This window comes from Gracilinanus agilis, chromosome 4 (assembly GCF_016433145.1).
Source record: "Gracilinanus agilis isolate LMUSP501 chromosome 4, AgileGrace, whole genome shotgun sequence".
Lineage (NCBI taxonomy): Eukaryota > Metazoa > Chordata > Mammalia > Didelphimorphia > Didelphidae > Gracilinanus > Gracilinanus agilis.
Window position 1 is genome coordinate 175,877,541 of NC_058133.1, and position 72,089 is coordinate 175,949,629.

General features: G+C 39.5%; 1 protein-coding gene across 1 annotated transcript; it reads right to left on the minus strand.

Annotated features, from left to right (window-relative positions):
• Window positions 1-1,079: 1,079 nt before the first annotated feature.
• Window positions 1,080-54,553, minus strand: DHX40 (DEAH-box helicase 40). Its single transcript, XM_044672142.1, has 18 exons — window positions 54,460-54,553; window positions 52,482-52,651; window positions 47,514-47,659; window positions 44,633-44,752; window positions 44,186-44,413; window positions 42,641-42,707; window positions 39,388-39,519; window positions 26,908-27,007; window positions 25,066-25,152; window positions 24,716-24,898; window positions 17,591-17,671; window positions 16,161-16,318; window positions 9,629-9,743; window positions 8,797-8,905; window positions 5,385-5,479; window positions 3,270-3,339; window positions 2,731-2,959; window positions 1,080-1,584 (listed from the first exon to the last, which is right to left on the minus strand). The coding sequence occupies exons 1-18, from the start codon at window positions 54,531-54,533 to the stop codon at window positions 1,445-1,447; spliced, it is 2,304 nt and encodes a 767-aa protein (XP_044528077.1). The 5' UTR covers window positions 54,534-54,553; the 3' UTR covers window positions 1,080-1,444.
• Window positions 54,554-72,089: the final 17,536 nt, after the last annotated feature.

Sequence of the window (72,089 nt, forward strand, 5' to 3'; positions counted from 1 at the left end):
AAGACCTAAAGTAGGAGATGCTTAGTGAATTCAGATTCAGATTTTGGTCCACCCAGGATTTTCTTCAGCAAAGGTTTCAAAAGTTTCTAACTCTAAAAACCGGAGCATTCAGCTCAGCTGCTAAGCAGAAAGAAATAACATTGTAACTTTCCAGAAAATGAAGGTTATCTACAAAAAAACTGAATGTCTTAATCTTTGCTGAAAAAAAATCTTAAACATTATACCATCTTTTGAGTTTTATGTTGAAGTACAGAAGAAAAGTTCTTACATGTATGATCTCTTTCTGATGAGTGGCTAAAACTACATTTCCAAACATATGTCTATATAAAAAAGTACTCTGTGTAATCCCAGTAAAAGTAACTTTTTTTTAAACCCTTGCCTTCCATTAGAATCAATACTGTGTATTGGTTACAAGGCAGAAGAGTGGTAAGGGCTAGGCAATGGGAATCAAGTGACTTGCCCAGGGTCACACAGCTAGGAAGTGTCTGAGGTCCTATTTGAACCCAGGACCTCCCATCTCTAGGCCTGGCTCTCAATCCACTGAGCCACCCAGCTGCCCCGTAAAAGTAACTTTTAAAAGAATCCTACCATAGACATTTTTCTTATTCAGTCATAGACTAAGCCTTTTATCGATAAATATTAACAATGGCTTTAAATAATGAAAATACACCCAACAGAACAGACAATTCTAATAGCAATTCAGTGGCTTTAAGAAGAAGCTTTTAAGAAGGGCTTTAAAGGCTCTTTAAATAGGGCCTGAACCTGTATTTTCACTGGAGCAGAGAACTTTTTTTTTTTTTAAACCTTACCTTCCATCTTGGAAGGAAGAAGAGCAGTAAAGGCTAGGCAATAGGAGTTAAGTGACTTGCCCAGGATCACATAGTTAGGAAGGATCTGAGGTCAGATTTGAACCCAGGACTTCCCATCTGTGGGCCTGGCTCTCCTAGCCCCCACCCTCCACCCCCAACCAGAGAATTCTAGGTGAGAGTTCTTAACTTAGGCTTAAAGAATTGCCTAGAGCATTAAGAGGTTCGATGAATTTCCCAAGGTTACACAGCCAATATATGTGAGAGGCAGTCTTTAAGAAAATAATCTTTAATGTTCCATTACAAATGGGTTACAATCTAATAAAATATCAATTTATATTTATTTAAAAATATTGAGGGACAGTTCAATGCCAATTTAAGGTCAGCAGAATGGAAAGTAAAACCTCTTGTTTTATGCTGCACTCATGCACATATCAATGCCACTGATCAGAGCAACCTACTCATTTTCCCTATGAAAATTCCATCTGAGTGCCTTGGTGTAAGCCATTTCAGTTCTGAGGCTAATAAATTCAACAACAGTTTCCTTTGGTTCTTGGCAGTTCTGTCTGAAGCAAATGGTAAAGCAGCAGTGCATTTCCCAATTCCTTTTTGTCCCTTGTGAATCAAGAGGTCATCCACTAGTCAGTTTCCTTCAAAGTGCCCGTGACGCCCTGAGACCGCTGATGCTTTCTCTCCAGGAATCGAGCACGTGCATCCAAAATGGATTTATCATCGTTCCTTCTCTGCATTTTCTTTAGAGATTCCTTCATTGCTTTATCTGGAAAGATGAAAAAGGAATACATGAAAGTGATATTCTTGGACTTGAGAGTGAAGGTTTTAAAGGAAAAAAGTACCCTGAATTTCTTAGTAAAATGTAAGAAATTGAAAAGTAACACTTCCTACTCCAGAGAAACAGCATGGTCTAAGGTTAGGTAACAAAAACACAGGGCCCAGGAACTAAAGGGGATTTGATTGTAAATTCAATCTGTGTGTCTAAACAGTATGCAAAGGCCAGGTACTGAGGCAAAATACTTAGTGACTGGTTCTTCTATGAATTCTTTTTAAAAAAAAATTTTCTGTCTTATTTTACTTTCTTATTTTCGTCTTATTAACAACTGTGAGATAAAAGAACAAGGGCTAGGCAACTGGGATTAAGTGACTTGCCTAGGAAGTGTCTGAGGTTGGATTTGAACCCGAGTCCTTCCAACTCCAGGTCTGGAGCTCTCTACAATGTGCCACTTAGCTGCCTCTCTCTTCTATGTATTTTTAAATATTAAAGGACAAGAGTAACTATACTCTGGAGACTCCCATTAGAAAAACTAGAATAACGCAGCTTGTCCCTTTGCTCATCTTTATAAACTACTGTGGAGATGAAATTCTTCTGTCAGGACAGAATGAATTTCTGTTTTCAACTCAAAAATGGGTGAGGTGAAAGTTAAGTCTTAGATTAATACAATTACTAAAACTGTCCTCACAGATTGGAAAGCTATTCAGCCATCAAAAAATTATTTTTCCTTTTAAAAAATACCTCTTTAAGGGAGGAAAAATAAAAGGCAATATTTCACAAGGTAAAAGAAGCAGTTTATATGTCAAAAACAGACACGCAAAAAAGAAACCAGAGTAGTAGCTATGGCATCTTTCTTAGCCCAAAAAACCAGAAGTCACAGTCTTGTCATTCAAGAGAACCACTATGATGTAAGCTTAGATATAAAAAGAGCATGAAGGCCACCCACTAGTCTGGAATTTGATTTCAACTTCTTTTTCTAGAGCAGTGTTTGGCACTTCAATAAAAATGCAGGCTTGATTGGATGGAGAAAGTTGGTAAGAGAAGATTAGTTAAGATGGACTTCTTGCATTCCTTTGTCCCTGAGGGCAAAATTCTAAAGCTAAAGTTCTATTTTAAACTAAACTATGTTTTACTCACCTTTTTGTTGCTTTAGATCTTCCTTGTTTTCCCACCTCTTTATTTCTTCCTCAGTCACTTCATGACGGGCCATACTGCTCAATTCATAGGCATCAAATTGATATAACTTGGGTAGCAAGTCTTTAACCCATTCATAGCGAATTGGGCACACAGTCTTCATATACATTTTAGAAGTAACCAAAACATCATGGAAAATGATCCACTCGAGTTTGGATTCCTGATTATAGAGCTAAACAAAAGTATGTATTGAGAGAAAAAGAATTTTCCTGATTTTTCTTTCCAACTCATACTACTGGATAACATGAGACTACTCTATGCCAGCAATTAAATATTTGAGACTTACAGTTTTTCTGAATTCATTCAACGAATAGATGACATTAGAATTTTTTCTTCATAGACACATATTAGATAGCATTACCTTTATAGCACTAAGTATTAATACACATGCCAAATTTTTTTCTTAAAACAAAGAGTAAAAGAGCCAGAGACACAGCAAAATAATTATCCTAATTATTTTGAAGTTTTAAGAAATAATTTACCGCTGAAGAAGGATGAATGTGTATTGGGGTTCCATGCCCATCCATTGTGCAAAATGTTCTTCCTACAGATCTGTAAGCACAATAAAAATTGTTTTACTAAATACACTTTAAATCGTGATTATCAGACATCAGTGCAACACAAGAAGCAATACATTGAATATTGCAATTAGCAACATTTTCTAAGGATGGATAAAAGATTAAAAATAACTCTTTTATTATAATGGTTTCCTTTGCTTCAAATGAATACTAGGTATGAGCAATCAAATCAATAAATAATGCTTCTCCTTTTAAAAGGTATACCTGATCTTTGCTATCATGAAGTCTGATACCAATGAAAACACAATTTCCTTAATTTAAAATTCCAATGCAAAAATTCTCACTGCTGGGTTACATTACATTCCTTCTCAATTGTTATCCTTAGCCTAACTTTCAAAGTCCTCCAACAATCAGACAAATGTTCTAAAGTGGATTCCACAAAATATACAACCTAGTGAGTTTGACCTCCGAACTTGGCAGAATTCTTGTGCTTATGGTGCATAAGGGAAGAAGTGATTACTTGGAGTCAACTGCTAGATAAACTTTATTTCCATTATTATTATTATTATTATTATTATTATTATTATTATTATTATTAATTTTTTCTGATTCCTTTTTTTGATGGAATACTAGTCTGGTGAATCAGGGAAATGCTACAGACACAAGACATTTGATGAATTCTCACATCTTGTAGACAAGATGTAAAAATGTGGATAAAATGATAAGTGGTTGCAAATGGTAGAATGATTGGAAGTGAAGTATGTTGATTAATGGATCAATGTAAATATGAAAGGAGATAATTAGAGGTAAGCCACTGGGTTTTATCTATTATCCTGTTCTGTTCAACATACACATTAATGGCTTGAAAACAAGCATTATGAGATGTGCTTACCAAATATGCAGATAACATGAAGCATGGGTAATGGATAATGCATTAGCTGAAAGGATGAAGATATCAAAAAGCTGAATCTAACAGACTGTCATTTCATGAGAATATAAGTAAAATTCTGTACCTAAGTTAAAAAAAATAAACTGTACAAGCAAGAATAGGAGAGGCACAGCTTTTTTAACAGTTCATATGAAAAAGACTGAGGGATTCTGAATTGAGCAGGTTCAATGAGTCAAACAATATGATATGGTCACCAAAAAGGCTAATGTGATCATATGCTGCTGCATTAAAATGGGGCATCCAGAACAGGTGACAGTCCTCTAACTGTTGGGCAGATCATATGCAACTTTGAGTGTCATATTTTAGGAAGGACACTGAACACTTGAAGTATGCCCAAAAGAGGGCAACTAGGATGACTCAAGGCCCAGAGAGCATTTTATGTGAGAAGGATCAGTCAAAAGTACTGGGTATTTTTAATTTGTAGATTTAAGGAAAGGGAAAAAGGGCTAGATGCTCACATCTAAAGGACTCTTTAGATGGAAGATAAGAAATGCAAACAATAAGTATAATACAGAAAGGTACAGGTAAAGTGTGATGGATTCAGACAAGAGCAAGATTACTTTTAAGTAGAAGATAATCAGGGAAAAGGTGGTATCTGAGCTGAGGCTTGAAGGAAAGGTAATATTTCAAAGGTAGAGAATGAAACTTCAGGCAGAATGAGCCTGAGCACATGTGAGGAGGCAAAAAACATTTGTAAAACTGTTCAATGAATATATTTATTCAATGACTGATTCTGAAAAGGCCACTGACTTACTGTAATAATCTGCCTCAATTTTCTTATTTGTAAAACAAATATAGCAACACCAATATACATAACCAGGCAAGACCTTGTGACAAATAACCATAAAAATTACTATGAAGCCCATTCTAAGTAAAGAAAAAGACAAAAACAGTAATAGAAGAGCTTCTTTTTGTAATGGGAATATTTACATAGTAGGAAGCTGTGGATAGAAAAGGAAGAAAAAGAAGGACCAACTAAGCTATGCTTTTCTGATACAGTCTTACCAGCATGAAAATTATGAAGGAGCCCATTGCCATTACTTTGGAGGTTGTAACAAATACTGAACCTCCTTCATCATTGTTCTCGATGGTATTGCTTCCTTTTAGCCATTTCTAAGCTTACTGCTCACCTTCGTGCTACATTGGTGAAGTAGCCAGTGCACAAACATCTTCGTAAGATTTCATGTTTAGGACCATCATAACTTTCTCTTGGGAAATCAGGTTGCTGTAAAAAGAATACCAATATAAAGTTAATCTTTAATAACAGTTAGGAGTAATCTCTCATCTTAAAACTTTCAAAAAAGTTATTTCTTTACACCACCTTTTCCTATGGTTTTGGCCTCTGGCTTGCTCTAACTTACCTATCTTTCTCCTCCATCATCCCCAGATATGATGACCTCTGCAATGATGACCTTTTTAACTTGCTGTCCTCGTAGTTTCTTTTCTTTTTTTAAAAAAACCTTTATCTTCCATCTTAAAATCAATATTGTGCATTGGTTCCAAGGGAGAAGAGTGATAAGGGCTAGGCAATGGGGATTAAATGACTTGCCCAGGATCACATAGCCACGAAGTGTCTGAGGTCAAATTTGAACCCACCACCTTCCATCTCTAGGCCTGGTTCTCAATCCACTGAGCCACCTAGCTGCCCCACCATCATAGTTTCTTGACCTTGATAAAACTTGTAACCTCCAAATTCATTTTCCTTTACCTGTACACTAAGGTGGGTCATAACTTAGACCTCACCATCATGCAAAACTTTCACTTACGAATAAGGGAATGTCCTTCAATTGGGGAATGGCTGAACAAATTGTGGTATCTGTTGGTGAAGGAATACTATTGTGCTCAAAGGAAAAGTAAACTGGAGGAATTCCATGTGAACTGGAATGACCTCCAGGAACTGATGCAAAGTGAAAGGAGCAGAGCCGGAAGAATACTGTACACAGAGACTGACACACTATGGTAAAATTGAATGTAATGGACATCTGTACTAGCAGCAATGCAATGACCCAAGACAATTCTGAGGGACTTGTGGAAAGAACGCTATCCACATTCAGAGGAAGAACTGTGGGAGGAGAAACACAGAAGAAAAACAACTGCTTGAACACATGGGTTGATGCAGACATGATTTGGGATGTAGACTCTAAACAACCACCCTAGTACAATTATCAATAATATGGAAATAGGTCTTGATCAATAACACATGAAGAAAACAGTGGAAATGTGCGTTGGCTACGGGGGGAGGAGGGGGTGAGCGGAGGGGAAGAGAGATTAAGAACATGAATCATGTAACCATAGAAAAATTTTTTCTAAAAAAAATAAAATAAAAAAATACTATTGTGCTCAAAGGAATAACGACTGGAAGAATTCCATGTAAACTGGAACAACCTCCAGGAATTGATGCAGAATAAAAGGAGCAGAACCAGGAGGACCTTATAACAGAGACTGATACACTGTGGCACAATCAAATGTAAAGAACTTTTCTATTAGTAGCAGTGCAATGATCCAGGACAATTCTGAGGAGTTTATGAGAAAGAATGCTATCCACATCCAAAGAAAGAACTGTGGGAGTCGAAACACAGAAGAAAAACAACTGCTTGAATACATGAGTTGATGGGGATATTATTGGGGATGTAGACACTAAATGATCACCCTAGTGCAACTATCAACAATATGGAAATAGGTCTTGATTAATGATACATGTAAAACTCAGTGGAAGTGCTTGTTGGCTACAGAGGGAGGAGGGGATCTGGGGGAGAGGGAAAGAACATGAATTATGTAACCATAGGAAAATATTCTAAATTAAAAATTTAAAAAATTTAAAATATTCTAAATTAAAAATTTTAAAAATTTTCATTTCCTATCTCTGACCATCCTTTTGTCATTCCTTTTCTCCCACTCTCCTCCTTTCCATACATATTATTTAACATCATGATTTCTAGTCATTCCATTCTTGCTCTAATCTCGGCTTCCTCCACACTTATTCTTTTTTTTTTTTTTTTAAATTTTTAATCTTTTAAACCCATCTTAGATTTAATGCTTACTATCAGTTCTAAGGCAAAAGAGTCATAAGGGTTAGGCAAGTGGGGTTAAGAGACTTGCTTGAAAATGTCTGAGGCCAAATATGAACCCAGGTCTTCCTGACTCCAGAACTGGCTCTCTATCCACTAAGTCACCTAGATGACATTATAGTAAAGCATGTCAATACTACTCTTGAATCTCTTGTGAATCATCTTTGACTCTTCTTTCTGTCTTACTCCATACATCTAAACAATGCTGAGGCCCGTTGTCTTTCCCTTTACCAACTCTCTCATATCTGGGCCATGTCCTGTCTTCCCTTTGCTATCATCTTCATTCTCTTTCTTCTTAGACTACTTTAAGTTTAACCTGTCTTCCTATTAAAATCTGTTCTTCATACTGCTGCCTGAGAAATATTCCACCCTCTAGTCATATCAGTCCTTTATTCAAATGCTGATACTGACAGCTAACACTGATGAAGTTTGATGGTTTACGAAGCACTTTATAGTCATCAACTCAATGATCCTCACAACTCCGTGAGACAAGGGCTACTTTGACCCTCATTTCACAGATGCTGAAGCTGAGGCTGGGAGAGGTTAAGTGACACTCGGACCACCCAGCTGAGGAAGTGTTTGAGGCAAGATCTGAATTCAGGTTTTCCTGTTTCCAAGGTCAGCACTCTATCCACTATGCCACCTAGCTGCCAAACTGGCTGTTGTTCCACACTGCCTATTTAATTGAGTATACATCTTGGCATTAATAATTTTCCATTGTCTTATCTTCTTAGAGTACTTATCCAGTCTTCTTATACTTCTGTCTTAGAAGTGATACTAAGACATAAGGGTTTTAATAAAAAGATCCAAGTTGCATGTCTTCCCTGATATTTCCTTTCTAATCTCACCTCATGTGAAAGAAAGTTCCCCCTTCAAAATTCTTTCAGAACTTTGCCTGGATCTGTCCTTTGTATTTATCTCATTCTCTCATTCTCTCTGTCTCTCTCTCATACTTACCTTCTGTCTTAGAATCAACACTATGTATTGGTTCTAAGGCAAAAGAGCAGTAAGGGCTAGGCAATGGGGGTTAAGTGACTTACCCAGAGTCACACAACTGGGAAGTGTCTGAAGCCACATTTGAACCCAGGCTGGCTCTCAATTCACTGAGCCACCTAGTTGTCCCTATCTCGTTTTCTTTTATATTACTGTTACCTAGGTACTTGTGTCCTCTCCTATTTGCCATAGATTATAATCTCACTGAAAACCAGGTTTATTTCATTTCTAGCTCTGTAACCCCAGCATCAAGCATAGTGTCATGTAGGAGGTAGTGAATAAAAATTTGTCAAATTGGGATTCTCTCCCAATGGATCTTTTGAAAATGTTAACAAGGCAAATAGTCTTGCTACACAGTAGCACTGAATGGTGGAAATAATCAGAGGAATTGTCAATCCCTGATGCTTGAAGAGCCTGAAAAAATCCTATCCAAGACAGACACAAAGGGATAGTGCCTGAAGGAAAGCGCTTCAGTGGTCACCTGCTTCAGTTTCCTGATTATCTCTCGAAGCTGACCTTCCACACGGAATGCAGATTGTAAGCACCTCCAGTGGATCCAATGTCTCTGACACCAGGTAGGAGGAGATGTGCTGTGAAAGCAAATAGTGGCATGGTGAAAGAATGCCTAGAAGTGAAAGGCAACTAACATTTCTTATTGCTTTAAAGCATTGAGGATCTGAGTTTTCATCTGGGTGACTACTATCTTCACCAAGGCATGTCACAACCTTCTGTGATTTAAAAAATGGTCTCTGAAAATTGCTCTGCCTGAAATGTCCATTACCCTGCGGCTGACCTGCCTCTCCAAATGTAGCTGAGTTGCTGGTTCTCAGATTATAGACTCCCTGTTCATCCCCAGGCTTGGTAGAACCTTCCATGACTTGAGCACTAGAATCACCTCCAGGCCATGACAAGGAACCAGATTGGGGGTTTAGTGAAAGGTTATCTATGTTTTACGTGAAAAGATGGAAACCAGTTATCTGTAGGATCAGCCTATATCAAAGCTGGCAGATGGGACCTGCTTATGGGAAGAAAAACTTGTTTCAGAGATTAACAACAAACTATATCAATTAAAAACACTTTCAAGGAGTTAAACAACAACAACAACAAACCCAATAATTTATAAATAGGGCAGTTTCATTGTACAGGTAGACTTGTTATGTACACAGTGCATTCAAGCACTTTGTTATTCCAGACAACCTAGTAGCTTATTATGTAGCATTCTAAGAACCCACCAATACAAAAAAAGCATGTGTAAATGTATAACCCAAGAAAGATCATTTTGCCCCAATAATTTTAGGCCTTCTTTTACATACCTTGATTTGCACTGTTCAAAGATTACAGCTAGAGTTGCAAAGTCATTGAATCCACCAGCTTGGGATGACAGTTCCTGATGTCTCAGCTCTGCCTCTTTTTGTTTCTCTGCTTCACCTAGGGAAAAGCCAAGTTGGGTGAGAGCTGAGGCCCCTTGGCTTGGAGGTCTTCCATTCATTCATTCTGCCTAGCCAAACTGACTGAAAACCTAGGACCAGAGCTTAAAATGAGGTGGAGAAACAAGTCTCATTCTTTTGGAAAGGCTTTTGGTTTCATTCCCCTTCTGTGTTAGTGAAACTGTTCTAGAAAGAAGCCAGCTCATCTTAAACCACCGAGGCAGCATCCAGATCGTTTCACCTCTGCTCCATTACTGTTTCCACACTCTTAAGCAGGGGAAGGCAAAGAGACCTGACGTGTTATGACAGCTTTGCCTTGCTTCAGGAACATTCAGGGGCATGATGATGGGAAAAGAAACAAAAGCAGATAGAAACAAAATTTCAAAGTAGGCTGTTTGCCTCTGGCACCTTTCCCTACACATACCCCTTTTAATAGCCCAACTCTTTTCCTTTAGCCCATCCAGAAGCTGAGTGCCCTGTGCTGTCCTCTGACAATACAAAGTCTCTCTACTACAGCAGCCCTCCTAGACATATCTTCTCCCTCTCCAAGAGCCCCATCAACCAAGATCCCCTAGCTTATGTTTTTTCCCTTCATGATGAAATTCTCGTTCTTCTCTGCATGCATCTCAACCAAGTGGAAGGAGGAAAGCAATCTGATTAAACTAATCCATGCTAAGGTTTGAGCCCTCTCATTTTGGGCTTTGGGAAGGCCTTTCGGCTGCTGATACCTGGCAGTGACTCAGGGAAACAGCCCTAGATGGAGGAAACAATAGCAGCTGGTGCTTTAAAAAAAAAAAAAAAAAGGCCAGAGCCTCTTATGGATAGAATCAGCACATAAAATATATTACCCTCAAAATGACCTAGGTTCCAGAAACCTTCACTGACAAACCTATCACTCAGGCTGCATCTTTGTGACTGGGTTTTCTCCTTCAAGGCTGGCCATGTTCATTTTAACTGAATACAAATGTTTCAGAAAGACGGGAGAAAATAATTTGCCTTGTTTTAGAGACAACCTTGCTAGGCTATGAATGACTAATAGCCATCCTCCCAACCCTCCCAGTGGGTTCTGTTTATTAATCCAAGTAAATCTAATAGATGGAATTTCAGGAAGCCAGAGAAATATTTCAGTGCAAGGGGACTAAGCAGTCTCTATGAGGGGGGAAGGGTGGGTACTGCTAAATAGAAGTGGGAAGAAATCCAGGAATTCTGCATAATGCAGTATCTTGCAGCACACTTCACCTTGCTCTTAAAATACTATTCTATATCCTTGGTGAGTAACAGATGAGTTGTCCCTTTTTCATCCCTTTTCATGCTACTGTATTTGCAATTTTCTTCAGTTAAAAAAATTCCCCTCCCCCATGTATTTTATTTTCAGTTCTAGCCAGTGGAAATAAGTAGATGCTCGTGAACTGGAGCAGCTGCAGTGGCAGCAAAACCAGGCTAGAACTGCTGAATTCTTCGGAGTCATCAGTCAATTCTATCTCAATCGATAGTGGAAAGGGCTTTGCAGAGAATGTTTTAGCAATGCAAACATTCAGCAGAGACAAAGGAGCAGGTGATCCAGGTTGCAATATCACCTTTAGGGACACTGGCCTTTGTTTCTAAAGCTCTCACAAAGGAACACTCAGTGGCTAGCCTTAGGTGGGAGATGGAAAACCTGCCTGGATCTAAGAATTAACTCAACATTATTTTGGTTATAGATTTCCTCCACTGAATCATGATTTTCAGCTAAAAAGAAAGTATCCATTCATAACAGCCTTTGCACCTCTTTTTGCTTCCTTAACTTAATATCTGCATTTAGTCCTTACTGAATAAGCAGCTGACTACTGCAAGCCAGAGAATGGGGCAAGGGACCAAGCTTTAAAAGGGTCATTTTATTTCTCAGACTGGCCCACAATTTTCCAAAGTATGGATAGATAGTCTACATACCACCTCATTTGGACTATGGGAAAAACATAAATTCAACACAGCTAGTTTAAAATCACCAAGATCTAACCCGGACATGATTTCACAAATTAAAAGTTTGCAAAGCCTCTATACTCAGTAAAGAGACCTTAAATTGTACTTGAAAAAAAAGTTTTAACAGTTGATAACAGACTCTGGAACACTGGGGGGAAAATAAGATCTCAGCAGGTCCCGCGGAAGGAAGGAAAGGAGAGAAGAAAGGAAGGAAGGAAGGAAGGAGAAAGCACTGGAAAGGGAAGGGAAAGCGAAGGAAAGAAAGGAAAGAAGAGGAAAAAAAAGGAAATTATAATGGGACTGCATTATACAGCAACTTTATTTGGTTTCTGAGACCCAGACTCAAGATGACAAAGATCTGGGATAGAACTGCAGTGAAAGGTGTCAGTTCCCTAGTCTCCCCTATAGAAAGGAAAGGTCATTCACACCACTTAGAGGCTTGACATTCAGTTCTACAGGAATAAACAAAGGATCTCTGAGCCATAATCTTGGATGATCAAGGTTATTCTGCCTCTGTTATCTCTTTTGCCTATTAGCACAGTTGACATCAAAGGCAAGTGTCCTTCAGGAGACAGAAATCCTCCAGCTCTACTTTATCCTCTAAATTTACAAAAAAATTTTAAAAAATAAAATAAACTTCTGCAGTCCTCAGCTACTACAGCAGAGATCTCAAAAAAGAACCACCAGGATCTAAGAACCCTGTCAACTATTTCCAGATCACAAAAACACAAACAGTAGCAAACAGAACAAGAAAGAGAGGAAAATATTCTTGTTTTATCACTTTATTTGTCCACATAAACTTGGATAATCTAAAAAAAACTGAAAATGGTAGATAGTGTTCTATAGAGGGACAAAGAAAATTATCAGTGTGGGATCTAATTTAAATGCTACAACCTTATTACAAATTTGGAGAATAAATTAGAAGCTACTGATTTCATTCATCTACTACAAAGTCATAAACATGGAAACTTTCTTTGCTTTTGATCTGTTTGAAATTTTCTATGTTAAGAATCTTTAACTCAAGCATTTTAGAATGCAATTGACACTATTATAAAGTTCTACCCCCTACAGAGTTCTATATTAGAAAAGGGATGGGGGAAACACAGGAAGGGAAAGGGAAATGAAAGCATGCCTTTCTAAGCCTTGTGGCTTATTTGTAAAGATTCCTAACTTCATGGGGTGGTGGGGTTGGGGGTGGGGGGTGGGGAAAGTCCTTCCACTCAAGCAGATACAATCTCTCCATGCAGTAGCAGAGTCTTCATGAGTTTGCTTGAGCAAGGAAAAATTCCTGACCTGGTGGCCCCTCTGAACCTAGCCAGGGGTGGCACAAGTTATCTAGTGGTGGAAGGGAAGTGCCACTGCTATACAAAAACTATAAGTTGACAAAAATTTCCTAACAGGTGAATATAAAACTGACACGTCAGCAAAAGTTATGCTGAGAATGACATAAAAAAGGAAGGTCTTTACGGAAATCTGGGAGAAGGTACCCTGAAGGCAGAGCACCTACAAGTTTCCCAAAGGGATCATTTATTACCTAAAGAGCTGAAGGACTGAACTCCCTTTCCTACTGATTCAGCAAAATGGAGTTAATACATCACTTATAGACCACAATAAGGCAAAGGTCTTCTATACTACTTTCCTTTACCAAGCCAAGCAAATAAAAACCTTTCGGCCAGAAACATTCCAAAGATCCTGTGGCCAAAGGATAACAAGAGTTGGCAGCCTTTCACCTCAGTGATCTGCCCAATATGGTTCTGTCTGTATACCCGGTGGGCATTTAAATGCTCAGTGGACTGTTAAACCAAAGCACTGTTTTAGGATTATATGGAGCCCACACAAATGCAGGCAGCATTCATGATGGGCCTGGCACTCTCTGGTGACCCAAGCAGATAAGAGATCACATGGGGAGTTTTAATCCCAGCATTAGCCCCTCGGACCCCTCTCCTACCCTATCCTCCAACTTCTTCCCTCTTCATTATATAAATGTTATTTTCCTACTGAAGCAGTTTGAGAGTTTTTGTCATTTCTTGCTCTATGTTTTAAGAATAAAACTCATGCAACTTTTCTCAGAGCACTTCAAAACACTACTGGTTCTTGTTATCAATGAACAATTAAGGAGAAATAGCTGCCTGTCTCTAGTTCTAAAAGAAAATGCAGTTAAGTGTTACCTGGGAGAACACGTGTTCTAAAATATTTATTGGATATGAGATATCAGAATTTCTGAGCCTGGGTAACTAGAGCCTTGGGAGGGAGTAATGGTGAAGCTTGAAAAGTCCAGCTCTCAGAACACCGTCTGCAGGTCGCCCTCTGGGGTAAAGGGGACGGGTTGGGTTTACAGGAGGGCCGATACCTTCTAAGAACCAGGCAGACAAGTCTCTTAGAGCGGTGGCAAAGGTTAATGGGTTGGGGGTCTACAATCTACAGGGTAAATGACGTAGGTAAAAGGGATTAGGTAAGCTTCATACAGAAACAGTGATAAGTAATGATTCACAAGATAAGGATAATGAAAGGGAACTACAGTGATTCTCAACAGTAGTCGCTATACGGAATAGATCAATATGTCAATGGGTGATTCCTGGCAGGACATCTGCTAACTTCAGAGAAAAATGGATGGAGTTCTTGCTGAGGGGAAAAGCTACGAGTCTTACTGCTTCTAAGTTAATGGCTACCCAGAGGCCTTGCATTCTGGGGTTCATTCTCACTACTGGAGGCTACAGAAGCTTACCTCCTAAGTAGCAAAAAAAGGCTACCAGGCAAATAGATGTAGAATGGACCATGGCCTTATTTCTAGACAGGACCAATGTCTTGGTTTCACGGAACAAATGAGCCATTTTTCCACTGGTTATCTTGTGTCTTACTGTGTGACCAACATACACTAATGTTAAAATAAGGGTTACTGATTTAGAGAGAAGTATTGGGGGGAGGGGGTGTCATACAAATTGCTGGATATGACAAGCTATTCTCCTCCAATATGATCCTGGACCCAGGTTATTGTTTGACTTGACTGTGGGCCCAGCTTATTGCTAATCTGCAGTGTATAAGCCATGTGTTGAGGGATTAGCTTTATGGGTTGTCTATCCAACTCCATGTTATAGTCTAGACCAGTGATTCCCAAAGTGGGCACTACTGCCTCCTGGTGGGTGCTGCAGCGATCTGGGGAGCAGTGATGGCCACAGGTGCACTCATCTTTCCTATTAATTGCTATTAAAATTTAAATTCCAGGGGGCTAAGTAATATTTTTTCTGGAAAGGGGGTGGTAGGCCAAAAAAGTCTGGGAACCACTGGTCTAGGCAATAGACATATTCTTCATCTGCTTACCTGAAAAGAAAAGAAAAACAGGACTGCACTATGCAGCATCTTTCTTTAGTTCTTGAGAACCAGAATCAAGATTACAAAAACCTAGGAACTAGAACCTAAGAAAAAAAGTGCTATGTCCCTAGCCTTGCTTCTGTAACATATCTGATAATGTCACTCCTCTGCTCAAAAATCTTCAGTGACTCCCTAGTACTTGCCCAAAACATTCAAACTCATTAGCCTGGCCCTCAAGGCAACCTGGTGCAAATCTATGATTCTAATCTTATCTTATGTTACTCCCTTCTACATTCTTTACATTTTAGTGAAACTGGACTAATTGTTGGACATCCAAAGCACCTTGCCATTTAAATCATGTAGTTCCTCATGCCTGAAATTGGTTGTTCCTCCTTCCCCTTAATATTAAATATAGTACCTGTAATTTGATATCTATATCCTAGGAGGAGCCCCCCCCCCAAAAAAAAAAGTTCAGGTAGGAAAGTTAAACCTTTCAGTCCCCTCCTGCATTTATCACACCAAATGCTACTTGGATTAGCTTTTCCAAAAAGCTATGCAGTAGGTAGGTAACTTGTGAGCATGAGAAGAGATAGGGAACTCCTTCTACTGTCAAGATGACAACTCATCTATGACACAGTAGCCAATTAATTCCTAGGAAATTATTTAAGGTACGTGGAATTGAGGAGATGTGTCTAGGATCTCATAATTTTAGTGTACCAGAAGTGGTATTTGAATTTAAGTGCTACTGAATCTCCAAATTAATCACTATCCAGTGTTGCCTGACTTCTTTTTTTTTTAATTTAATTTAATTAAAAAAAATTTTTTTTCTAGGCAATGGGGGTCAAGTGACTTGCCCAGGGTCACACAGCTAGGAAGTATCTGAGGCCAGATTTGAATCTAGGACCTCCTGTCTCTAGGCCTGGCTCTTAATCCACTGAACCACCTACCTGTTCCCGCCTGACTTCTAAACAAAGGTTTACACAAATGTACTCAGCCCAATAAACATGCAAATTAAAGTCGCCTCAAAAATATTAAAATTGCTGAACAATTAAAATTGTTCCTAGAACTACTTCCCTTTATTTTATTCTAATGACAGGTTAAGGACATTTCTCTCCAAAGTTAAAACAGGAAAGAACAGTTAACTTCTTACCAGGCCGAATGAAGATATTTTCTACAGATAGCATTGCTGCTATCGGAAGCAGGAGATCTTCACAACCCAAAAAAGCAGCTTTTAGGATTGCCCGGGTCAAATTTGGAGAGAGGGGAAACTCTGCCATTGATAAACCCAGTTTTGTCACATGGCCACTCCTTAATAGAAGGAAAAAGTTCTTAAGATATTTAAGTCATATTTGTAATGATTATCTTTCAGGACAAAAGAGATAAGTTATTCTTTTTCAAACATTCTACAGAGATCATGTAGCTGAAGATAACTAACAAATTACCAAGGAAGAGAAACCTTTAACTAGCATACCATTATTTAGGCAGCTTTAAACAAAGCTAGATATCCATATGTGAGCAGAAAATACTTTTTAAAAAATTCAGATTTTATTTTATTTAAATCTATATTCTCTCCCTCCAACCTCTCACTCCCTATCTCTTTCCATTCAGAGAGCAAAATAAATAAATAAATGGATGCAAAAAACTCCAAACAAAGAAACAACAATTAAAAAACCCATTACAAACACAGAGTTAAGCAAAACAAATTTCCACATTGGTTAAGTAAAAAAAAAATCCTCCATTGGCATTCTATGTCCATCATCACCTCCCTGCCATCAGAGGAGCAGCAGGTTTCCTTATTAATTAGTCTTCTGGAATGTGGTTGGTCATTGTGTGAATCAGAGTCCAGAAAGCACTTCTAATAAGAAAATTATACTCTAGTTCTACTGTTCTAACATACTCTAGTCTCTTTAAGGGAAAGAGAAATAGGGTAAGCCAAGCTTGGATTCTGCTAATTAGAGTGCTTCCAAATTACCTCTGTGCCTTTTTTGTTCTTTTGATGTTTTTGCCCATTTTTTCCTGATTCTCCAGTATTTAGCATATAGTAAATGCTTAATAAATGCTTGTTGGCTGGCTGGGGGCCATTGGTTTGAAATTAAAATTCTTAAGAATTTTCTGGAATGTCAGTCAACAGCCACTTGTTAGCAGCAAAGATATTTAAGCAAAGACTTAAGAGGACTGTGACCTGGTTAACTATAGGGCCAATACTATAAAGATATGGCAAGGGGGCAGCTGGGTAGCTCAATGGATTGGGAGGTCCTAGGTTCAAATCCGGCCTCAGACACTTCCCAGCTGTGTGACCCTGGGCAAGTCACTTGACCCCCATTGCCTACCCTTACCACTCTTCCACCTATAAGTCAATACACAGAAGTTAAGGGTTTAAAATTTAAAAAAAAAAAAAAAAAAAAAAGATATGGCAAGAGTGAAGACAGTGGGGGGGTGGTGAGACAGAGAGTTGGAGTGGCTGGAAGGGTTAGGTGAAGCAGAAGAAGAGTTGGGATAAGAGAACAAATTATTGAACCCAGTTAATTAACAATTTACTGAACTCAATTAAAACCATAATAAATAAAATTTTCTTCTTACCTATCGATAGCATCGCATTGATAGAGATGTTTAAGAGCCTCTAAAATAAGTTTCTCATCAGGCCGTTCCAAATAGGGAAACCTAAGTACATAAATGAGATGCAAAAAGAAGTTACATTGCTTGAGAGGGTTATAACCTCAAGCCATGAACCAAATCCACCCAGTTTCACAAATCAATTTCTTTTGAGAATTTAGGATTAGGAGAAAAAATTATCTTCAATAAAATCTGCTTCTGGACTTTCTCATCTTCCTGCATACCCCCTTTTCACCCATCCAAATTTTAAAAAAAAAAAATTTTTTTTTTAAACCCTTACCTTCCGTCTTGGAGTCAATACTGTGTATGGGCTCCAAGGCAGAAGAGTGGTAAGGGTAGGCAATGGGGGTCAAGTGACTTGCCCAAGGTCACACAGCTGGGAAGTGTCTGAGGTCAGATTTGAACCTAGGATCTCCCGTCTCTAGGTCTGGCTCTCAATCCACTGAGCTACCCAGCTGCCCCCCACCCATCCAAATCTTACTCATCCTTCAAAGCTTGACTTAAGCCCTACCTCTTTCAGAAATCTTTTATAGACTTAATAATCCACACATTTTCCCCCCTTTTCTGAACTCTTCCTGTTTTGTAGTTAAAGACTCTTAAATTGGAAAAGAACTTAGAAGCCAATAGTTTAACTTCCTATCCAATGCAAGAATTTGCTTGATTAACATTTGTTATGGATTATCAGCCAGTCTCTCTAAATATTTCCAGTAACAGTAGGTCCAAGAGACATGGGAATAGCAGTGCCACAGACCACTGGCCCCGTTTTGGGCCTAGCCACTCTGCATCATCTATCTAGGATAGCAACACTTGAGAATGGTCAATCAATCAATAAACATTTATTAAGCTCCAAGAATTTGCCAGGCCCTGAGCTAAATAAGCACTGGGAATACAAAAAGACGAAAAGACAGTCTATGCCCTCGAGGAGTTTACAATCTAATGGGAAAGAAGATGTACAAACAAGCTCTATACAGGATAAGTGGGAAATCATTACAGAGGGACAGCACTAGAATTAAGAGAGGTTGAGAAAAGCTTCCTGCAGAAGATGAGATTTTAGCTGGGACTTAAAGGAAGACAGAGAGGTAGGAGCTGGGGAGCGAGAGCACAGAGGGAAAAGAAATGCTCAGAGCTGAGAGATGTCGTGTCTGGTTCGTGCAAAAACCAGGAGGCCAGAATCACTGGATTAAAGATTATCTGGTAGAAAGGGAGGTGTAAGAAGACTGGATGATAGGAAGGGATTCGATTCTGAAGGCTTTCAATGACAAACAGAGCATTTTATATTTGATCTTGGAGCTCATAAGGAAGCCACCGCTGGAGTCAAGTGAAGAAGAGAGTGGCAGGTCAGCCCTGTACTTTGGCAAAATCACTTTGGCGGCCAAATAGAGGATAGATTGAAGCAGGGAGAACAGTTGAGGCAGGCAGACCTACAAGGAGACTACTGCAACATTGTAGGTCTGAGGTGATGAGGGATTACACCGGAGAGGTGGCAGCCATTCCCACCAATGCCAAACCTGCCTCTACCTATGGTGCATGCAAGGCAGTCTGGGAAGGACACAGAAGACAGAAGGTACCAAACAAATCGAACCCGGGCCGCTGACTCAATCACCAATTCCCTTTAGACCCTGGTGCAGAGAGCCCAGGGCTCAGGACCCAAGAGACCTGGTAATAGCAGTAACCCTCAGACTACTGGTCTGGTTTCAGCACAAACTCTGGAGGGAGGGCCACCCCCCACCCCAACTAACCAACTGCTACCAATATGTAGGTGAGCCCCAAACCCCCAGGAGTGGTAGCTCTACTCCAGCCTAGCCCAGTCCCCTTGGCCATCATCTCAGGAAGCAATCCTTGTGGGGATGAGACCTGGCAATTGCTTGTACAGTGCTGGAGCCTCACTTCCTCGACAACCACAGCTAGTATACTCTGGGAAAAGAGAATTCTCACTACCAGTCCTTAGCACTGTCAAATGGTTCAAGATCAGAAGTGAATTTTATCAATGGAAATGGCATTAAAGAAGATGCATTACCATTGGCTTTGCTGTTGCTACCCGAGGACTATGGGGCCTTTCCATCTGATGTATAGCTGAGATCTATTATATATATCCCCCCTCCCCCCACTAGAATATAAGCTCCTTGACAGCCAGGACTATCTCTTCTTTCATATTTGGGCTATATATCCTTTGCCCCCTGGAATCTTGCATTCCATGTTCTCTGCTTCTTTAAAGTGGAGGCTGCTAAACTGTGATGATCCTGACTGTGGTTCCTCAATACTTGAATTCCTTCTTTCTCTTTCTAGATTTTGTCTATAATGTTTCAGGGAATTTTCATTTTGGGGCTTCTTTCAGGTGGTACCTAGATTTTTTTCTATTTCTACTTTGTCCTCTGGTTCTAAGAGATCTAGGCAGTTTTCTCTTATGATTTCTTGAAATTTGATGCCTAGGTCTCTCTTTTTTTGGTCATGGTTTTCAGGTAGTCCAATGATTCTTAAATTGTCTCTTCTTGTTCTGTTTTCCACGTCAGTGGTTGTTTATTTTTCTTCTAATTTTTTTAGGCATTTGACTCTCTTTGATGTTTCTTGTCTCATAGAGTCATTAGCTTCTATTTGGTTCATTGTAATTTTCAGGAATTTGTAACTTGGGCAAGATTTTAAACCTCTAGTGCTAATATGCTAATTCCCTTAACAATTCATAACATTTATTTCCTTTCCAATTTTTCCTTTAGTGTTCTCATTTCATTTATAAAAGCATTTTAAGTATATATTAAAAAAAACCCTTCTTGGTTTATATCTTTTAGGAATTTTAGTTTAATTTGCTTTAAGCCAGTAACCCTTGTCCCCCTCCCTTGATTAACTTCCCTTTCTACCCCCCTCCCTTATTATTCCCCTCTTTTTATTTTTAAGGCCTAATGAATTCCCTCCCCCTTCTTCTCCCCTCCCTTTTTTGACCTCCCCACTCCCCTGCTCCCCTTGGTTTATCCCTTCTGACTTTCTCAGTAGGGTTAGATAGAGTTTTATATCCCAATGGATAAAACTATTCTTCCCTCTCAGGGTTAATTACACTGAGAGTAAGGTTTAAATATTACCTCTTAATGCTCTCTTCCTCTCCTTCTTATAATAATATTCATCCCTTCCCCTTCCCATGCCCTCTTTGTGTGTAATAGATTATCCTATTTTTTTATTCATTCAAGTTTCTCTTGGTTTCCTCTACTATTCACCCCACTCTTTCCCACCCCCATATCATCTTAGACCATTTAGTATTCCAACCTCTCCCTATGTATAATTCTTCTGATTACTATAATAGTGAATTAAGTTCACTACAGAGAATTATACATAACATTTCTCCACATAGGAATACAAATAATTAGATCTCATTGAAGCCCTTAAGGAGGCAAATTTAAAAAATACGAGTTTTCTTTCTTTCCCCTGTTTCTTATTTACCTTTTTATGTTTCTCTTAATTTGTGTGGTTGGATATTGAACTTCCATTTAGTCCTGGTCTTTTCTGTGCAAATACTTGGAAATCTTCTATCTTGTTGAATGCCCAAACTTTCCCCTGGAAGTATATAGTTAGTTTTGATGGGTAGGTGATCCGTGGTTGTAGACCCAATTCTCTTGCCTTTCTGAATATCATATTCCAAGCTTTGCAATCTTTTAGTGTGGAGGCTGCCAGATCCTGTGTGATCCTGATTGATATTCCTTGATATTTGAATTGTCTCTTTCTGGCTTCTTGTAAGATTTTTTTCTTTTACTTGGAAGCTCTTGAATTTAGCTATTATATTCAGGGTCTAGTGTAGAGGGTGATCTATGGATCCTTTCAATGTCTATATTGCCCTCTTGTTGTAGAACTTCCGGGCAATTTTGCTGAATAATTTCTTTTAGTATGAAGTCCACATTTCTATTAATTTCTGCTTTTTCAGGAAGACCAATGATTCTCAAATTGTCTCTTCTAGCCCCGTTTTCTTGATCTGTCAATTTCTCATTGAGATATTTCATGTTTCCTTCTATTTTATCAGTCTTTTGACTTTGTTTTATTTGTTCTTGCTATCTTGAGAGACCATTAGCTTCTAATTGCTCAATTCTAGCCTTTAGGGACTGGTTTTTGGTTATAATCTTTTGGTTTTCGGCTATAATCTTTTGGTTTTCCTTTTCAATCTGGTCATTTCTGGTCTTCAATGGACTTACCTCACTTTCCAATTGTGAAATTCTGCCTTTTAAACTGTTATTTTTCTTGCCAGATTTCTTCCATCTTTCTCATCATCTCAGTTTGAACTCTTCAATAGCTTGTGACCAGTTTTCATTATTTTGGGAAGGTTTGGATGTGATTACTTGTTTATTCTCCTCTGTTGTCTGGATTTTGTGTAAAAGTTGTCGAGTGTTACAGATTTCTTCTTGATGATCTTTCTCTTTTGGGCTTCTTGTCTCTGCCTTGCCATTGTTAGCCCTGTGCCCTCTCAGGTTTATCCTCATACCCAGGGTCTGTTTGCGATCTCTGGGCTCCTGAAGTCTCAGGTCTAGTTGTTCTCAGGGTCAAGCTTCCTGTTAGGCCCCTGGTTTGTTCCTCTGTCTGAGGCTCTTTTAACAGTTTCAGGGCACTGTTTCCACAGTCATGCACCCCTCTGCACTGGGTCCTCCCTCAAGGTCCACTCCTGTGCTCAGGATCCGAGTCCGCTCCTGGGCTCAGGATCCGTGGATGCAAGAGCCTGCTCTTGCGCCTGCGTTCAGGGTCTGTGTTCAAAGTCCGCACGTGTTCTTTAGCCTCTTGGGGTCTTAAGTCTTGCTGCTCTCAGGAACAGGCCCTGGTGACCCCAGGTAGCTGCCAAGGACTTAATGGGTGCCCCAAGCTTGCTCTAGCTCTTGTGCGCTGGCTTTGGCACTGTAGGTGGTGTGGGGTGGGGGAGGGTATTGCTCAACTCGCGTTTTAGTGAGAGCTATTTCACCCTCTTATAGCATGGAAATGCCCCAATTCCACGTACCTTCAATGCTGCAACCTGTTGTGAAGTCCCTTCGTTCATCTGGATTTGTTTTTATGTCTTTTTGAGGAGTTCTGTATGTTTCGGTTAGGAGTGGTTAAGCAGCTGCTTTTTACTCTGCTGCTATCTTAACCAGGAAGTCATTTTAGTTTAATTTGGACCCAAGCTGTTTTTTTCTTTCTCTTACTTTGCTTGTCAATGTTTGGGAGTCATTCTTTTCTTCTGGATTTGGGTCTTGAAGTCATAGCTTTTTATGTTGAGATTCTTTTTTGTTTATTCAATCTTACAACCTACTTCCTGAATACAGATTTTATATTAGGGCCAATCTCTTAATACTTATGTTAGAGAATGTCTAATGTTGATGCTTTCCTGGGATATTGAATGTTGTGTTATTCCAGGATCTTAAGGATAGTTCAGGCTAGAAACCTCCAAGCTTTCAGTGCTCCCAACATAGTCTGATCTACAGCAAAGTCTAATCACTGGTTGCTTTGGTCTAAGCTCGGCAAATCTGTGACCTGGATTTGGGTTTGAACAACAGGCCTATGGGCTTACTCTATTTGGAGTTTCAGTAGACTGCTCTTGGACTCAGTCACTATCATCCAACTGAAAATCTCTACTGGTTCAGTGTCAGAACTGTAGGATTCCCTTTTAGCTGAAACTCCTGCCCTGATTATTCCTCTATAGGCTTCCGACTGGGCTGAGGCCACTCCTGAGAGTCTGAGTTGCACAGATGCTGCTTGCTTCTAAAATTTCTCTTGGCTCAGTACACAGCCTACAACCCACTACTGCTCCTCACCCTGGACCACCACCTTTAGGCACAGGAGCCCTCCTCAAATCACCCTGGATCTGCATCTTAATCTACACTGCATCCACATGGAACTGGGCATGGAACAGAACCTCCAGCTGGCCCTTCTTTCTGCACTGCATACAATTTGAAACCCTTTTATTGCTGCATTTGGAAAGTGTGGATGTGTTTGCTTGATTGTCATCCTCTGCTGTCTCCTCTGTAGTTTGTTGTTTCTTTAAGTAGAAATTATCCAGAGTCAAAGGCTTTTTCTTATTTTTTTTGGTGGTTATAGATTGTATTTCTTGGGTGTTGTTGATCATTGCCAAGTTAGTTTTCTCTTCCCTTCCCCACCAGAAGTCTGTGTGAGGAGGGTAGGCAGCTCTCTGTGTATCAAGCTTCAGCGGGTTTTGCCCCGAGGCTATATTTCGAGTCTCCTTGTCTGCTGTGGGCAGCCCCTCTCTGCCCTGTCTCTGTGCCCAGGCTCTGTGTTTCTCAGCCTTCTGGGGTCCCGAGTCTTGCTGTTCTCAGGGGTAGGTGTCCTCAGTCAGCTTCCCCCAAGAACCTAGTGATTGTGTTAGCTCTGCCTCTGGTGTGGTAGGTGTGGTGGGGGAGGGATGATCAGTTTGCGCTTTGGTATGAGTAGTTTTATCCCCTTATAGCCTGGAAATACCCAAACACTGCCTACCTTCAAGTCTGCACCCTGCACTAGAGTTCCTTTGATCGTCTGATTCTGCCCCTTGTCTTTTTTGAGGCTTTTCACATCGGTTGGTGGTGAGGAGAAAGAGCCCCTTGCTACTGCTCTGGGGTCATCTTAGCCTGGAAGTCTTAATGCTGCATTTGTTCTTGTTCTGGTATAAAATCTCTCCCTGAGCTGGAAGGTTCTGTTCCTGACTAGATCTCATCCCTACTCTCTGCAGACTCCTCTGTCTCTTCATGTTGACCTGAGCTGGAAAAATGATTCACTATGATTTTTTCTTTGATTTCCAGGTCAGGATTTAGTCTCCTACTGCTCCATCTCTAGACTAAATGATTTCAAAGATCCTTTCCAGTTCTAACATCCCAAGAATCTATGATTTAGATTTAGCTGTGGTCGCCTAGTGCTCAAAACAAACACAGTGACAAGATATATCCAGGTAAGTATAGTGAAAGGTCAAATTCTGGCATGGGATCAGCCTCAACATTTTTCTAAAGTCATGTAAGAATGATCAGTTTTGACTATTTTTTATTTTGTTAGACCTGAACCTTAAAAAGACAGAGGGCATGTATGAATGTAAAAGGACAATACTTCAAAAGGAACTCAAAAGTAGAATTCATCTTGACCCAATCTTTGTTGGAGTTGTCTCCATACCTTATGACATCATGGATGGCAAGGCACTTCAAGGTCAAAATCACTGATGTTAAACTAGTTCTTTTAATCTCAGGGATCATATAGTCAGGCATACACTGGTTCCAGAAATCTTCATTATAGATTCGAAAGCAAGTCCCAGAGGAAGTTCTGCCAGCTCGACCAGTTCGTTGCATTGCTTCACTCCTTCCCAAACCAAGCAAAATTAGAAAAAAAATTTTTTTCAACAACCTCTTTTGGTAGGTCTCTCAAACAATTATGACCATTCCACCATTCCTCTGCCTTTTCCTCCCAATCCCAAGACCCATTCCTACCAAATGTTTTTTGGATGAAACCACTATAGGGAAACTTACTTTGAAATTGGCACCACCTCCAGCATATCCAACCCTAATCTGGGGTTATGACTTAACTGCTTTACAAAGCCACCATCTACCACATATCTGAAGAAAACAGAAGTAAGTTAATTCTCTGAGGAATGAGAGGAAATAAGCATTTCCAAACACTTCAGATTCTTCCTTTCTCTTTGGTTACTAATGAAAATTTGGCTTCTTATATCATTTAATGATTAAACTTTGGTCCAGTCATCCTTATGTAGTAAATAGAACAGTAAATGCTGGAGATAACAAAATTGATTAAGAGAAAACTAGTAGAGCATTCAAAGACAGTAAAGACCTATTTTTTCACCCCTATAATATGACTCTCACCCTCGTTGGAAAAGAAGAAGATTGGGGGGGAGGGGTGATCATCAATTTCTCCAAATCAAGTGCCAGACCTGTTTTGTATTCTTCTTAGGGAAATGAAATTTAAGAGGAAAGCGGAAGGGAAGAAAAACAAAAGTGAGAGGGGAAACAAATGTAAGGGCCTTTCAAGTGTTAGTGGTTGTTTCTTTCTGCTAGGACATAAACAGTAACTATTTTTTGAGTCTATTTTTCCAAAGGAGAAAAATTTGGATCAAAATAAAAGGTATTATCACTGGGAAACATCTTCAAAAGAGGCTTGACACAGCTATCTGAGGCTATTAGTTGGGCTTTAAATTCTCAAGAATCTTATGTTTCTCTAGAATGTCAGCCAAAAAGAACTTGTTGGCAATAAAAACATATTTAAGCACAAATTTTTAAAATCCCAGTTACATGGCAATCAGGGTCTGACATTTCACAAATTACTGCAATATGACAAACATTTATTGTGTACCATATATGGAAAACTGCACTATGTATATATTATATACTATGAATGTACCATGATATATATGCCAACACGAAAAACAGTAAACACCAAGCAAGGCATATTATGTATAATATAAGGTATATTATGCACCATGCAAGGAATACTACGTACCATGCCTACTATGTGTTAATGATATCACAAAATAATGATGGGGCAGTTGGGTGGCTCAAGGGATTGAGAGTCAGGCCTTGAGATGAGAGGTCATGGGTTCAAATCTAGCCTCCTAGCTATGTGACTGTTGGCAAGTCTCTTAACCCCAACTGCTTTGGGACCAACACTCAGTATCAATTTAAGACAGAAGGTAAAAGGGTTGGGGGAAAAAGTGAATAATTACAGGTTAGAACTAGTTTCAGATGACCACTTAAGACCAACATTATTCTTGGTGATTCTGTGGCTATTGAGGAATAAGGGATAACAAATATATTTATTGAATTAAAAGGACTGTAGGTTCTGAAAAGGATATATCCAATGACAACTGCATGGAATAAAGACTTGGCTATGGATTCCATATTTAGTGAAACACAAGTACCATCACACTCTAAAACTCTGAGAAAAGGAAGTTGTATGCTTTTAACTATTTAAGGAAGGTAAACTGATAGTTTCCAATCTCTCACCATTTCCTGCTTATAAGAATAAGTAAAAAGGGATTTATAATCAACAATGTAAATTACAAGACTGAAAATCTACAGGAGATAGTTAATGCTGAAATCTGTTTGGCATGAGTATATATATATATATGTTTGTATTGGGTTTTGTCTTTCTTGCTTCCTCAATGGGTGGTGGAAAGGGGAAGGAAAGGAAGACCATTTGGAACTAAAAATAAAATAAAATTTAATTCGAGGGAAAAAAAGGAAAAAAAAAAGAAAATCTACATGAGAAAGGAGGAACAGAGAAGCAAAGAAACTCAGTTAAGTAATGCTGTAAGCTAAGTGGTTCCAGAAACCTAAGAAAGATGTCAAAAACTATACCTGATTCCATCTATTGTTAAAGATGTGGCAGAAATATTGGTAGATACAACACATTTCCTAATGCCAGGCGGTGGCGGCAAAAATATTCTTCTTTGTTGTTCTAAAATAGGGGTCAAAATAAAATTTTCATTAACAATGAATCAGTAAGCATTTACTAAGCACCTACTAAAAATCAGGCATTCCGCTTGATGTTGGAGATAAAAAGAGAGAAACAATCCTTATTCTTAAGGAGCTTACATTCTAACATTCCAATATTCATATACATGTGTATACACATGTATATGAATATTGTATGCATATTCTAACATTCATATTTTATATGTGTATTCAAATCAAATTTAAGTTCTATAAACAGATATTTTGTACTAGGAAATAATTACACAGGAATAACTTTCTTAAATATATTAATGAATTTTAATTTAAAGCATAATAGATGGAAAAAAATAATTTCTCCAGGATACACTTTTAATTGTCTAATTCTGGAGTAAGAATGGATCCTTTGTAATGTTATGCTGACAGCCGGAAAGTTCTAGAAAGCAAATTTATAGAAAAATATGAACTAATAAGAGCCTTTAAAAAAGATTCAAAGATAATTAAAAAAAAATTCTCATTTACTTTTTTTTTTCCTGAAAGAATAAAAATATTTTTAGACTTTTTTTTTCCTATTTAGTCATATCATTTGAGAGGTGGCAAGGACATTAGGAATCACAGAATCATTCAGAGACTTATAGATGGCAGTCACCTTATAGATTATTTAGATTTTAACCTGTCATTTTATAGATGAGGAGGGTAAGGCCCACTGAAGTAAAATTAATTGCCTAGGGTCATGATCCACTAATCTGGCCCCTCTGTCCCAATTCAGAAATTATTGACAAATAATAAGCCAAACAATTTCTGCTTAAATATTTTCAATAATGGGGAACTCTCTACCATAAAAGGCAGCCCATTCTATGATTATGCTGTTATACAGTTAGGTTAGCTACCAGCTAAAAAACTTTTCTTGACATTGAAATGAGCATAATGGAGGCATAAATTCCCCTAATATGTAGAACTTGTACTATCTACTTCACAGGGTTGCTGTGAGGCAAGAGCAACTTTAAAAGGCGATATAAATCTGGGTTTTTTAAAAGAAATCATCAACATAATGTACTACCATTACATTACAGTATTATTAAAATAAAATGAAAAATATAAAGAAATTCTGAAAGAATTAAAGTAACACGAAAGTAGAATAACAAAACCAGAAAAACACATACATATTATGGTAACATCCAAAAATAATCAACAATATATACAGAGTTGAATACACAAGTAGAGAGAATGAAAAGGGTCACAGAAGAAGTCTTTAGTAAGCTATTAACTGATATTTGATATAATAAAATGCAGTAAGAGGCTATAAATATATGCTTAATTGGTTTTGTTCTCTTAAGTATATAGTCATATAGTCATTCAATTTTTAAAATAAAAAATAATTCTAGGGGCAGCTAGGTGGCTTGGTGGATAGAGAGCCAGGCCTGGAGATGGGAAAGCCTGGGTTCAAATCTGGCCTCAGATACTTTCTAGCTGTGTGACCCTGGGCAAGTCACTTAACCCCCACTGCCTGCTCTTACTGGTTCTTCTGTCTTGGAACCGTTGTTTAGAGTATAATTCTAAGACAGAAGGTAAGGGTTTAAAATAAAAATAATAATAATTCTAACATGTGAACTGGAAAGAAAAATGAAGGCCTTTCCCTCAATTATGATAGTATATACCTCTCAATCTGTGCAAAGAAATACTCTTGTTCCTATCTTTGATTTTAAATAGTCTGGTCTAGTTTTAATTTGCCTCATCCATAGTAAATATTTAATCAACGCTAGTTGATTAACTTTAAAAAACCTCTTACCTTTTGTCTAATATCAATTCTAAAACAGAAGAGTGGTAAGGAGTAGGTAAAGGGGATGAAGTGATTTACCCAGAGTCACACAGCTAGGAAGTGTCCAAGGCCAGATTTGAACCCAGGTCCTCTGGACTCCAGGACTAATGCTCTACCCACTGAGCCACCTAGTTGTCCCTTGACTGACTTTTCAAAATCAATTCAATGGAAATAAAACGGATGTAGTTCTCTCTTCATTCATCTTTAATATCATTAGAACAACCTGAAAAGCTTCAAGACTGCTGCTCTGGCATGTTTCATAAGTCAGGCTTTTGGCTTTCTCTTTGTGGTGGTACATAATGATTACCACACTCCTTGGTTCTTTATATGTGTATGTGTATACATACATATATATATATATATATATATATATATATATATACACACACACACACACATATATATATATTTTTTTTTAAAGGAGAAGCCAGGAGAGCTGTGTTTAAGTATTATCATAGTCTTCCCCATTAGAATGCACATTCCTTGAGAGCAGGAATTGTTTCATTCTTTGTATTTGTACCCTCAGCTAACAGTGCTTGTCTCACAGGGGCTTAATAGATGCAATAATCAATAAGATCCCAAGGAAGCACGAACAGGAAAAGGATTCGTCTCTAAAAGTATTCTGAGCTGCTCTATACATAATTTTAAAAAGTGGAAACCAGCTCCGCATGCTAGTGGAGAATGCCCGAGCGCTGGGGCTGGGGGAGGAATCGCGTGGGCCGAGGTCACGGGAGGGGGGCAGGACCTGGGGAGCCCAGGTATTTGGGGGCTGGGAGGCAGGTGTTGGACTCGGGAAGGAGAGACTCGAAGGTCCACAGGTGACAGGGACAAGACACAGGGACACAGAGGGAATGGGGAACGCTCTAAGGGCACACAGGTGGCTGCTATGTCATCATGGTGGAAGGAGGAGACAGTGAGGTGTCTCGGTGGATGGAGAGCCAGGTCCAGAGACAGGAGCTCCTGGGTTCAAATCTGACCTCAGACACTTCCCAGCTGGGTGACTCTGGACAAGTCTCGATCCCCATGGCCTGGCCCTTATCACTCTTCTGCCTTAGAACCCATACCCAGTACTGAGTCTAAGTCGGAAGGTAAGGGGAAAAAAGCCAGCAAAGGGAAAGGAGCATTCTAGCCCTTCCTCCTGACCCTCTTTTTCAGTGGATGTGACAGAAGTTGGTTTTGGAGAGGGTCCCAAGAGACAGGTTATCTTTAGGAGAAGGCTAGGTTTCTGGGAGGAGGAAGGCAGATGGAAGGAATGTCAAAGGGAAGATGCAAGATAAAGGATCACTGATTAACAGCAGAGGAGGATTCTTGGGGAGGGCCGAGACCAGCCAGCCTAGGCATCCTGCTTTCCCACCGAGGCCCTCTCTCATTCCAGAAGGCCCGTGTGGCATGGATTCCCGGGGCATTCAATGAAGCAATAAACATTTATTGAGCATCTTCTCTTTGCTAGGCCCTGGGCACACAAAGGAAAAATGAAATGGTCCCTTCCCTCAGAAACATACAAACCAAGGACACGCAAATTATGCATGTAATAAATACAAGGTAGTTTGGGGGGACCCGGGGGCACAGAGGGTCCTGGAAGGTCTTGGGCATGAGTTGGTGTTTGAGCTGAACTTTGAAGAAAGCAGATTGTAAATGTGAAGGCCAGGCAGAAAGGCCTTTTGGACCAGAAGGGGAACATGGTGTCGTAGGCCTAGAAGGGGGAGGGAGCAGAAAAATCGCACCAAATAACAAACTAGAAAATCAATAAGAAACCGCATTAAGTACCTTCTTCTATTGCTGAACTGCACATAAAGTCAGTCAGAAGTCCATGAGTGAAATTTGGCATGTAGAATCAAGGCAAGGATTGAACATTTGAGACGCAGACATTTTAAATTAGTCTTTGAAGAGCAACCAAGCCCCGGGTCAAAAAGATAAACATTTATAATAAGTCCTGGTTCCATGTAACTGCAGAGCAGGCAAATGAGCCAGGAGCCTCGGGGTGACCAGAGCAAGGGCAAAGGAACATGGCTGTGGGCAAAGATGTTTGTCTAGAGGCAGCCAGAGTGGAAGGCTCCCTGGAGAAAGCCCAGGGCAGGCAGAGACCCACAGGGGGGACTCAGGCAACCTGGGACAGCGGCACCCAGGGAGGCACTGCAAGTGCTCAGAATGGCATTGCCCTGAGGCCTAGAGCCCACGAGGGCCTAGTACTGGGTCTAAGGCAGTGATGAGCAAATTACAGCCAGAGGCCCAGATGCAGCCCCCTGAAATGTTCTATCCAGCCGTGGGACATTATTCCTAATCTGACAAATACAATGAGTAGGATACAATACAATGAAACTTCGAAAGAGTTGCCTTAGAAACAGACTGATAGGTGAGCATTTCCTTTCCTAAAATTCAATTCTCTTAGCCAATATAAAGTCAAACTCCAGTACTACAATAACAAGAGAAAAAATTCTGCTAGCTGCAGGAAGAAAGAAATTAAATACCAGGGAACAACAATTAGGAGCACAGACTTCTCAAGGAAAAAAAAATAAACTTGATATATGCAAAATTAAGAAGTGAACTATACATCTAATATCAAGGCAAGGTAGGACATTTAAGAAACAGGCATTTGTTGCTGTTTAATTGTGTCTGACTCTCTGTGACCCCATTTAAGATTTTCTTGGCAAAGATACTGGAATTTCCATCTCCAGCTCATTTTACAAGTGATGAGGATAAGGCAAAGAGGGTTAAGTCACTTGCCCAGGGTCACACAGCAAGTAAATGTCTAGGATCAGATTTGAGCTTGGGACTTCCTGACTTCAGGCCTGGTGCTCTATCCATTGGTCCACCAAGCTGCCTAGAAGAAATAGGCATACAAAAAGACTTTCAAAGTCTTTTCAATTTAAAGAAATCACCTAACAGCAACCAAGATCCAAGGGAATAAGATAAACATTTCAAACAAATATACAAATTAAGAAAGTTATAAAACAAGGACAGATGTTTTATTTTCAAAATGCTTTTTTAAACACAAAATAAACTCTACTATTTGAAAAATAAAACAATACATCTCAAATAAAAATAAACTACTTTCTAAATGTGATAATTACAGAATATTAGCTAAACTACTATCTTAAAATATTTAGGATAAATGATGAAAAGAGGAAAGGATAAGGGGGTAAGGGAAAAGATAGTATGAGGCTTTTAAGTACATTTTTTAAAAAGATAAGACTTTTGCTAAGCTATCATTAATAAAAGTAATAAGAAAGTTTGTATTCCCCTAAAATCAGAAATCATGCTTTTGCTTTTCTTTGTATGGCTAGCTGTGACATCCCTGGTGATATCTTTTAACTTTCACATAAAATGGATTTAAGCAAAACAGAGTAGCACAAAGTCTTCAGCGTCACACTCTCTTCCAGAGTCACTGACGTCTAATAGCAGAACAAAAGTCTTGGTGATGGCTTGGGATGCTGTGGATGGCCACTGGAACAAACGGTTCTGATCTATCCCTGCTGCAGGAAGTCTTCACAGGCTCATCTATAGGTCTGAAGCCTGTGGGTTACTCTCAGGCCGGCCCAGCCCATCAGCCAGGATGGTTTGCAGGGACGTGGCTGCCCTCTTAGGGCCACAGGTGAGAGCCGGGGGGCGGGTAAGAAAAAAAGAAAGACAAGCCCTGAAAAGGCTGGGCAAGGCCTCCCGGGAGGCTCTGGATTAGAACACGCTTTCCTAGTATACACAGCACTTAGCACAGGGCCTAATACACAAGCACTCAATATGCTTATTGACCGCCTGGCATGGACAGTGGCCAGACCAGGATGCATGATGGGGAGCAAATGAGGGAATGTTGGAAAGGGAAGCCCCTGAAGAGCAGGTGAATAGGTCAGGATATTATTTGATGGGCAAAAGGAGCATCACTGAAGGCACCCGAGTTGAGCAATGATGGAACCAGAAGTGTTATTAGGAAGATTAATCTGTCGGTGGTATGGAAAGTGGACAGAAGTTCCACTTCATACATACCACATTGGCAAAGATGACTAAAAAGAAAAATGACAGTGTCAGGAGGGACTGGGGACTAATGCACTGCTGGTAGAACTGTGAATGGAAACATTCCGGAAAACAATTCTACACTATGGCCAAAAAGTCATTATGTCCTAGCAATACCACTACTAGGCTTATATCCCAAAGAGATCAAAGAAAGAGGAAAAGGATCCATGTGTGCAAAACTATTTCTAGTGGATCTTTTCATAGTAGCAAAGAATTGGAAACTAAAGGAGTGCCTGTCTTTTGTGGACTGGCTAGACAAATTGTAGTAAATGAATGCAATGGAGTATTATGTTCTGTAAGAAATGACGAAAAGGATGGTTTTAGAGAAACTTGGGGAAACATCCATGAACTGATGCAGTGAAATGAGCAGAAATGAGAACAATTTATTTAACAACAACATTATAAAGAAAACAACTCTCAAGGAAATCAGTCAAGACAGTGAAGTGGAAGAAAGCAGTGCTACCCATCCCCTCCCCAATATTACAAAAAAGATCTAAGAAGTCTGCCAGACCAAGAAGTGCTATACCCAAAAGGCATCAGTGTACAGATGCCCAGAGTGGACTGTGGTCAATCCTGGGCTGCAAACGTAGCTAGGTGAGCTACAAAGCAAGAGTGCTGGCAGCCCCAGAGGGATCCTGGGCTAAGCCTTGCCTCTAGAACAGAGCTCTCCCAACAGCACCCTCAGGGCAGACTAAAAGGAGGACAGATCCACAGCAAAGTCATTTTGGCTCATGGACAGGGGTTTGGGTCAACTACTGGCTTTGGGGGAAAGTCTGAAGCTGAGATACCTAGATATAAACCAAGGGCTAGAGCCGTGGTGGCAAACCTATGGCACATGTGCCAAAGAGGGCATGCAGAGCCCTGTCTGAGGGTACATACAGCCATCACCCACCAGAGTTCATTACTAGAAAGCCAGAGGGACTTGGGCTGAGCTGTTCCCTTCCCTGTCGCCACTGTACCTAAGGACATTTTTTTCACTTCGCCTTCCCCTCTGCCCAGCAGCCCAATGGGAGCACTTCATCCCTCCTCTGTCTGAGGTGGGAGTGGGGCACCACTTTGTCTTTGGGAGGGGCAGGACATGGCACCCAGTCTCTAGGTGAGGGGGGCATGGCATACCATCTCTAAAAGGTTCACCATGGGAGCAGCTGGGTGGTTTGGTGGACTGAGAGTCAGGCCTAGAGACTGGAGGTCTGGGGTTCAAATCTGGCCTCAGATACTTCCTAGATGTGTGACCCTGGGCAAGTCACTTAACTCCCTTTGCCTAGCCCTTACTGCTCCTCTGCCTTGGATCCAATATATAGTATTGATTCTAAGAGAGAAGGTAAAGGTTCAAAATAAAATAAAATAAAATAAAATAAAATAAAATAAAATAAAATAAAATAAAATAAAATAAAATAAAATAAAATAAAATAAAATGTTCACCATTACTGTTCTAGAGCCTGGGAAGCTTAGGAGGGCCCTGATTTGTCTTTGATTCTACCACATAGGTCTTGCCAAAGACCTGCAGCAATTTAGCTCAAGCTACCCCTGTGAACCATGAAGAATATAGCCTCAAATAACCAAAGAACATAGTGATAGGATCCCAGATAAGACATGCCAGAATTATATAAGGCCACTACAGTCCTATGAGAAGTGTAGAGACCCTTATTCTAACACAAAAACCCAATCCAGAAAGTTTGGCTAAGAAAATGTACAAACAAACAAGAATAAAAAGCACTATTATGATTCCAGAGATGCTCAATACACAAACCCAGAAGAAAAGAATAACTCCAAAATATCTATAAGCAAAGCCTCAAAGAAAAGCATAGCTTGGCCACATGATCAACTGGAAATCTTAGCAGAAATAAAGCAAGTGTTTAAAGAGAAAATTGTAAATGAAATGTGTGATAGAGGGAAGAATTGGAAAAGAAATTAGGTCATTGGAAGAAAGACTTGGAAAGAGAATTAGCACTTTAGTAGAAGTAATAAAGATCTCAAAAATCAGAACTGATGAAACAGAACCTAGTATCTCCATGACACAACCAAAAATATTAAAACAAAATCAAAAGATTTTGAAAAAAAAAAAGAAGAAAATGTAAAAGTATCTCATAATAATAATTGCCCTGAAAAACAGATTAAGGAGGGATAATTTAAGAATCACTGGACTACCTGGTAGCCATGACAAAGAAATGAGCCTGAATATCTGCACAGACATATTAGAACAAGAGGGCAAAGTGAAAACAGAAAGGACACACTGATTACCTCCTGAAAAACACAGCCACAGACAGACACAATACACACACAACACAAACACAACTTTGAAGGCTTGAGAACTCTGGTCAATGAAATAACCAACTGCAGTTCCAGAGAACTCATGATGAATTGTGTATGAGCACTTCACCTCTTAAGAAATAATGAACTTATGTAAAATAAAACATATTTTCAGATACTGTTGAAGTGGGGATTTGTTTTTCTTGATGTATATTTGGCACAAGGTCTTATTTTTCTGGTTTAGGGGTAAAAGATCTCACTATTTGACAAAAACTCCTGGGAAAACTGGAAAACAAAAGGCAGAAACTAGGTATAAAATAAACCAATATCTCATACCCTATGCCAAGATAAAGTCAAAATGGATATATGATTTAGACATAAAGGGTGATACCATAAGTAAATTAGGCGAACATAGAATAGTTTCTCTATCAGATCTATGGAGAAGGGAAGAACTTGCAACCAAACAAGAGATAAAGAACATTATAAGATGTAAAATGAATAGTTTTGGTAATATATTAAATTGAAAAGGTTTTGTACAAAACCAAAACAACGTAACCAAGGTTGGCAAGGAAACAACAACAAATTTCTCTGATGAAGGTCTCGTTCCTCAAATATATAAAAAAGTTAAAATCATAAGAATATAAGCCATTTCCCAATTGACAAAATGGTCAAAGGATATGAGCAAGCAGTTTTCAGATGAAGAAATTAAAGCTATCGATAATCATAAGAAAAAATGTTCTAAATCACTATTGATTAGAGAAATGCAAATTAAAACAACTCTGAAGTTCTGAATTTCACATTGGCCAATATGACAATAAAGAAAGTGATAAATGTTGGAGAGGGTGTGGTAAAACTGAGACCCTAATGCATTGCTGGTGGTGTGAACTAATCCAATAATTCTGGAGGGCAAAAGGATATAAAACTATGCATACTATTTGATCCAGTATTATCACTACCAGGTCTGTATACCAAAGAGAGAGAAAAAGGGTGGGGGTAGGGGGGTGGGGAGAGGAGTAATACTTGTACAAAAAATATTTTTAATGGCCCGTTTTGTGGTGACAAAGAATTGGAAACTAAAGGGATGTCCATCAACTGGGGAATGGCTGAATAAATTGTAGTATATGATAGTGATGGAATACTACTGTGCTGTAAGAAATGAACGAGATGATTTCAGAAAGATCTGTTAAGACCTTCGTGAACTGATGCAGAGTGAAATAAGCAGAACCAGGAGAACATTGTACTCAAAGTAACAACAATACTGTGGAATGATCAGATGTGAAAGACTTCAGTGCTCTCAGGAATATAATGATCCAGGACAATTCTGAAGGGCTTATGACAAAGAATACTATCCACCTCCAGTCAGATGCATATCAAAGCATGCTATTTTTCACTTTTATTTGGATTTTTATTTTGGGGTTTTAATTTTTTATAATTATTCTCTTACAACAGTGACCAACATAGAAATATATTTTGCATGATAATACAGATATACCTGAGATCAAATTGCTTATCATTTCAGGGAAAAGGGAGGAAAGGAAAGGAGAGAGACGATTAAGATCACATAACTTCAGAAAACTTATGTGTAAAATTGTTATTTCATGTAATTGGTAAAATAAAATATTTTTACAAAAAAAGAAAAGAAGACTGTGAAGGTCAATCAAGTAGGACAATTTTGAAAGCTAAAGACTGATCTTATATATTTTAAAAGAGTAGCAAGTAGTACATAATAAGGCTCCTTGAACAATCCTCTTTTTTGTATATGCAAATGTACACTTTATTTGGTGTTTGTTAAGGTCAGATAAAAATAATTTAAAAAATAAAGTGGAATAGAAAAAGGTTAGATCAGAAACAGAAGGATCAAAAAAGAAGATATTGTAGTGGTTCAAAGGTCAGATGACAATGGTGATAGAAGTGGGAAAGGAAAAGAAGAGGTACAAGAATAATTTCAAAAGAAGAGTCATTTCCCCAATAAATAAGTGATTAAAAGATATAAGAGGGGGCAGCTGGGTGGCTCAGTGGATTGAGAGCCAGGCCTAGAGACAGGAGGTCCTAGGTTCAAATCCGGCCTCAGACACTTCCCGGCTGTATGACCCTGGGCAAGTCACTTGACCCCCATTGCCTACCCTTACCAATCTTCCACCTATAAGTCAATACACAGAAGTAAAGGGTTTAAAATTTAAAAAAAAAAAAAAAAAGATATAAGAAATGATTCTTCACATTTGATCTTAGTTAAAAGGCCGAGAAGCAATATAACAAGCAATTCTTAAATGAAGAATGCAAGCCTCAATTACAGAAAAACATCTAAAATCATTAATAATCAAAGAAATGCAAATCAAAACAATTCTGAGGTTCTATTCAACACCTGTATTTTGGTAAAGATGACAATAAAAAGGAAAAATGCAATACTGGAAGTATGTGAGAGGTCAGACATACCAGTGTGCTAACTTGGGGAGCTGTGAAGTGGTTTAATCATTCTGCAAAGCAAAACTCTCCTGAGTTCCTCCACTGTCTTATATACCCTTGATTCAATAAGATTAGTATGAAGAAAATGGAAGGGACTTTTAAAAATAAGGATGGCTGAGCAAACTATGGCATATAAATGCAATGGAATTTTCTTATACCATAAGCAATGAGGAGTATGATGGATTAAGAGAAATATGGAAAGACTGTATAAATCACAAGAAATAGGTAAGGAAATTCCCTGCTGCCAGGTGTGGTAGTCTAGGAAATGTGTGTTTTGCTCCTCAGCCTGGACTTTCTCTATCCCATAAGCAATCTCTTCCTGAGGCACGTCCCTTCTTCCTACATGTTCCCTCCGGATGATCCCTTCCCTACCATTCCCAGGCCTATTTCAGAGGCTTTAGGCCTAGCTCCAGTGTGGGGAGCTGGATGGGCTGCCCTCGCTCGGGGATGTCAGCCCTGGCCCTGGACAAGGGGGAAGGGACTGATGGAGTGATTACCCTAAAGCCCTTCCCCTACTGTCCTTGTGTCATGATCCCTAGGATATCTCCAGTAAAGCCGTGCGGGCTTCTCTTTAACATACCAAATAAAAGAGCCTGTTTCTTAATGCTGACTGGCTCATGTAATTCTTCTACAAAGTCCCATCTGATTCTACCAAATGGATCCTGACCCTAGTAAAACATGATGGCCTTAAATAGCTTCATTTCCAATGATCAACTTTAAAACAAACCCACATAACGGAGCCAGAAGCTCAAATCTGTAGAAAACAAGGGTTCAGGGAATAGATATATGATTAAATGAATTACCTGAGAGCCAGGAGGAAGAAGTCCTGGGTTCAAATCTGACCCAGACACTTTCTGGTCATGTGATCCTGGGCAAGTCATTTAACCCCCAATGCCTAGCCCTTACCACTCTTCTACTTAAGGCAAAAGGTAAGCATTTAAAAAAAAAAAGGAAAAGAAAACAAGAGGTCATCTAAAAAGACACCCATATTCTGTTGATAGGAAAAAAAAAGAGGCAAAAATGGAAAAATTGAAATGGGGGCTCAGAGCACTCAGAGCTCTGAGGTAGAGGCCACGGTGCTACTTCCTGGACCAAGAAGTAGTATTTGGTCTGGCCATCTGGTAACAGAATATCATACTGAATTGGAATAATCCAGGTCAAATAAACTGAAAAAGCACATCAAATTTAAAGTCAACTACATATTAAATTATTCTGGTTAAATTCAAAGGCAAAATGGTTCCATTGGACCTGGAGCCAGGAGCTGTGTGACCTTAGGCCAATACTTAACCTCTCTGGACCCAAGTGGTATCCTTTGTTAAATGAGAGGGTTGGACCAGATGATCTTTAAGGATTTTTTCCATCTCTAAAATCCTGAGGTCCGAACTAGGACATAAACCCTTTGGCTTCATAGGCCAGATGCTACTACAAAAAATAACTCCATATAACGACAAGGGCATCCCTAAACCCCGGCCTCTTCCTTACTTCAATCAATATGTACCCAGGACTACCAAATAATCTGGAGTTTCCCAGGGAATTCCAAGGAACAGAATGGGCTCCATTTTAAAAAATGCCTTTATCTGGGAAGGAAGCTTGGCCCTGGGTTTGGTCTCCAATAGCAGGAATTGGGAATGGGCCTTGTGGAGGTTTGGCAGCAGCCTCAGAGGCTGGCTGCAGCCTACTGGCCTGGCTATGAGGCAAATACAAGGGATGTCCAATGCTTCTGGAAAAGGAAAGACCCTCCCACCCCTCCATGAACTCAAACATAAAAGAACTTCTGTTGAGCTCTCAAGCGCAAAAAGTCTCATCAGCCAAAATTCTTAGATGATTAAAAAAATGTTTTCCACGAGTACCTGTGGGCATCGCTCCATATAACGGCAATATCAGCAGCCCGTCTACGGAGCTGTCTTGCACATCATACTGGTAATCAATACATTCTGCCTTCTGGAAAAGTAATTCACAAGTTCTCTCGATTTCTGACTGGCCTAAAATGGGTGGAAAAAAAAATTCATGTAAGTACCTGAAAAGCCAAACTAACTTAAGAATATAATTCTGAGCAAGTTAGAAGTGGCTTGAGAAAGTGTCCATTTTAAATTCTCTTTTGAATGTTAATACAGAAAATCTATCTGAGAGACAGCTATGTAGCACAGCGGATGGAGAGCCAGGCCTAGAGAGGGCCCGAGTTCAAATCTGGCTTCAGATATATCCTGGCTGTGTGATCCTGGGCAAGTGATTTAACCTCATTGCCTAGCCCTGACCACCCTTTCTTGGAACCAATACCCAGTCCTGATTCTGAGATAGAAGGGAAGGGTTTAAAAAAAGAAAGTCTAGATGAAGGGAATCAAAGCACAATCATTTCATGTGTTGAATATACTCCAGACAGCCTAGCTAGGTGTGCTGTGTAGTGGGTAGGGATGGCTTTAGCCAGGAAGAGCCGAGTTCAAGTTTTACCTCTGGCAGCAGATTCCTGAGCATGTCTGTTGGGGCAGCCCTTGGGGGTCCAGGCCCCTTGCTCACCCTTAGGCTGCACTGGCCCAGGGAGCTCCTTACTGTGATGAAACCCGAAGTCCAGTCCTGGTTGTGTCCCTCGTGGTTCAGACAGACAAGAGGACAGAGGACAGAGGGCTTGGCTCAGAGCTGTGCCTGGCCATATGTGCTCTCATTTACACCCCCTTCACTGTCTCTCTGGGACCCTGAGCAGGTTACTGACCCCGCTCACCACCCCTTCCCACCTCAGGTTCCTTCTCTGTAAAATGGGGAGAATAACAGCACCTACCTCCCAAGGTTTGTGAGAGGATCAAATGAGATATTAATTGCAAAGTGATTTGTAAGCATTAAAATACCCTAATAAATGCTGGCTATTATTGTTGTTGTCCTTTCAAATATACACTAGATAGGCAACAACAAAACTGGTAAAATATCTGGATAAGAAACAGATGAGAAGGGTGTAAGTAATTATTTTGTTAAAATGTACTATTGTTAAGTGAAACTATAATATTTGGTTGTAAGTACCAAGCGTGCCCCAGAGAAGAGATGAGAAACAGACCTTCCTTCTTTGTAAACGCTGTTGTTCAGTTGTTTCAGTCATCTCTGACTCTTCATGGCCTCTTTTGGGGTTCATGGCCTCTTTTGGGGTTCTCTTGGCAAAAGTACTGGAGTGGTTTGCCATTTCCTCCTCCAGCTCATATGATGAGGTTAAGTGACTTGCCCAGGGTCACCCTGCTAGGAAGTGTCTGAGGCCAGATTTGATCTCAGGAAGAGCATTCCCGACTCTAGGCCGGGGGTCTATCTGCTGGGCCAACTGGCTGCCCCATTCTTTGGAGAGGTATAGGTGAGTGATGTGGCAGACTCTGTCAGACTAATTTCATGTGCTGGTTAAGTTTGCTGAGATGCTTCTTTCCCCTCTGTTTATTATTCTTTGTAATTCTTTGAGGAAGAGATAGCGAAGGGACAGTATTCAAAAATTAAGTTGATGAAAAACAAGATGGTCATAAAAATTTTTAATTATTATTTTAAAATTGTTTGGATTGTGGCTTTAATCTTACCTTGTTTTGAGATTGTTAAATTTATAATTAAAAATGACTACAATAACTTAATAAAGATCCTCATAAGAGAGAGGAGAAGCGGTAAGGAGCTATGAAAGAATTTTTTTGGATCAGTGGTGAGAAGATCTTATTTTTAATCCTTGTTCTACTACTTAACTAGCTTAACTAAGACACAACCCAGAACTCCTGGAGCTTTATTTTTCTTATCAGTAAAATGGAGGTGGCAATACCTGCCTTGCCTACTTCACAATGTTCCTGTGGGGATACAGTGACAGAATGTGAGACTACTGTGAACACTGTAAGGTGACAAACTATTATAAGGTGGCATATTATTAAGATGAAAATTAAACTAGAACATCATCACCTTCTACTGCTTCATTACCTTGAATGTGTAATTAATCACAATTTAAAAAATCAAGTTACAGGAAATAACAATTTTCAAAGGATTAAAAACAAAATCTCACCAGGAAAAAATAAACTCATAACTCTAAACCTCTTTAATTTTCCTCACCTCAGATGGTGGTGAGGTTTTCTTCTCCTAGTTTTTATTATAGACTTGACAAATAAGAACGGTCCCATGTACAAAGGCCAGAAAAAGAGGTCTGAATATAAAAGGGTGAGACTTTTAAGGACAGCTTTTTTTAAAAGTACATCATAAGGGGGGCAGCTGGATAGCTCAGTGGATTGAGAGCCAGGCCTAGAGACGGGAGGTCCTAGGTTCAAATCCGGCCTCAGACACTTCCCAGCTGTGTGACCCTGGGCAAGTCACTTGACCCCCATTGCCTACCCTTACCACTCTTCCACCTATAAGTCAATACACAGAAGTTAAGGGTTTAAAATAAAAAAAAAAAAAAAAAAAAAAAAAAAAAAAAAAAAAGTACATCATAAATATAAACACCATTTTCAAAATAAATGTAAATTGCTTGTCGTGACCCTTTCTGAACCTCCTTCTGCTCTCTTCTATGCATTTTTAAGCGTTTCATTGACATTCATGTGATTCTTTTTGGGGGCCTTCCTATCACTATTCCTTCCACTCCCCATCACCCTTCTCCCGGTCCCTCATGATTAAGTCATACATTACTTGGGGCAAGGTGGCCGGGTGAAGAAAAGGGCCTGACCCAGAGCAGCCGACTCACAGGGGCTCCCTGAAGCCAACAGAAGAGACAGAAATGGGTCGGAGAGGCTCGAGGCAAAGAAGAGCTCCTGGGCCTGCCTCCTCTGACATTAGGCCGGGGCAGGAGTGGGAGGTGAGACAATGAAATGACTCATTCGTGTTAATAGGATGCTCAAGAGTCGCCCTCGTTTGGAATTTAACTCTTCTAATTTTAACCTCCGAAGAGCTGCCACAAGCGATTTTATGAGCCACACATCTGTCAGCTGGTGCCCGTGAGTCACGAGGGGGCCCCCCACCAGGGCAGGAGATCAGGCGTGTGCGTGTAGGACACGGGCCGCACACGGGCCGCACACATTTTCACACGGAGGCAGGCAAGGACGGGGCTAGCTCCGGATCTCCTGGCTTTGGATGTGCCGTAAGGAATGACGGGGCAAAGGGAAGCCTCACCTGTTAGAAACACCAGGATGTCTCCGGCCAATTCATTCAGATGGATTTCTAAGGTCACTTTCACAACCTGAAGAAAGTCAGAGCCAAAGTACCATGAGCCTCGCATTCTCTGGGAGGGAAGCTGGCCTTCGGGCAGGACCCCGCCAGAGGCACAACTGCCCTGCTCTCCCCCGCCTTCCGCATCTGCTCAGATTTAGCTTGCCTTGTGGAAAAATGCCAGGGATGCCCTGCCTCCCGAGCAAGACCTAGATCCAAGATGACTCTGGACTTATTCAACAAACGTGAAAAAAACCTTCCTTTCCATCTTAGAATCAATATGGATTCTAAGGCAGAAGAGAGGTAAGGGCTGGGGATGTGGGGGAAGGGACTTGCCCAGGGTCACCCATCTGGGAAGCTTCTGAGGCCATATTTGAACCCAGGACCTCCAGACTTGAGGCCTGGGACTCTATTCACCAAGCCACCTAGCTGCTCCCTATTCTATAAACATTTATTGAATGCCTACTGTATACAAAGCTGGTACTAGCAGGCAAGCGGGAAGGAGCTACAGAGAGAAGGAAACAGAACAAGCTCGCTTCTCCTGTGGGTTTTTTCAGAAGAAAAATGGTATCAGGCAACAAAATGCCCAACTGGTATTGCTAATCCCCTGGGCTGGCCCAGGTCTGACCTTGTCACTCTCTTGCTTTTAAGAAATACCCAAGGTTGGGGTGGCTAGGTAGCTCAGTAGGTTGAGAGTCAGTCCCTGGGACTGGAGGTCCTGGGTTCAAATCTGGTCTCAGACACTTCCTAGTTATGTGACTCTTGACAAGTCACTTGACCCCCATTGACTGGCCCTTCTTGCTCTTCTGCCTTAGAATCATCACACAGTATTGAATCTAAGACAGCAGATAAGGGCTCTCCACTGTCTCTGGGTTAAAATACAACGTTTGGCCTTTAAAGTCCTTCACAATCTGGTTCCCACCTACTTGCCCAGGCATACATTATTCTCCTTTATACAGTCTACATTCTAGTCAATCCAGCCAATTCACAGTAGCCCATGTGCAACACTGAAATGCCTACCTCTGTGCCTTTGCATGGGCTGTTCCTCATGCCTGGAGCACAGCTCCTTCTCCCCTCGGACTCTTAGAATCCCTAATTTCTTTCTAAAATCAGCTTAACATCCGCCTCCCAATCAGGTTTATTCTGACCTTACCTCAAGTGGTGAATGCCCTTACCTCAAGAAAGTACTTTGTATTTACTTGGATATATTTTGTACTTATTTATCTGTGTTCATGTGGTTTGCCCTCTGCAGAACACAAGCTTCCTAAGGCTTGGGGACTATTGGTTTTGTCTTTGTTTTCTCGGTACAAAGCAAAGACAGTGGAACATAGCAGGTGCTTAATAAATGCTTGTTGGATTAATGAATGAGAAAATGAGACGGCACTTGATGAGTGTCATTGAAATGGGGAATCTCTAAAAAAGCAGCGAAAGGTACAACCGAGCTTCCAGGTTACTCAACTAATCAGAAATGTGATTCGAAAACAAAGAATTAAGTGATCTGAGGAGTACCGCATTAATGTAGGAAGAATTTTCTTTGTCTTTTGGGCCAATCAAGTCGCAGAATATCTCTTTGACTGGAAAAATCTTTCCAGGAATGTCAACTACTGGACAATTTCCAAAGAAGGCCGAGAGCCCCACCAGCTCCATTGTTGCTGACATCACCACCACTTTCAGATGCTCCTTCCTGGCAGGTGATTTCTCCTGAAACAATTTCTTCAGCAAGCCAAATAAGATGTCCTAAAAGAAAAGTTACCATCAGATTAACTGCATGCATATCTACACAATTTACTTTGAACACACTCCTACCAGTAACCAAAAAAGATGGAGATTTCTATAGATAGGAGGAAATGATTCCTAAAAGGATAAAAGGTAGATGAAGAACAACATCTCATTTCCACAAAACCAAACACAAATATCACGGTATTTGGTAATAAGACACTCAATAATAACACCTACTGTTGTTAGAGTTCTCTCATGGGCTTCATCCAAAATGATGACACTAAATTTGGTAAGGTCCGGGTCGACCATCATATATCTTAGCAGACATCCATCAGTCATGTATTTGATTGCTGTATCCTGAGGGTTAAATGGCATAATATAACAAGTTGTGGTGCCACAAAAATTTTAGATATAACATTAAACAAAACTTCTAGACGCTCTAAGTTTTTCACTCCAATAGTTTCTGCCACAGAAATGAAATTAAAGTTAATCAGTCAAAATGATTTCAAAATGGAATTTTTTTTGGTGTGGTGGCAAAAGAATTGAAAATTGAGGGAATGCCCATCACTTGGGGAATGGCTAAACAAGCTGTGGTAAATGATTATGATGGAATACAATTGTCTTATAAGAAATGATGAAGGACATAGATTCTGAAAAAACCTGGGGAAGACCTATATGAACTGATGCAAAGTGAAGTAAGTAGAACCAGAAGAACACTGTACATAGTAACAGCAATATTATAATAATGTTCAACTGTGACTTAGCTATTCTTTTTTTTTTTTTTTAACTCTTACCTTCCATCTTAGAATCAATACTGTGTATTGGTTCCAAGGCAGAAGAGCAGTAAGGGGTAGGCAATGGGGGTGAAGTGACTTGCCCAGGGTCACATAGCTGGGAAGTGTTTGAGGTCAGATTTGAACCCAGGACTTCTCATCTCTAGGCCTGGCTCTCAGTCCACTGATCTAACTGGCTGCCCCTAAGGCTTAGCTATTCTGATCAATATAATGATAGAAGACAATTCTAAAGGTCTCATGATGAAAAATGTTGTCCACTTCTGGAGAGAGAACTGATGAACTCTGAGTATAAATAAAAGTATAATTTTCTCACTTTCTTTTCCTTGCTTTTTTTTTGCAACATGGCTAATATGGAAATATATTTTGTATGACTTCACACATATAACCGATGTGTTGTTTGCCTTAAGAATGGGTGGGGGACAGGCTGGAGGGGAGGAGAGAATTTGAAACTCAAAAATTTTTAAAAGCCTGCTAAAAATAAATAATAATTTTAAAAATAAAAAATGGAAAACTTCATAATATGATATTGTAATAAGATCAGTTGACTATCAAGAAAAAAGTAGAATTTCCAAGGGTTCAGGAGTTGAGGCACTGGAGAGAGTGGAAAAAGATGAGACCTGGGACAGTGCTGAAGAAAGTTAAGGAATAATGCAAGCCCTTCGCAGGAAGAGGCAGAATGAGAGTTAGAGGGATGAAGGGAGGTGAGGGTGTGACAAAGAAGTGGTGAGGAATTTATTTACCTTACCCTCCACCCTATTGTGCCCTATGACATAACTCCAACTCCACAGAGAGTAGCAATGAGACAAAATAAAGTCAGAGCCTAACCTGGGCGAGATGCCAGGCAGCAGGTAGAGCTACAGTGGGGAAAAGAAGAGGAAAATCTCCAGAAGCTACAAAAGGATTCCCTGCAGCTATCAGAATGAGAAGTCCTTTAATACATACACGCACATGTGCACACACACATATATACATTACATGTATATTCATGTACTACCTATTTATTTCAAATAAAATTAAGAGAAATCCCAATATCACAAGGATGGTCACAACTACTTCTAGGCCTAAACACTAAAGAGAAAACCTTAGACCTTTCATAACCTGCCTGGGATAAAACAGGAGTCATTTGATTGATTTTAACTTAACGTCGTCCTTCCAGCCAAGAAAGGAAAATAAGGGGGGAAAAAATCTCATTCATTTGGCTTTAGGAATACAAACACAAACTCTATGTCAAGGAATTTAACAGCTACAAATGTTAGACTAGATAATCTTGAGAACAATAGAGAAAACTGTCACCTCGGATTTCTTTAAAAAAAAAAAGTAGGGGCAGCTGGGTAGCTCAGTGGATTGAGAGCCAGGCCTAGAGACGGGAGGTCCTAGGTTCAAATCCGGCCTCAGACACTTCCCAGCTGTGTGACCCTGGGCAAGTCACTTGATCCCCATTGCCTACCCTTATCACTCTTCTGCCTTGGAGCCAATACACAGTATTGACTCCAAGACGGAAGGTAAAGGTTTAAAAAAAATAAATTATATATAAAATTGGACATTTTCACTATACATCTATCAGCATTTCTTTTTTCTTCTTTAAAACTCTTGCCTTCTGTCTTAGTATCATTTCTAAGACAGAAGAGTGGCAAGGGCTAGGCAACTAGGGTCAAGTGACTTGCCTGGGATCACACAACTAGGAGATTTCTGAGTTCAGACTTGGACCCAGGTCTCCTGCCTAGCCCTTGTCAGTCTTATGTGTTTAGAGTTGTGACTAAGATAGAAGGTGAGGGAGGGAGGGGAGGAAGGAAGGAGAGAAGAGGAGGGAAGAATGGAAGAAGGGAGAGAAGAAGGGAAGAAGGGAGGGAAAGACCATGGCTATCATAAAAGTCATATGTGTTCCCTGTAGGATCTGCTAGAAAGATACGGTGGTTGTTGTCCTTTACATTAAAAAAAGGACCAAAATAATACCACTATGCTGGGATCAATGCATAGTGTGTCTGCTTGTAAGGATTAGACCAATATGAGCTTGGGACAAACAGCCCATAGGAACATTTGGGACGGAAATGTTTAAATTTAGCATTTCATATTTCTTTTGAGCTGCTGCAATCTTGCTTTGCTCATAGAACCCAGTGCCTACTTTGATGTGGGCACGAGTTCTGGACAGTCCTGTACCAGTGACTCCACGTCTCTCCATTTTGACTAGTTACTGGTAGTAATGTGTTCAAAGTAAGTTGTCTATTTAGATAAGGAATGTGGCTAATTTGATGGTAACCTTGAATAGTCACTAAGGGGCATGAACTTTATTCAGTAGATAATAGGGAACCACTGATGAATCATACCTGAGAGCTACAATCATCAAAGCGGACCTGGTATCCTACCAAGTTTCCCAAAGAACAGTTCATTTCTTCGGCAACTCTTTGAGCAACTGATATGGCAGCTACTTTGCGTGGCTGAGTCACCCCAATGGTGCCATGTTTTGAAAACCCTAACAAAAATAAGATAAAACCAAAATCATACAATTGTTTCTTCCCCTTATTGTTACCTAATTTTTGTAAAAGAAGAAACTGTGCTGTTTTTAAAGGACAATACTGCAACTTAGTATTACATACTGGAATTTTAAAACTGCATTTAAGGCAGCAAGACAGATTACTGAATGTGAATACTTGTTATTTTTCTTTGAATCTTTTTATTTCCATTTTAGATTGTTTAGAGAGGAAGCCAAGTGTTTCTAAATCCTAGGGATATAAATATGTCAAGCAAGTTTTCTCTGATAAATGAAATGCTTAAATGGATAATTAAGCCAAAGCCACCTTGCCATTTCTCAACCCTGTGATCAGTTTCCTCATATCTGTTATTAAAAGCAACAGATAATGGTGGTGTTGGTGCTAACAAGGTCTATGTATCTGAAGGATAAGAAGTACATAAGAAGGAACCAAGTTGTGTCAATGCCAGGCAGTAAACATTAAGCATCTTCTATGTGCCAGGCACCACACTAAGCACAAGGGTTACCAAAAGGTGCTCTTGAGGAGCTAACAGTCTATCAGGGGAGGCCAGCTTGCCAGTAGATTTGTACAAACAAGCTCTATTCAGGATAAACTGGAAGTACATGGAAGGCAATGGAAATTAAGGGGATCAGGAGATATCAGTACAGAAGACCACCTCATAGACCTTTGGATAGACAACCAATTTACCACATCTAGGAATGACCATACTGGATAATCCTGTTTTAAAGCCAAATAATTATGACTGCTCCTGATAACTCTCTCAGATTTGAGCTGTCACATATTAGCTTAACGCTTTCTGTGACAAAAACAAACAAAAAGTGACTCCTTTCCACATATTCTATGGCCCATTGCTACTGTCCTGGTTATTCCTCAAACCCAAAAGCCCGTCTCCTTCTCCTCCTCTCACAGTGCTGGAGACTTGGCTTTCCTGTCTGCCTTCAATTCTCAGCTCAAATCTCCATCTATGTGAGAAGACTTTCCCAGCCTCACTCAGGATGCCAGTGTCTTCCCTCTAATAACTCCTCAGGTTCATTTCAGACACATTTTGTCAGATCTACTTATCTACATGTTGTCTCCCCCATAAGAATTAGTTTTCTGAGAGCAGGGACCATGTTTTTGCCTTTCTTTTTATCTCTAACACTTAGCATAAAGCCTGACATACAGTCAGTGCTTAACAAATGTCTGCTGAAGGACATCGAGGTGGCTCAGTGGATAGAGTGCCAGACCTGGAGATGGGAAGTTCTGGGTTCAAATGTGGCCTTGGACACTTCCTAGCTGTGCAACCCTGGGCAAATCACTTAATTTCCTAGCCCTTTATCATTCTTCTGCTTTGGAACTGATTCTTAGTATCAATTCTAAGACAGAAAGTAAGAATTTAAAACAAATAAGGTCTGTTGATTTGACTTGAAGAAAGTGAACTGAAAGCTATGTCAAAATGTACTTTTCTTTCATTCAGTATGAGACACATGTAATTAAGCAAAGTTCTATCTGAATGTCTTTGGACATATTTTATTAAACAAAATTAAATTAAATAAAAACTAGTATGCTCATCTTTGGCATTCAAAAATTGGGCTGGGATGAAATTAGGTCAATTTAATTCAAGAAGCAATTAGTTAAGTGTCCACTATGTGAACAACACTGGGGAAACAAAGACTGGCCTGAGACATCTCAGGAAGTTTCCAGCCTCATGAGGGGAAGGGCAAGTATACAAGTCACTTTAATACAAGGCATGTACAAAATACGTGCAAAGGAAAAGCCCAGAAAAAGTGTTGTCCGAAGAGAAAGATCATTTTTTTTAAACCTTTACCTGTAAAGGGCAACTGGGGTTAAGTGACTGTTCAGGGTCACACAACTAGGAAGTATCAGAGGCTAGATTTGAACTCAGGACCTTCTGCCCCCAGGCCTGACTCTCTATCCAGAGTCATCTAGGGGCCTAGAAAGAAATCACTTTGGGGGGGTGGAGCTGGTCTCAGGAAACTCCTCTGGGTTTGAGTAATCCAGGCCAGCCTAGAGAGGCAGCAGAAACAAAGGCAACAGGATGAGAACGGGGATTGGTAGGAGTCTCCTTTAATGGAAACTGAGGCTATGTGAAAGCAGTAGTAAGAGATGGGCTGGGCAGATAGGTTAGAAATCTGAAAAAGAAAACTACAGAGAACCTTGCCCACAAGTTTATAAGTTATTCAGTAGGCAATGGGGAAGCCCTGAAGGCTTCTGCGTTGAGGAGGGATAGAATCATTGTAACGTGTTAGGAAGATCACTTGGGCAAGGATAATTACAGAGATCTGAAGGAGAATAGCCTGGAAGAAAGGAAGATTAATTAAGAGGCTATTATCATGGCTTAGGCAAAAAAAGAAAACACCCTGAACTTGACTGGCTAAAAGTGGGGAGCAGAGAGCAAGGGCCAGTTGGGAGAGATATAAGAGTGAAAGAAATGGCAGGATTTGGCAACTGATTGGTCACATGGCATATGGAAGAAGGAAGAACCTTGGATGACTTAAGATTATGTGGCCAAGACTGAGACTGTTAATTAATCATTAACAAGCATGGGGAATTTAAGAATTTGGACAGGTTTGAGGGTGTGAAGTAAAGGCTAGTTTCAGACATGCTGAGTTTGACAGGTCTGGTGGAAATATCTAGGAATCAGTTTGAATCAATCATCATTCAATATTAAGTGTCTCTCTCTCTCTTCTGTGTGTGTGTGTGTTTAAATAGAAAATAATTAATAGAGGGAAGGCACTAGAATTAAGAAGTGTTGAGGAAAGCTTCCTATAGAAAGCAGGATTTTAGTTGGCATTTAAAGGACGGAATTCAAGTAATCAAGCCTTAAAGGTTTCTCTTGAGTGGAGGAAGGAGGGAACATTCTCGGATAGAAAACTAGAAAGCAGCCAAAAAGAATGCCCAAAGCCAAAAAATGGAGCGTCTTGTTCATAGAACACCTATGAGGCCAAAGTCATTGCACTGAAGACTTTGTGTAAGAGAATAAGGTGTAAGAAGACTGGAAAGGGAGGAGGGGACTAGGGTATGAAGAGTTTTGAAGGTCAAACAGAGCATTTTTTTATCTGTGCTTGAAGCCAATAGGAAGCCACTGGAATTTATTGAAGACGAGGGGACATGCTCAGACCTGTGTTTTGGAAAAATCACTTTAGTGGATGAATTAGAATGAATTAGAATGGGGAGAGACTTGAGACAGGGAGACCCACTCAAGGAGTGATGTGATAAGGGCCAGCACTAGAGAGATGGTGGTGTCAGAAGAGAAGAAGTTATATTTGAGAGATATTGCAAAAGTGAAATCAGCAGAGCTTGACAACAGCTTGGATATAATGGCTGTATTCCAAATGGGAATTTGGAAGTCATCAGAAAAAATGGGCAGGAAAGGTAGATTTGGGAATCACAGCACAAAGATGGTCATTAAATCTGTGGAAAGTATAAAGGGAGAGAAGAGGACCCAGGAAAAAAATCCTAAGAAATACCTACAGTTAAAGGTCATGATCTAGAGCAGTGATTCCCAAAGTGGGCGCTACCACCCCCTGGTGGCTGCTGCAGCGATCCAGGAAAGTGGTGATGGCCACAGGTACATTTAGCTTTCCTATTAATTGATATTAACATTAAAAAAATTAATTTTCAGGGGGCTAAGAAATATTTTTTCTGGAAAGGGGGCAGTGGGCCAAAAAAGTTTGGGAACCACTGATCTAGAGGAAGATCCAGAAAAGGAGACAGAGAAAATGGATAGAAGGAAAACCAGGAGAAAACAGTATCTGAACAAGAGAGAAAAGAAAATCAAGAAGAAGAGAACTATCAATAGTATAAAAGACTTTAGAGAGATCAAGGAGAAGGTAGAAATGGAATTTTATTAAGGTTAGGGGTTAAGTTATGGATCTGGGAGTCATTTGCATACAAGTGATTACTGAAGTCATGGAAGTAAATGAGATGTATAATCAAGGGAGGGTATAGAAAGAAAGGAAAAGAGAACATAAAAGAAAACCTTAGGGAACAATTATGTTAAAGGGGTGGAAAGAAAATGAAAAACCAGCAAAAGAAACTGACAAGTAGCCAGCAGGTCTATCAATAAACCAATTATTAACATGGAAGCTAGTGTGGAAGGGAGTAAAAAGGTAGTAGAGAAATAGGGGTGGTATCAACTTTTCTTTATTGCAATTTGTCAGTTAATATGAGGAAAGAGGTAGTATAATAACAGAAGTTATTTTAGGATGAGGAGACCTAAGCATATGTATGCTCTGAGGTAGACTGTGTGTAGACTGAGGATAAAGATTCAATAATGTAGAAAAGATTGAGGTTGCATAAGAAAGAATAATTGATGAAGCAAAATCACAGAGAAGCTAACATTACTGGTATAGGTAATAGTGGGAGTTAATTTTGGAAAGAATGTTGTTTTACTTCAGACACTTCCTAGTGGTGTGGCGCTAGGCAACTCGTTTAACCCCCAATGCCTAGTCTTTACCACTCTTCTACCTTGGAACCAATACAAAGTATTCATCCTAAGTCAAAAGGTAAGGATTCTTTTTAAAAAGTAAGAAAGAAATAAGTGTTACCTCTTTCTCTGAGACAAGAAGAAACAGAGAATGAGTAAGATCACTAGGAAGATTAGAAGAATCAAAGAGGTGGTTATTGGGAGTTCTTGTCAGTAACAAGGCCCTTATCTTCTCAGGAGCAAAAGTTATCTGCTAAGAGTGCAGATGGAGTTGGGAACCTAAGGTTGGAAAAGATGTGGCAAAGGTGGTGGGAAGTCACTATGAGCACTGTTAGTATTCATCAAATGTATCACAAGTTCTAGAATACATTTACCTGCTTCATAAAGATATTTAGGGAGTTGAGTAGTTTTACCACTCCCTGTCCTTCCAGTCACAATAAGAAATGGGTTGTCCTTCACAGCCTGAATAAGTTTTCTTCTTTGTTGCTTAATAGGTAGGTCACAATAGGCACTTTTCTTTTCTTCTGGAATCTGTATCTTGTCTCTATTGAAATAATTAAAAAAAAAAAAAAGGTTTTACAATTCGAAGTAATCTGTAGTCAGTAAATAAACATTTATTAAATGACTCCTATGGGCCAGACACTGTGCTAAGGAATGAGGCTACAGAACAGCAAAAGAAAATTCCTGCTCTCAAGAAGCCCAGTCTTTCAACAACAACGACAATGAAATATACAGACACGCTATGCACAGGACAAACTGGAAGATTATAATCAACACAGGGAAAGGACTAGATTAAACTGGATTAGGAAAGGCTTTGAGTAGAATTCAGGATTCTAGCTGGGCCTTGAGGAAAGCCAGGAGGTAGAGATTAGGGGGGAAAGAGTTCCAGGGATGGGGGAGACAGCCAATGAAAATTCCCAGAGCTGGGAGACAGAGTGTCTTGGTCCAGGAACAGCAAGAATACAGGTGTCATGGATCACACAGAGAGTGTGAGTGTGGGAGTAGGTATAAAGTATAGAGAAGTTGAAAGGCTTTGAATGCCAACAGAAGATTTCATATTTAATCCTGGAGGTGACAAAGAGATACTAGAGTTTATTTCAGGTGGAGTGGGGGGGAGGGGTAGGGAATGGAGAAAGGAAGGTGTGAAATAGTTAGACCTGGGATTTATCTGGCTCAATTTTCCAGAAACAGGGACAGGCAAAAAATCGAAATCTATTTAAAGTACTTATTTGTTGTTGCTGACTTGTGGTTTTGCTGGTATAGGAAAATACTAGAAAGAAAATTTCTACCAATACAGATCACCAACTGCTCTGAAACTTAAAGTCTTAGAAATCCCTGAGGACGCTAAGTGACTTATCCAGGGTCAAAGCCCTTGTTAAAAGCAAGACTTAAACAAATGCTGACCCTTTATCTATCCATCATCATGCCCATACTACAAATAATACCACCTAATTTTTAGAGAGAAAAAATCATTTATCCACTCAAAATCCATAAGTACTGGCTTTGGAGTCAGGAGACCCAAGTTGAAATCCTTCCACTGATACTACCTGTGTGACCTTTGTCAAATTCCTTAACTTCTCTGAACCCGTTTACCCAACTGCAAAATAAGGGACTGGGCTGGTTTCTGAGGTCCCCTCCAGTTTTAAATCAATAGGAATGCCGAGATCTCTGAACTCAACATATGACTTGTTCAAAATATGACCCAAACTATGATAACACAGCCAATGGCTTATCAAACCCTTAGTACAGGAAAAGCTGCTGTAGTTTCATAGAATACTGATAGGCGAGTCAGAAAGCCACCATATCGAGACGATAAAGTAATAGATTAGGGGAGGCTTGTGTGATTCTGATTCATGGTCCAAAGGGCTAAATGTTGAAAAATTATGGGAACAGAGTTTCATTGCGGGTCAGATGCGAGATTAGTGCACATGTATAATGGAAAAAGCACTGGGCCAGGAGTTAGGAGGCTCCTTTTTTCACTTTAATAATGGCCAAGTCATATTTGCTTTCTGAGCCTCAGTTTACCTATCTGTAAAACAAGGGGATTGGATTTTATGACTTTTTAATTATATACGACCTAAGAGTCTCCAAGGCCAAAAAAGCTCCGAAACCCAGGAAGTTCAGGAAGTCCAAGCTAATCTATATTCCGGTTCTAGGCAGGTGAACTGAATAAAAACTCTAGGAGGGGGCCATTATACAAATCTGCTTCGCGCATGCTCGGGAACTCAACATTTTGTGGCGCGTTTCGCTTTGCCTACTGGGATTTGTAGTTTTCAGCGATTACCAGCCAGCGGCCTGCCATTATTGATTCCCTCTCCCTCCCTTCCCTTTCGCTCCCTCCTAGGGACGCACCTCTGTCTCCGATGACAGCTGATGGGAGCAGATCTCCCTTGTGAGCTCCTGTCCGGTCCCCTATCAGCAGCCATGGCGAAGATCCGCCAGCAACCTCGAATGCTAACACAGACCTAGCTCTAGGTGGGTCAGGGTGACACCTACTGGTCCGGGAGAAAATGACGAGTAGGGAAGGGCGCATGTTGATGACACGGAATGTTTATTTCCGTGCGTCCTTTCGGACGTACGAAGGAGAGGCTCTGGATTTGTCCAGAATAGTGACAGCGAGAGTAAAATGGCTTTTCGTGAGACCCATCTTCCCCAAACGAGCAAAGGAAGGGCGGGGTGGGACATCGCGCCCATGGAGCCCCGCCCCTTCCCCTTTTGAAATGGGGTTAGTAGGCTGTGCTACAAACGGCCATCTCCGAGCCGCACGCTCTATTCTGGGCGTTCCTCGTGCATATCCCAGTTCTGTCTCTGGGCCGCGTGCGCAATCGTGGCCTTTAGTTAGGTGACGCGCGCGCGCGCGTTCTCCTGGACGTTCCTTAGCTCCTCGTGCACGATCTGTTCCCTTCTTAGTCCCGCGTGCGCAGGTTGGGCTGCGGTTCTGTGGCGCGCGCGCTCCAAAGGTCCTTCTTTAGCTTGTCTTCTCTCTGCCCAGTCAGTTGTTTCTTAGAGCTGGGCCTACTAAAGGAATCATCTCCGTCAGATTGCCTACTATAGTAATAAGAGGTTGTCGTTTGTGACAATGGTAGTCTAGAAAATCACAATATTATGTAGTGTTCGGAGCTCTGTGCTGTACGTTTCGACTGAAGGGAAGCGATGATATTTACAAAGTAAATATAATGTAATTAATGAATTGTCCGGGGGGAGGCATTGACTTCCCAGAGCATAAAGGAAGGCCTCATGTAAAGGGTGACTTGAAGTGATTTTTGAAGAAGCTAGGAATTCTAAAAGAATTGAGAAGGAAAGGGGAACAAATAGTCTGTACAAAGGTAAAGAAGATGAGATGGAGTGGGTGAAGAACTTTTGGAGGGTTAATTTGGCAGAATTGTAAAGTGTGAGAAGGGAAGAGGTTTAGAAAAAGCCTGTAGAAAGCTTGATTGGAGCCTGTTTGTGGAAGGTTTAAAAAGCCAGAATAGAGGAATGTGATCCCAGAGGATGTTGGGCACTATGGGGTCTTGGAGGAAGAAAACAAAGTCTAGATAATGCTCTGTGCCTGCCCTTAAAAATTTAAGGTCTTGGGGCAGCTGGGTAGCTCAGTGGATTGAGAGCCAGGCCTAGAGACGGGAGGTCCTAGGTTCAAATTTGACCTCAGACACTTCCCAGCTATGTGACCCTGGGCAAGTCACTTGACCCCCCATTGCCTAGCCCTTACCACTCTTCTGCCTTAGAGCCAATACATAGTATTGACTCCAAGATGGAAGGTAAGGGTTTAAAAAAAAAAAAATTTAAGGTCTGTGAGGGGACTTTAAAAAACGAACAATATGTATGACTCAGATCGAATCACCTGCCAACACAGGGAGGGGAAGGGGAGGGAGGGAGGAAGAGAAATAAACTTGATTATATAACTTAGGAAAATGTGTGTGGAAATTTATTACAGGTAATTGATTAAAAATAAATATTTAAAAATTAATTTAAAAAATCTACACTCCAAGGCACACAAAAAGGTCTGTGTAGGTAGATTGAAAAGCCTAATTCCTGAAAAGATGAGATAAAGAGTTGAGGAAAACTTTGGGACATATCCAGATGTTCTGTAATAGTGGATAGAATGCCGGACCTGAAGTCAGGAAGACGTGTTCAAATGCAGTTCCAGACACACAAGCTATGTGACCCTGGTCAAATCACTTAACCTCTGTGTGCCTCAGTTCATCTGTGAAATGGGAATAATAATAGTACCTTTCTCAGTAGAGTTATTGTGAAGAGCAAATGAGACAATAATTGTAAAGTGCCTGGCACATAACTGGCACTTTAAAAATGTTATTTATATATTTATTATTATGTCTAGTCTGTTAACCCCATGATAAGGAAAACTAGCTATATAAAACTAGAATTAAGAGCAACTTCAAAAGGCCTGAGTCAGCTTCCACTTTTTTTTTTTTTTTTTTTTAATATCCTTCCCTTCTCTCCAGGAATCAATATCTGTATATTGGTTCCAAAGCAGACCAGCAAGGGCTAGGCCAGTGGTTCCCAAACTTTTTTGGCCTACCGTCCCCTTTCCAGAAAAAATATTTCTTAGCCCCCAGGAAATTAATTTAAAAATTTTTAATAACAATAGGAAAGATAAATGCACCTGTGGCCATCACCACTTCCCTGGATTGCTGCAGCACCCACCAGGGGGCGGTGGCACCCACTTTGTGAATCACTGGGCTAGGCAATGGAGGTTAAGTGACTTGCCCAGGGTCATACAGCTAGGAAGTAGCTGAGGTTAAATTTGAACCCAGAACCTCCTGTCTCTAGGTTTGACTCTCAATCCACTGAGCCATATAGCTAGCTGCCCACCTCATTCTTTATAACTATGCTGTGCTGGGTTGGCTCCCTCAATTATAGTGTCCAGGGAGGGAAAGTCAGTGTCAAAAAGTGAGAGACCTTTGGGGTCTTCACTTGTTTGAGGCCATAGGGTCCTTTAAAAAGGGCACTGGTCCTTGATTTTTGAGTGAAGGGATTAGAACTTCCAATCCTGTGAGTTTTGAAAGGTTAAGTGGGTACCCTAGCATTCCCAGAATTCTAGTCTCGGTAGAACAAGAAGTGGCCCTGGCAGTTACCTTTAGGAAATAGGATATGTAGACAGGATTGAAACAGTCCTGACAAGATTGGTTAAAAGACCACAGAATATGCAGATAGAATTGAAACAGTTTTTGTGTTCGTTTGTTAGAACCCACTTGAATAAGTAGGATAATTGGTTTTGTGAATTACACATTCTGATTAGCTAGCTTTTGAGATAAATTTGTAACTTTCAAGTAACCAGCCAATGGTGAACTAGGAGAGGGACTGTCTTTGCATGAGAGACTAGGATAAAAGGGAGGCTGTCTGCCCCCATACTTTGTATTGTTGCTGTCTGGAACATTTGTAACACTGGCTTGTGAGTACCCATTCTCTGAGGATGAACTATGAGAGCCTTTGACACACTGACATTGTGGTTGATCCTCTCAAACTCTGTGCTGAACTTACACTTCCCAGAGATGGAGGGGGTGTATGGGAAGGGTTTTTTTCTTTAATGTATTAGAAGAAATATATATGCCTTATTCTTGCTACATTTTCAAAGTAAATGTCCATTCAATGGAACCAGGGGTGGTCAGTGGGACTGAATAATGGAGGAATTTGGTAGAGGCTAGAGGTGATAGCTTTGGAAAAGGAAAAATTCCAAATCCCCTATGGTACCCTAAGACCCTAAGAGTCAGATATAGCTTCCCTAACTCTAGAGGTACCCACTAGAATATAATAATAGCTCATATTTATAGAACACTTTGTAAGGTTTGCAAAGCATTCAGGAGACCTTCATGAAGTTGACAGTATAAGTACTATGGAATCCACTTTATAGATGAGAATAGTGAAGCTCAGGGAAGTGAAATGATTTACCTATGATCAGATATATAATAGTCAAAATTCAGACACTTGTCTCCCACCTCCAAGTATAGCAAAGCAAAATTAGGCATAATATGTGCATCAAAATACTTTTGAGATGTGGGATGTTCCGTGAAAGGCTACTCTTAGCAGTACCATAAACCAGGAAAATTCTGAAGGACTTACAACAAAAAATACTGCCTACCATTAGAGAAAGAACTGTTGGAGTCATATGCAGATCAAAGCATGCTATTTCTCACATCAGTTTATTTATGGTTTTATTTTGGGTTTGGGTTTTTATGAGTATTCTCTTACAACAATGACCCACATGGAAGTATATTTTGCATGATAATACATGTATAACCTAGATCAACTTATTTATCATCTCTAGGAAGGGAAAAGAAAGGGAAGAAAGGAAATTTGGATCTTATAACTGGAAAACATATTAAAGATTGTTATTGCATGTAATTGGGAAAAATGAAATATCTTTGGGGAAAAATACTTTTGAGATCTGAAGAGAAAAAGGGCAAATGTTGGAAGACAAGGTTATATATAGCTACATAATAATCCCCTTTCAATTTCTTCCATTTCTAGGCCTGGTTGCATTGACAAACTTGACATAGTAAATAATGTGAACACAGGATTTTGACCACTTTAGACAAAAAGGTCAGTCCTTCATACGATTCATAAGATTCATCATCATCTTAGCTCTGAATCACAGTTTCAAGGGATGTGGCTTAGACCTGTAATCCTCAGAAACCTGGCAGCAGGAAAAACTGGCCTGCTATGACAGGCTGACTTTTCTAGCTCTGAAACCAAGGATGGTCCTGGCCTGGCCTGATGCCAGACTAAGTAAATTATGGCTACCTAATCATGTGATACAATTGATTTTTTTCCCCCTGAGAATCACTATTTATTTATTTATTTATTGGTAGTTTAACTTCTTTTATTATTTATTTTTTAATTTTAATTTTGAATATTTTCCCAAAGTTACATATTTCATGTTTTTTCCCTCTCCCCCAAACCCCGCTAATTCCCCTTAGCCGATGCATAATTCCACTGGGGTTTACATGTATCATTGATCAAGACCTAATTCCATATTCTTGATAGTTGGACTAGAGTTATCGTTTACTGTCTAGATCCCAATAATACATGTGATACAATTGATAAAGTCTACCAGTTGCCAATTGGTCTTTTTAATCTTAAGGTACACAGAAGTAGGAGTCACTGTCAAGGACATTCTGGACAGGTTATTGTTATCATAGAACTCATGCCTATATGATACCATGTAGCTCATATTAGTAACATCTCATTGTCTATGATATATAATTTCCTCTTCATTTAGTGTTTCCTACTTTCTAGAAGTTGGTCTAGATGGCAAAGTGGATAGTGTTGGACCTGGAGACAGGAAAACTTGAATTAAAATACCACCTGAGACACTTACTAGTTGTATAATCTTGGGCAGGTTTATTGAACCAGTTTCCTCATTTGTAAAATAGGGATAATAATAGCACCTACCTCTAAGGGTTATTTGGAGGATCACAAGATTATTAAAATGCTTTGCCAACCTTAAAGCTTATATAAATATTAACTATTATTATTAAAATGGCTTCCACATTAAAAAGCATTGGAACCCTGTGATTTTCTAAAATCATTAAAGATTACTCATTAAAAATACTCATTAGAAAAGGGGAGGGGAAAAAGAGGGCAGGGAAGAAGGGATAAGAAGGAAAGAACCTGAGAGCTGAAAGGGCTTTCAGAAGTCATCTAATCAGGGATGTGTGAGCACAGGACATCTCTCTCAAAATGCAGCTCAAAACCACATGAACTTTATTATACTGTTCCCTTCTATTGAGCTTGCAGTGCACTGAAATCTCCAGATCTTTTTCAGATGGACTGTTGCCTTCTTTCCCTCCACTCCCAGTTGTGCTTATGAAGCTGATTTTTTGAACCCAAGTGTAAGACTTCACATTTGCCCCTAATAAATCTTATTTTAATAGATTAATTCCAACTTCTTGCCTGATGAAGCCTTTTGGGATTCTGTCATCGAACATAAGAGCTATCTCTCCTCGCTTTGTGACAATGAAAGATTAGGAGCAATAACAAGGTAGAAAAAGGCATCCCAAGTTTTTCCTATCAGAGGCAGTTTCCATCCTACTTTTTATGAGTAGTAGCATTTTCCCCCCAATAATTTAAAGAACTAAGACTTAGAAAGATCATAAAACAAAGCACTTCAATGTAGTAGACTAAGCAAGGCATTGGTAACTCAGAAAATGATTTCAATATAAGTAGAGTCTGGTCAGTGACTCCTAGAGGTAATAGTAAATGGCCAAACAAGATATAGAGAATATAATGAAAAACGAAATGGGTAATTTTGACTGCATTATATTAAAAAGTTTCTATATAAACAAAACCAATGAAACCAACATTAGAAGAAAAACAAATTGGGGAAAATTTTTATAGGCAGTATTTTTGACAAAGGTCTCATTTCTCAAATATATAGAGAACTGAGTCAAATTTATAAGAATCTAAAGCATTCCCCAATCAATAAATGGTCAAGGATATGAACAGGCAGTTCTATGAGGAAGAAATTAAAACTATCTATAGTCATATGAGGAAATGCTCCCAATTAAAACAATCCTGAGATACCACCTATCTGAACAGTTAATATGACTAAAAAGGAAAATGATAAATGTTGGAGGGGTTGTGGGAAAATTGGGATACTAATTAATTGTTGGTGGAACTGTGAACTGCTATAAGCATTCTGGAGAGCAATGTGGAACCATGCCCGAAAGGCCATAAAACTATGACCTAACAATATGACTACTGAATGTGTGAGAGAAATATCGTATGATGATAAACGTGAAGTACTAAATTATTATCAGCAAAACAAAGTATCAAGGGTCTCATGACAAAAAAAAAAAAACTCAACACATCATCCATTGTCAAAGAAGGAACTGTTGGAATCTTATTGCTGATCAAAGCATACTATTCTTCACTTTATTTCCTTCATGAGTTTTTTGCTGTATATACATATTCAGTGACAACATAGGGGAAATGGAAATATGTATTGCATGAAAACATTGATATAACCTTTATCAGACTGCCTCAGGGATGAGGATGGAGGGAGGGAGAGAATCTGAAACACAAAATGTCAGAAGACAATTATCAAAAATTGTTTCTACATGTGATTGAAAAAATAAAACTCAAGTTTTTAAAAATAGACTGTAGTAAGTAGATTTAAAAGACTCGGGGATTATTTTGGAATTTAAATAATATATTATATTTTATTAATTTTCAAAGTTTGTAAACTAACCCTCCATCATTCTTTTCCTGTCTGTGAATTACATAATGAGAATGTCTAGAATTACATTGGTGTATTAATAATGAAAGCAGAAGAATTCAGCATAAATATGATTAAGCTTTTAAAGTACGAACAACATAATGTACTGTAATTAGACTATGGGAATATAAAACACAGTATCATTAATAATAAAAATGTGCTTAGCTAGCTAGCCCTGTTCAAAATAGAAAGATGGTGCATTTATTTCCTGCCTTAGTGCCCTTACAAATCATAGTGGTAGATAAAACACATTAAAGGAAGAAAACACATACATAATAGGAAGTTGGGAATAGCTACATCCTTTACTCCATCTCCTGTTTTTGGCAGCTATAAGGAATTCCCATTATAACATATTTGATGAATGACGACTCTACTCCAAGCTAAACATCACTCATCCTTTTACCCAACCTATATATGACTTGTCATTCTGGTCAGTCCTCCTTCAGCTTATCAATAAATATATCAAAAAGCAGTTATTAAGTGCATGTTCTATGTAAGGTCATAGCCAGTATGTGTCAAGGGCTGAACTTGAATCCTCTGAAGCTTACTGTTTGACCACTGGACCACTCTGAATATATAGAGTATTATTGCATTGTAAACAATGATGAAAGGGACAGACTTAGAGAGAGCTGGAAGCACTTCTATGAACTGATGCAGAGGGAAGTAAGCAAAACCAGAACAATTTATACAATGGCTACAATAACAGATAACTTAGAAATGAGGGAGAGAGTTGTTTCCCACATGTAGATTTAGGGCAGATTCAAGGGATGAAAGGAAAGGAACCCAGGTATACATTAGATAAAAGATCTCCAAAAAGATTCTCTTCTCTTTTGCAAACTACTTTGTCTATATGCCTAGTAAAACAGAAAGCAGAGAAGGTAAGAGAGGAGTTTTCAAATAAAATCCAGATCTTTTTCAGATGAATTGTTATTTAATCATACCTCCTCCATCTTATTCTTGTGAAGTGGATTTTATTGGACCCAAATATAAGATAACTTATTGAAATTCATCTTTTTAAATTCAAGCTAATTCTGTAGGATGTCAAGATCTTTTTGGATACTGACTTTCTCTAGTGTATGAACTATGTCTTCAGCTTAGTATCATAGGCAAATGTGATGGGCATGCCATCTATAATTTTACCTATCATTGAAAAAATTAAATAAAATTTAAATATCTTAATTTAATTAAGTTGTTATTAATACTAATAAAAATTTAATTGATTAAACAATTAATCAATTAAATAATTAATCAATATAAATAAATATTTTGAAAATAAAAATCATTATATATGATATATTAAATAATATGATATATAAAATATTATTATTATAATTAAAAATAAATAATTTAAATAAAAAAACCAGGATAAAGCACAAATCTCTAGAGTGCACTACTTGTGATGGAAGCAACATATTAAATAAAGCCCCTTTGCCCCAGGAAGTTAAATCTACTTTATCCTTAAAAGATATTGAAATTGTCCTTGAATTTAATTAGCTCAAGAAATTAAGGTTCAGGTCTAACTTTCTGATCTCTAGAGTACAAAAAGAGTTATGACACGAAAGACTGGAGCTCTTCCCTCAGCCTCCTGTTAAACTGATGGTTAACTGCTTTTCTTTCATTATTATAATTGCTCACTGTGGTATTTAGCCTGGAGTATTTCTATATCTATATCATCTATATTCAAAACCTATCTCATTAGATTTGCAAGATACCCAACATGTGAAGTGCTACAAACTTTCATTAGGTATATTCCATCTCTGACCAGGAACCTATCAATGCTATTTTTTGAATTATAGTCCAGAAGTTCAAATTACATTCTCAGATACTACCTTCTTAGCCACCATGTTCACTTCTCAAATTCATTTTTCTCTTGTTGTCAATGGAAAATAATGGAGAAACTACTTGAGCCCTAGTGGTGTTCAGTTTCTTACTTAAAGTTTCATTATCTTTGGCAATATTTTTTAAGTTCCTTCTGGCAGCATTATTTGTGTCCACACAGATGACCAGAAGTGGGTAGTTTTCATTCATTTTGATAAGTCTTGAGGAATTCTATGATATATGTCTCAGATACTTGTCCTAAGGAGATAACAGACCTTTGTTGTTTTCCAATAGATGAAGTTTTTCTTGGTATCTGAGAGTAGGAAATGATCGATTATTATTTTTCTTACCTTTTTCCAACTTTTGCTGGATGATCTTTTGTTTGATGTCTTCTATTGCTTTACTGTATCAAATCTTTTTTTTTTTTTAGTTTCAGGACCCCTTCACACTCAATAATTTTGACTTCCCGATGAAAGGGTTTTGTCTTAGAATCAATACTAAATATCATTTGCTAGACAGAAGAGCAGTAAGGGCTAGGCAACTGGGATTAAGTGATTTGCCCAGGGTCACACAGTGAGGAAGTGGCTGAGGTCAAATTTGAATCCAGGACCTTTTGACTCTGGGGCTGCTTACTCTACCCACCTGCTACTTACTGAACCATTCTGTAGAGGACAAGAAACTGCTTTTTTCTTAGAAGATATAGCTCCCTCTTCAGGAAGAGTCACAGATTTTTTGTAGCTGTCTCTAAGCTTATAGCTGCCCATTTTCTTTTCCTTTTCTCTCTGGGTAATACTCTTCCAATCTCCATTCTCTCTCTAGGAGTCATATTGGTACTCTTTCGATTTTTTGGGGGGGTGTCATTGATTTTTCACTTCTGTTTTCTTTAGAAGACTTCATTGTCCCTAACAACTTGGAGTGTAAAGAGAGGTATCTAAATTCCCTTTACTTTCTCCAAGAAGATCAGCATACCCTTGAAACAGATAATCATTCCTGGTTGTGACAGAAATACAAATGTCACATAATGATATAAATTATTGTGTATATTCCCTTGTTCTCTACTTTAGTTCAGATTTTGTGGGAAAAAATTATTATTTTTTTAACTTCTTGTGAAGATTTATACCTCAACTTCTGTACTTGGTTAAAATTTTTACAGTTACATTATCAACTTTTAAAAGAATAACTTGAGTCCCCACTCGACTTCCTTTTATTAGTCTCAACATCTCTACAGCCACATTCTAGGTCATCTCCCTTTCTGCTTTGTAGCCTTGCACCAACCTTTTGACTCTATCAAACTGTTTTATCCTCTAATTGTTGTATTTTATATTAATGGTTTTCCAAAGGAAAATTAGCTATGGTATTCAAATGGTTCTCAATTAAGAAGGAAAAAGCTTAAAACTACTCTTACAAGTATAGAAAGAAGTGCTTTAGGGATACTTCAGCAAGGGCTGAAGATCTATAGAGGTTAGCTAAAGGCAAGAATTTCCCACTCAAATGGCAAGACAGACAATATAACCTATCCAGAGGTAGCAAGTGGTATTAATACAGATGAAACTGCTCTTAGAATTATAGGAGCAATTGTCTGACATTTCTAAAACATAAAACAGACAAGAAACAGTACACGCAAAAAGCTCTAGTGAGCAGATGGCCACAGGGTTGGAATACTGGACAAATTTAGCTGCACATAAACTATTTTTAATAAATGTTTATTGGCTGACAGGTGGTCCAGAGCTGATGGTTTCCCCAAAGAGTTTCAAAGCTCAATTACTATATATCAAATTGAAACTCCTGCTTTGTACTAGAGACTTTGAAATGTAAAGGAGAAAGCCTTCAGAAGAAAAATAGAAATTATTCCCCCCTAGAAAGCATAGAAGGTAAATATTTTAACTGCATATGAAGAAGCTAACAAGACAAGGAACTTGTCTTCCAGGCATAGACTGCATTTTTATATTTGTCTCTGGCCATTCATCTATATGAGATTCCCTCAAGGGTTCCAAAGGTAAAGCTGATAGAATTGAAATTAATGAGCCTAAGGCAATATGGAGTGTTTTATTAAGGAAAGGAGCTTTTGGGCCAAGAGGAAAGTATTGAAGGGAGGCAAGTCTGCCTGGAGGTGACTGGACTACCTTAGAGTTTAACCTCGGAGGGAGTCAAAGAGAAGAAGCTTTGGTGAATCCTAAGTATGTGTTTCCCTACACGAAAGACACTCTAGATGAAAAATACAGGATAACACCTCATCTAAATAGCACTCTAGATGAAAAATACAGGATAACACCTCATCTAAAGAGAGTGAAGTATCACCCAGTCAAGCCAGTGGCTAATGGTGGAAAAAGACTTAACACCTCACAAAGTGAACTATTTGACCTAGCTCGTCAGTGGATTGACTTGTCTAGCCAATACATTATCTAGGAGGAATAAGTCCATCAATGACCGCAGACTTCACAGTGAAAAACACTCTGGAGCCAGAAAGGATATCAAGATATTGGAAGTGTGAAACACCTTGACCATCATGTTCTCTTCACAGGTCTCTACTATCGTACTTCAAGTTCTTGCTATATTTATGGGTGTTATTATGGGAAGGTATACCCCTGGTGTTACGGAAAATTTGAGTAAATACTTTTGCTAAAGAACCAAGTCTACTGGCTCTGATTGTTAAGGGGAAACACACTGATGGGGACACATGATGTAATATTAAGGAGGACAGCTAACCATGAGATTGCCTCTATGATTTTAAAGTGTTATAGGGGTGCAAATGGTGGACCCCTGGGTTTGGGAAGGAAACCTTTCTCAAGAATGAGAGGACTCCAAGCTTAGCTTAAAAGTAAAAAGAAAGATTTTTTTAGTAAGATAGGATCAATGGTGTTATATTAAAGGAGGACACTAACTCTATTTGATGTATATGAAGTTGGAGTACAGAGAGATTATAAAATGGTACTTCTCCTTTATAACAGTTGCCCAGGCAGGATCCTTCAGGTCAAAGTGGTTTATCCCTTCAGGACCCACCTGGGGTTAATTGGTATTATTAGATTGGGCTTTTCATCTGGGATAATGTTTATAATCTGACTGCGTCTCCCCTTCCCAAATAAGCTTTGGAAACCAATTCAGGAAGGTACTTTAAACTTTGTATATATTTGATAAGAAGGATAATGGTAAAGGATTGACCCTACTTTAAATTGCTACTAATGAATCTCTAACTGCAGGCAAATGAAGGAATCAAGATGATAGCTTCCCTCTGGTCCAGCCTGGCCAGGGCTAAACCAGAATAGGCAAACTGCTGTGAAATCTTCAGCTTCTTCTTCTGTAGATCTTAAGCCTTAACAGTTGAGATACCACCCTTTCCACCCTCTTCTTTGTCTCCTGCTCACATCCCAGATCCCTCCCGGGCCCTGGGAAGCCTAGATAGCTAAGATGATGAAACTCCTAATATCTAGGGGCAGTAGAAACAGAGATGGTAGTCAAGTACAGATTGATAACGGTACAGGAAACACAGGAGGAGCTTGCAGGGTAGTGTTTGCAACTCTCTATCTCCAAAGACCAGGATCCACACTGATCTCTAGCCTCAGAACAGGTAAAAGACCCCAGAACCTCCCTCAGGGTTCTCAACTGCCCCCTTCTTCCGTCCCGCATACCTCTCTGGGAACATTCTATCTAACTGACTTATCAGTCAATCAAAGGTGAACTTCAAGCTCCCAGAGATTCAATATAACAATGGCCAGTGAGACAGCATGAGTGGAACAACCCTGTACCCCTTAACAGGCAGGCTGTGAACAGGGCCCTAGTGACTCCCAAGGCAAAGACCATTATCCTTGGATGACCTTTAGGTTGACATACACAAAAGAGATACACCTTCAGGCCATACCTTGATAGTCTAAACCCTGAGGATTCCATACAGACCCTTCCCACCCACGGAATGCCTGAGTGCAAGGTCTAGTCCACACTCTTGAAAAGCATACAAAAACCCCTGAACTGGGGCATCCTGGGGGCAACCCTTTACAGTTGCTCCACTCTTGCTGCTGAGCCATGTTAAGGCGTACAGGGTCCCTGCTATCTCTGCACAATGCCCATGTCAAAAGGAAATAGTAGCCACTCCTCTCAGGATTCAACACACTAGTAGCAGTGAATGTTAGCCCCCCAATAGAGCATTATACAAACAAAAAGAGAAGAAACAGAAGCAAAGATCTGGAAATTACACTCAGAAAGTAGAAAAGATGGGAAAGCAGCAAAAGAATATCCAGGTAGATTAGAAGAAAACCAGAAAACATAGCTGTTGGAACCTACAGTAAATAGGAAGATAAGGAACAAAGAGTGAATGCCCAATGTTGGTTAAATCGATAAAAAATATGCAGATTAAAAAAGAAGATTACTAGGCAGCAGCTAGCTGGCTCAGTGGATGGGAGGTCCTGGGCTCAAATCTGGCCTCAGGTGTGTGAGCCTGAGCATGTTACTTCATCCACATCGCCCAGTCCTCACCACTTTCTGCCTTAGAACTAATACACAGTATTGATTCTAAGATGGAAGGCAAGGGTGTTTGTTTTTGTTTTTAAAGAAGATTACTGAATTTGTATTGGATGTTGAAAGGACACAAGAAAGATCTAGGTGTCAAGGTTTTGAGTAGAGAACAAAACTTGAACTGATTTCCCCAGAGTGCCTTGTGTGAAAGGGGAAAGTATGCCCCCCAACCCACTGCAGTTTGGGAACTTTTTATGTCAATTCATATTATTCTACCTAAGTAAATACTCATTTTTAATGGTTAATTAATTCCAGTTTTCTAATCGATTATCAATAAGATACTGGATAAAAGAGATGAAAGGTGAAATTTAGAAACTCATGAGGATGATCATCAACAAACCTTAAAGACTGAGAAATGATAATTTCATATTCAGTTCAGTAAACATTAATTAAACATCTCTTTATGAAACAACCCTATGCTCTGCCACTGGAGATATAAATCCAAAAATCAAAACAGCCCCTGACTTCAATAAGCAGATTCTATCCTTCTCAGATGCCAGTTGGTGATACTGCACATCCTAAGATAAATAAATGAATACAAGATGTTCTTAAAGTTTAATTTAAAACTGTGCTAATACTTTTGGGATACCCTACATTAGATGATTTGAAGAAGAAATACTAATAACTAATAACAAGGCGGGAGTTTCCTTTTCACAGAGTAAGGGACATTGGAACTTAGAACAGCATCTGGCACCCATCAAGGGCTTACTGACTCTTCTAGAAGTGACTGGTTTTGAGATGACCAGAACTGATCTTTGAAGGAAGCTAAGGTGTCAAAAAGGAGGGACACTGCTTGGGTGAGTCCATGGATGCAGGAGTTGTAATATCGGTTTGGGGAAAAGCTGGTAGGCTGATGTACCAGTCTGTGAAATATAGATTGGAGCTAGATTATAGGAGGCCTTAAAAACCTGGTGGAAAAATGTGTATTTTATTCTCTAAGCAATAGGGAACCAATGAAGGCTGCTGTGCAGGAAACAGACCTGTGCCTTAGCAGAATATTCTGGTCACTCTGTGGAGTGGTGAGGTGAGAGGTGAGACTAGGAGTAGAGACTAATTCGGAGGCTGTTACACCAATCTAGACAAGAAGCAGTAATAAGGGCCTGAACTAGGGTGGTGCTTGTATAAGAAGACATAAGCATAAGAGTAATGAGAGATATTATGGAGGAAGAATCAATAAGGCTTGATTTGGGAGAGATTAAAGAAAGGGAAGAATCTGTTGTAAGTAGGGTTTGAAATATGCCTCCTCCCAACTCTAATGAATATGAAGAAAAAAAGGACCAGACTTCTCCACTGAATCAATCAAAGATATAAACTATATAGGAATGGGTCCTATCAAATCAATAAAAAATATAAACTACATATAGTAGCTCTTTAATTAATTGAGAGTGAAATAATTTGATTATTGGATCAGGCCACATAGCAAAATTAATAGGATTGGTTGAGGGAATGGGACACAACTCTGTTCTGGGTCTACATAAATTATGGTGGAACAGCTTAAAGGCCAGCATTCCAATAAAATCTTTCTACTAAGAGGTTCCGGCATCTGGCCACTTCGTTGAGGTAATTTCACTAGGAGGAGGGGGTGATAGAATTTAATCTTCTCTCTTTTTTTCCATGGTAGAATTTAATCTTCTCTCTTTTCTCCATGGTAGAATTTAGTCTTCTCTCTTTTCTCCCACCTTGGAGCAAAGTATGACCTTGTAAGCTTTGAAATAAAAATAATAATAGCTAACATTTATATAGTGCCTACTATGTGCCAGGCACTTTACTATTATTTTCTCATTTGATTCTCACAACAACCCTGGGAGACAGGTGCTATTATTATCTCCATTTTATAGATTAGGAAACTGAGGCAAGCAGAGGTTAGGTGACTTGCCCAGGGTCACATAGCTAGTAAAATTTCTATGGCTAGATTTAAATTCCGGTCTTCTTGACTCCAAGCCCAACTCTACCCACTTTACTGCCTTTCTTTGTAAGATTAGAAGATTTTGACTTTCTACCATCATTAGTAGCAGTGTCCTCAGAACAACAGTGCGTGGCTGGTAGAATCTGAATCAGAAGTCAAGACGCTTGAAGGAAAACCATGACACACTGATGTCCCAGCCATTGGATCCTAAGAGAGACTTCATGAGGCTAAAGAAGACTTCTAATATCTGGGGATTATGAGTTATCCCTTTGCCACATGTTCTCTTTAAGACCTTATTTGAAAGGGGTCATTATGGCCCCAGTATGAAGGGATGTTTTGCACCAACTGTTTTTATTATAACACTTTAGTTAATAGAGGACCTGTTTTTGTGAGTTAATTAGTTCTGGCTGAATAATCGATTATCAATAGCTCCTCATGAGAACAATCCTAGAAATCCCTACCTGCTCAGGATTACTTCTGGACGGACCCAACTCACCATTCCTGTGACACCTGAGACCAAAATTCCCTTTCCTAGCTGCCATTACCATTTATGTGTTGGCTTCCCTTATTAGAATGTGAGCTCTTTGAGGATTTTTGTTGTTGTTCAGTTGTGTCTGCCTGTTCGTGACCCTTTGGACCATAGCATGCTAATGCTATCCATAGGGTTTTCTTGGACAAGATATTGGAATGGTTTACCATTTCTTTTTCCAGGGGATTAAGGCAAACAGAGGTTAAGTGACTTGCCCAGGACCACATAGCTAGTAAGTATTTGAGCCTGTATTTGAACTCAGGTTTCCCTGACTCTAGGCAATGTACTCTATTCACTGAGCCATTTAGCTGCCTCACTGTACCATATGAATGGTACAAAGTAATAAAAGAATCAGAGAAAGGAGTTATTATTTCTGGCTAGGTTGGGGGGCCAGCTAATCAGGCATTTATTAAATGCCACTCTGTGCCAGGTACTGTGCCTTGTGATAATACAGAAAGAGGCAAAAAATAATTCCCAGCCCTCAAGGAATTCACAGTCTAAAGGGGGAGACAACAAGGAAGGTCATAAAGGAGGGAACATGTGGACTAAGACTTAAAGACTGGATAGTTTTCTGAGGATGGGGAAGGGTATTCCAGGTAGAAGGAATGGCATGAACAAAGGATGAACAACATGAGTGGTCAATAACTTGTAACTTCCATATTAGTGGAAAATCTGTTGAATGAATTTTCTAACTTGGGCAGAATAATCTCTGTCAGTCCATCGGTGGCCTGAAGGTGGCAAGCTAGATTCGTGTGAGGCTCCCAATGGCTGCCTCATCTAAAAGAAAAAGGCCACAGAGCTGCTTCCCTAGGAAGTGAATGAAAAAGATTACTTGTAAAGAACAAACAAAGCCCTATGCTAAACATTGGGGACCCAAGCAGAACACATATATAAGGTTTCAATGGCAAGACAGATGGAAAAGGTGCCTTGACATTTAACCATAAAATCAGTAAGTAAAAGGGTTTTTAAAATCTTATAGAATTTTCAGTCACAAGGAATAATTTGAATACATATTCATTTGCTTAGTTACTTCATTTACATTGATTCGATGAGCATTTACTAGATGATTGTTCTGTGCCAGTCATTTTAATAAGAGCTGAAGATACAAAGACAAAAATGAAACAACCCTTCCTATCAAGGAAATTATATTCTAGTAGGGGAAAACAACATAAAAAAAATTGAATACAAACATGGAATGGAATTATTTCCAGGGTATGGGCACTAGCGAATGGGAAAAGCAGGATTGGCTTCCTGTAAGAGGAGTCATTTAAATCGAGATTGAAATCTAGAAGCAGAGAAAAATGGTCAGGAAGCATGTTCCAGGCATGGAGGACCATGGCCTGTGGTGTTATGGAGATGGTAGCTTGAATGGAAATAGCAAGTAAAAGAGTATTGGATATGTAGAAAGGAATGTGCAATAAGCCTGGAAAGGGAGGATGAAATCAGGTGGTGAAAGGTCAGATTGTGAAACACCAGAGAGAGATGTTTGTATTTTAACCTGGAGGGAGCTTTGGGAGCTTCTTGGGAAAGAGCTGGGGAATAACATAATAAGATCTATGCTTTAGGCATATCAGTTTGGCTGGGGTGTGGAGGGTTGATTGGAAGGAGGAGAGAAGAGGGAAATCTAGAAGACCAATCAGGAAGCTGTTGTAATAGTCTAGGCAAGAAGTGATGAGATTCTGAATTTGAGTGTAGAAAAAGGCATGGATGAGAGTTGAATCAACAATATTTGCCAACTGATGGGATGTGAGTAGTGAAGAAGGGGAAGAATCAAGGATGACTCCAAGGTGGTGAACCTAAGTGGCTCAGCAATGGTAATGTCCTCTACAGAAACAGGGAAGTTAGGAGCTGGGAAGGATTTTTGGTGAAATACGAGTTCAGTTTTAGACATGCCGAGCATAAGATACAAAAATATTGAAGGAGCAAAAATATTTGTAGGGTCCTTGCCATGTAGGTGAGGCTGGTTTTTCCATAAGGGGTACTAA

Bases quoted from the DNA above. Each gene is read 5' to 3' on its own strand.
- DHX40 (XM_044672142.1), bottom strand. From the start codon at position 54,533: ATGGCTGCTGATAGGGGACCGGACAGGAGCTCACAAGGGAGATCTGCT. The intron at 25,153-26,907 runs GTATAGTTTTTG...TGTTTTCTTCAG, and splicing joins TTAACAATAGATGGAATCAG to ATATGTGGTAGATGGTGGCT. The intron at 24,899-25,065 runs GTAAGTTTCCCT...TGGTTTGGGAAG, and splicing joins GAGGTGGTGCCAATTTCAAA to GAGTGAAGCAATGCAACGAA.